The 72,089-nt window shown below is 42.1% G+C and overlaps 2 protein-coding genes and 1 long non-coding RNA gene across 10 annotated transcripts in view; 2 read left to right on the plus strand and 1 right to left on the minus strand.

The window, feature by feature from the left end:
• Positions 1-6,725: 6,725 nt before the first annotated feature.
• LOC122159322 (programmed cell death 6 interacting protein) lies at positions 6,726-40,066 on the minus strand. 2 transcript variants are annotated; one of them, XM_042816809.1, is made up of 18 exons: positions 39,776-40,066; positions 33,059-33,113; positions 31,292-31,361; positions 27,030-27,157; positions 26,348-26,501; positions 24,381-24,481; positions 21,869-22,000; positions 19,570-19,792; positions 18,748-18,871; positions 17,831-18,008; positions 17,279-17,390; positions 16,396-16,565; positions 15,352-15,600; positions 13,861-13,995; positions 12,904-12,998; positions 10,670-10,802; positions 10,162-10,376; positions 6,726-9,363 (listed from the first exon to the last, which is right to left on the minus strand). In XM_042816809.1, exons 1-18 carry the CDS (start codon positions 39,979-39,981, stop codon positions 9,204-9,206), a joined length of 2,640 nt encoding a protein of 879 aa, XP_042672743.1. In that variant the 5' UTR covers positions 39,982-40,066; the 3' UTR covers positions 6,726-9,203. The 2 variants fall into 2 exon arrangements, with proteins under 2 accessions (XP_042672743.1, XP_042672744.1); XM_042816810.1 differs by having other exon boundaries at positions 21,869-21,985; positions 39,776-40,065.
• A 171-nt stretch (positions 40,067-40,237) lies between these two features.
• LOC122159595 lies at positions 40,238-53,229 on the plus strand. Its single transcript, XR_006168565.1, has 3 exons — positions 40,238-40,785; positions 41,786-46,731; positions 49,789-53,229. It is a non-coding gene; the product is annotated as an uncharacterized LOC122159595 (long non-coding RNA).
• A 7,460-nt stretch (positions 53,230-60,689) lies between these two features.
• The window catches only part of CLASP2 (cytoplasmic linker associated protein 2), a 130,256-nt gene continuing 118,856 nt past the window's right edge, over positions 60,690-72,089 (plus strand). For 5 of the 7 annotated variants that reach the window (XM_042816977.1, XM_042816979.1, XM_042816973.1 and 2 more), the window contains exons 1-2: positions 60,692-60,933; positions 69,721-69,799. In XM_042816977.1, coding sequence (XP_042672911.1) covers positions 60,739-60,933; positions 69,721-69,799 — 274 coding nt within the window. In that variant the 5' untranslated portion in view covers positions 60,692-60,738. Of the gene's footprint in view, positions 60,934-69,720; positions 69,800-72,089 lie in introns of all 7 variants that reach the window. The other 2 variants (XM_042816974.1, XM_042816972.1) reach the window with 2 other exon arrangements.

Genomic DNA, 72,089 nt, shown 5'->3' on the forward strand with positions numbered 1-72,089 from the left:
CTTCAGATGCTGGAAAAGTGCAAGAATCCCATGTGAAGGCATGGCACACCAACAGAATAACTGATGTCTATCTTCCTTCTTTGTCCATCTTTTGGAGTCTCTTGCCTGGCTCCATGTGCAACTGAGGGAAAAAAGGTGGAGCAGCCGACCAAATTTGGCCCATTTCTTCAGCAAAATCTATTGTGCCACCTCTCATGGCCTTATATGCAAGATAAAGGACAGGTCGGATCATCAATCTAAATTAGAGAGAAATGCTGATTGTCTGCCCTCATATTTCTCATTCTAGAAAGTTACCAAATCCTTTAGCACACCTTCCTATCCCTAGATTTTACACCCCTCTGTCGCAGGTGTTAATCCAATCACAAGACTTAAATTACACAAGGCTGCACCCTAGCAGGCAGCGAGGGCTTGCAAGCACACAGCCCTGCCTTTGTCTTCTTTCCCTGTGCTTTCTAATCCCTAATCCACCCTCTGCGAGAGCTGGCAGCCACGGCTGTGCTCGCTGCAGTGCAGGCTGGCAGCAGAGAAACACGCCAGATGCTTTCCCACAGAGCCTGGGTTTGCTCTCGCTCTTACTCCTCAGTTGTCAGTCCTCGTTGAAGGTCACCCCAACAGAAAATTTCTGTTTGTGCTTGGCCTTCACACATGTGGTGTTGAGGCACAGTGTGCAAAGCAGTGCTCCTATAGCAGGTACTGCTAGGAGCACATATGGAGCAGAGGAAGCTGGTGGAGTGAGACACCTGCTCAGTGAAGCATTAGCATTTATTTGAAAGCTGCAGAGAGCGGTTTATCACGTAAGATCTTTGTCACACAGCCCCATCAGCCTTACCTCCAATAGGCTTTAAAAAATTCATCCGCGCCTAAGGTTAGCTGTAGAAAGCCTCTGTAACTGTAATTAATGTGCTGCAAGTGGAAAGCAGCTTTATTTGCACCTGTGGCCGTTTTCAAAGTGATCTGTATGGCTGTTTAGCAGTATTTCAGGATTCTCTCTTTGCAGTGGGGTCTTTGTGCCTTCTGCCGCATGCAGTTAGTGTGGACAGCAGGTCCTTAAGTAACATTCAGCAACATAATGTCTACTGCCAGCCCACTTTTGCACACTGCTGTGTGGTGTGATACGAATTCTCCCCTCCTATGATCCCAAAATACAGCAAGTACAACTCCAGGGAATAGCATGCAAAAGCACAAGAAGTTTCTACTTCTGTTACCCTGAGCATCCAGCTCCTCTCCTCCTGCTCCTCCCGTGGCGCTCAGACCACACAGAGTGCAGGCACCACGAAGTGAGCAGTTAGGGCCCCAGAGAGCCCTAATGCCCCTTTGTCCCTTGAGTTTCCTCCACCATAACAGCAGTCTGCTACAGGCTGTGCAGCATTTTGGGCCCCTCCAACCCTGCAGAAATGAGTGCTTGTCCCACTGTGTGACCACCTGCAGGAACGTTGCTTGGATGCCCACCAACATGAGTGGTTATCTGAGCAGTGGCCCCTGTCTGCAGGGTAGGGGCACACACCTCTTGTTAAATCCCCTGTCATCCTATGTAGGAGTGTTATTGCTGTCAGTATGTCAAGCAACCTACTGCCCCTTAATTAAAAATAATGGGCAGAAGGTGTCCCTGCGTGGAAAAACAAAGGGTAGAGATGTCTTCATTTTCCCCACTGACCACCCCAGGTGAAATACCTCATATAGCCAAATAGAGGGGAGAAAAAAAAACCTTTAAATCCAAAATAACATCTTCTGGAGATTTGCAGGTGATGTTTAGCTTTCTCTGGTCTCTTCACAACAATCTTTTTATAGCATAGCAAAACTTTCCTTCCATAGTCTGTATCATTTCATCTCGACCCTTAACAACGCTGTTCAAAATTTTCCACGCAAAACTGATGATGCCATTGAGACGCAAGGACTTAACAGCAGTGCAGTACGTGGGGATAACGCCTTGTCTTTCTATACAATGCCACCCAGCGGTAGCAAACTGCCAGCCACTCTTCCTTCCTTAGCTGTGTTTGGACTGGAAGTGCACTGCAAAGTTTTGTTTAATGCGACAAGAAAAAACAGAATTCAGCACAGCCCTACAGTAACATCAGAAAACATCAGAACATCACACAGTGTATTTGCTGGATTAACATCTGTTTCCATGCTAGATCTCATACTCCTTTTCTGCTTATGGAAGTTAAAAATTGCAGCAAAATACAGAGTAATGACAATTCCAGCATGTGGAATGTTCCATCACTAATAAAGTGTAACTAGTGACAACAAGAGGCTGAATGGAGAAGAGATGCAGCTTGGAGTTTGAAATAGGGCATGGCTTATTGGGCATGCTGGCGTCGGGTCGACAGTCGGACTAGTTGACCTTAGTGGTCTTTCCCAACCTTAATGATTCCATTAATTTAAATTATAAAAGGTCACTCCTATCTTACCAGCAGTTCTTGTGCTCGTGTTTCATCCTGCTGTGTCTCCTTTCCTATGGGCACATCAACACCAATCATGATTCCTCTGCCCAGGTCAGTCACTCCAGGGGTAATCCTACCCATTTCTAAAACCTGACTGTAGCCTATAGCCAGCCTGTGCCAACACTGTCAGATCTACCTGATCTGTTGCATCTTTCTTTTTCCCTTCCCAAGACCCTCTCTGCCCATCATCAGCCCTTTGCTCTCACCCAGCCCTCCAATTGTATCTTCTGTCCCACTGGAAATCACCCTCCAAATGAGCTCCCTTCCTTGCTATCACTTCTCCCACTGCCCACAGACAAGGAAAAAAAAAGCTTCCTTCTCCATTAAAACCTTTTTTGGAACTTGTCCCCCTCTACCATAGTTAAATCTCCATCTCTTTTTTCCTTCCTTTTACTAAAACTGTTCTGTATCTTCTTCTGTTTCCATTAATTCTGGAGCCCTTTCCATCTCAATTCTGTTTTCCTTATACCACCCAAAAGGGTAAGGTTTATCACTTCTTTCAATCAATATCTCAATTCTTCCATTCTGCCTCCTCTTTCTCACCTTGGTTGATGAGCATGCTTGTTTCTCAGCCTCCAGCTGCCCCTCAGCTTCCATCCCACCTGCTCCTGATTCTTGCCTGATCACACTGACATCTTTCCTCCATCAGTGTCTTTCTCTCTCATCTGCTGCTCCTGTTGGAGCTGCCCCACAGCGACACTGCAGCTGCTGCCACTGACACACCTTCCTCCTGCCGGTAACATGCTGCTTTGTTCTGCTCCAGCTCTTCACTGGGTCTACATCCATTCTGCTCCAACGCTGCTTCCTTGCAGCATCAGTTTGGCCACGATCAAACAACTCTGCACTGCATGAGCTAAGGAATGCACGATGTCTTTTGCGCTTGGTCTGTTACAATAGATGTAGTTTCCCACGTGCCTTGCAGGCTCTGCAGGTCGGGCCGCAGGTCATCCATCACGGAGATGCCGGGATATCTACATTCACTTAAAATGGGCAGCGCTTAATTAAAAGCCACTCACCTGTCCTTCCAGCAAGGTGAGTCCAGGATCTCTTACTGCACACAGGCACGCCGAGTGAGCGGCGGGAACTGCTGCCATGAGTGGTGGCACACCGCCCTCTGCTGCTTCCCGACGCGCTCTGCTGTCAGAGCAGGGGCTCAGGGTCTCCTATGCGGGTGTGTGCCTCAGGAAAGATTCAAGCAGACACAGAATAGGAGGCTCAGCAAGGTGCGGCACTGAGGGGACTTAGAAATCCTAAGCACGCATCACAGAATGCTTTGGACGTTCTGCAGACACTGCACAGATGAAGCTAACGTTATCAGTTGACCGAGGATCTGACTTTGGCACAGCAGTTTTCTCTAAGCATCATCATGCACTGCAAAGCAGGCCAATGGATAACAACCGAGCTCAAAAACCACACATACTGCACTGGCCAAAATATGGGACAGTTTCAGTGGCAGTCTCAGTTAGAAGCTCTGCCTCCCAGCACAAACATGGTTACTTGAAGAAAACTTAGAAGAAAATGGTATCTTTCCCTGTGTTATTATGGGTTAACAAAGGCAATGTGAATTCAATTCAATTGAACTTGAAGGCAAAATTCAATTGAACTTGAAGGCCAAAAGCATTCAGCTAGAGGCCGCTCTCCATTTCTTCCATCATCCATGAACCTAGCCTGCTCTCTTCTTCCTCCACTTCATCCAAATGCATACAAATCCAACTGATGAGTTTCAAATCAGCCTAATTTTACTTTTAGAATTTAAATTAAGTGCTAGAGTGGTAACTTGTGGCCAAGAAAGACAATGAGATCATGAGGTGTGTTAAAAAGAACATGAGGTCAAGGAAGGTGACCATCCTCCTCTACTCTGCCCCCGAGGCCTCGTCTGGAGTGCCATGTCCACGTCTGGGCTCCTCAGTTCAATAAAGCCAGGAAACTTCTGGAGAGAGTCCAGAGGAGGGCTATGAAGATGGTGAGGGTCCCAGAGCATCTCCTTCATGAAGAAAGGCTGAGAGAGCTGAGGCTCTTCATCCTAGAGAAGGCTGAGAGAGAATCCCACTGCTGTTTTCAAATACCCAGGGGAAGGGCAGACTCTTCTGTGGTACGTAGCAATAGAACAAAGGGCAAAGAGCAGAAACCACAACACAGGAAATTCCACAGAAACAAAAGAAAGACTTTTTTTATTGTCAGGAGTAACAGAGAGGTTGAGGAGTCTCCTCTGGAGATTCCCTGTGGGCGCCTTTCTATGCGACCTACTGCGTGCAACCTGCTGTAGCAGGAAGGGCGCTGGGCTCTGTGATCTCCAGAGGTCCCGGCAGGCCTGCCCAGCCCTGCAGCTGCCACGCAGCCAGGCCCCTACAGCAAGCACCAGCAGCTTGCTACAGGGAGGGCTGTGCTCCAGCATTCCAGAACACCTGGAGTAAAGCATGCATGCACTCAGTACAGCCATATGGGACAGCTGAACTGAGCGGGAAGAACTGGCAGTGATTGGTTTGTGGTAATTTGTTATGACTTGGCACTGATTTCATGATGAAGTTTTCTCTTTCATGCTTGACAGTAGAATATTTTTCCTTACCACATAGTTAATAGAACCAGTGGCCTGCTACTCCACCAAGATTTAGAAGCATCGTCCCGCTTCCTTTTGAAAAGTTAAAGCTGAAATGCAGTTCTACTACCACTGATTATGACACCCAGTACAGGGAAATTAGATGCAAGGCCGAAGCCATCAGTACAATTTACAGCAATCAAATGCTCAACACTGAAGGACAGTGTAGCTTCAAACTTCAGTGCAGAACAAAAAATCTAACTGAATATATACTATTTTGAGTTGCCAGAGCATAAAAAGCATACAGCAAAGTAGTTTGATGAAAACAATTCAAATAAACTCCATGAATTATGGGGTCTATCAGTACTGAACTATAATGACAAACACGATGCCAACATTTTAAAAATATTAAACAATAACCATTTTAAAATGCAACTTCAAATAGTTGTTTAAGAAATCTAAAGCTACCAGGTTCCTAACAGTAGCCAAAAGTTACACCACAAAGTACCCTCAAATCCTCCCATGTTTCTTCCTAAAAATGCACAAATCAGCAGTTCTGGGAATTCATTTTTCAGGAGCTGGAACTTTCCAAACGTTTTTTAAACTTATGAGAACAAACTCCTGAAAAGTCAATCAACTTCATTCAATAGTTAAGGAATCAAAATTCACGTTGTTGTGTCTTTTCCAGTGTTACCTCTTGATAAATGCCAGAGAACACGCTGGCAAGCCACTTCAGAACCACATGCTTTAATGTCAAATAAGTGCACCAATCAGCTAATAAAGAAAAAGAAGTGCTTTCTTGCAAGAGAAAGAAGAGTTTTCTTGCAATTTCCAGCCACCTAGCAATTGATAATGTCATTTCTGAATGTCTAGGCCCAAATACTGCCTCAGGGTTCTTTGCAATAGTAATGGACTACTTTCAGCATAATTCAGACTAAATCCCGCAGATCACTCCTAAAGCACTCTGAACAGTTCTTAATCTCATTCAGGATTGCAGCAAAAGAACAAGTATTAGCTGGTAATGCAGAAGCTTGTGGTCAAGAAAGATATTTTTCATTACTTAATTTTCATGTGACTTAAAACCATTTTATTTTTTTTTTCCAGGAAGGTACCCCTGCAATTGCTTGGTATTCCACTTTTTTTTTGTTGTTAGAACTTCCTAAGACTTGCTTTTCAGTTGCTAAGAAAACTTTTACAGAAGACAAAACAAAACTAAACGCTCGACTTCACAACCTCTGAAAGAACACACTGTAAACTTTTGTGCCTGTAGAGCAGCTGCAAAAAACCGTAGTGTTACAAGCTTATTTAAAAAACAAAAACAACAGTTGTTGGAGTATTTGTGGAGGGCATTGCTCTGCGGGGGCAAGCTAAGACCTGTAAGGCTTGCCCAGCAAAAGCACACTGCTGTGAGCCATATGCAAACCAGAGTAACAAGTTCATGGAAACTGACACCGAGTCAGAGCTTCTGAAAGGCTGAGGAGGCCTCACCATTTCTTCCTCATACAATCAAAGGGAAATACTCTCCATCAGCCTTGAAATCAGTACAACCGGCAAGATTTAAGGCCGTTGTTAAGAGCTGCTGTGACACTGTGAAGCACCTGCATGGACAAGTACCGTGTCACACAGCCGCTGACACGCGAGGCATATTCACCACAGCATACACTCACTTGAGGCTCGTAACTAATTCCCATCCTTTCCCAGGAAGCAACTTGTCTGAAACCACGGTACTCAAGAGAGAAGCCATGAAATCAGGTTTTCTAATTGTTTTTTTTTTTAATAAACTATAGAAGAACAAAGTAACATTTCAACTGAAGTCATGATAGCTGCATGCTCAAAAAGCAGATACAGACATGTCTCTGGGTTTTTCTGTTCTCTTGAAAGAAAAGGAAACAGTCATGTGAAAGCTGAGAGTAATGCACAGGTTTCTATACACATTCAACTGACAGCAGACTAAAGTAAACTAACACAGTTGGAAAAATGTTTTAACAGTGATTTCAGATCTACGAAATTTAAACGTAAATTTCAGCGTTAGGAATCCTTCTGCTGCACAGGTTACATTTTATACAGCATCAAAATTCTGTAAATTGAGGCACTAGAAACAAACTTATCACAGTTACTCAAAAGCATCCGACGTACAAATGGAATAATCTACAGGCGACTGTGGACTAGAAATACAGAACTCAAATGGTGGCATTAGACTTGCGCTTGCTCACATCAACACAGTGCAATCAGTGGAAAATGACTGTGTTGGTTTTCTTTTTCCAGTTGAGTAAAACCAGGTTCTGATAGTTGGTTCAAATCAGTCCCCTTCCTAGCTTTTGCTCATTATCCTTGCTTGCCGCCTCTGCGTTACGACAAAAGAAGAAGTTTGAGAAGTTCCCAAGCCACCCCATGCAGCCTCTTATAAAGGGAAATGCAAAGCACTCATTTTCATGCACTGTTGTATCCACGGTGCTGTATTCCCCTAATCCATCATTTTCCCCCAAGTCACAGAGCTTCTACAGGACTAATAAATTTATTTTTAATTAGATACTCATGTTCTGAAAGAGGAATACTTTACACCTTTTGATTGGCATTTTCTGTAGGGGACAGGGAGCTTAAAAGACAATTAGAGCTGACGATTAGTCTTCACAAAGCAATTGGAGCAATCTCATAGCAAGAACTCGAGACAAAGAAAGGAGCTCATATGGATCTGCATGCTGCTCTCTTTCAAGAGGAAGAGGATTCAGGATCTAGTGAGGTTTCCACCCAGATGCTACAAAAACTGGCACCCTTAAACCTCTACATTAAAATATACCTTGCTATTTGAATCAGGCACTTAAATAGAAAAATAAAAGTAGAAACACTTAACATAGTTTTGTGATAGCTATTCTGTACGGCCAGAACATCTTGAATGAAGCACTCAAGAAACCAAATGCCCCACAGAACCAAGTAACACACGTGAAGGGCTAAAAGGAAGAGAGTCCCGTACTACACAAACAAGTCCAAAAGGGATTGAAAAATGCTTAGCAAGTATTTGGTAGAAGCCATTAACCACAACCTTAGATTCTTCACTATCTAATGTAAAATGCAACGTAAGCTTGTTAGTCCCTTGAGAAGATGGATCCAAAAGTAAATATTATACGTGCTGTCATTTGCCAGATGTTTTTTTTATCCACCAAAAAAAAAAAAAAAAAAAAAAAAAAAAAAAAAAAACCAAAACCAGTTTCTCCACTCGTTATGAACTCCACGAGGGAATGCATTACACTTTGAGGGGATCGAAGGAAAAAAATCACATAAAAACAATCTGGACAATTCCAACAATCAGTAGCTGCCCTATGTTAAGTCATTACACATTTCTGATCAACTTTTCTCAGAAAAACATGGGTTCTACAGCAACCAACCACTGCTCCTCCAACAAGGACCATGATTCAACTCCCTTCTTTTAAAAAGGGTTCTTGAGATGAGAGCAACCATTATTTTAAAGTGGTAACCAGCACTTTTTAATCAAATGTACTTCATAGGTACAGGATTCTACCCACACGACTTTACCTGCTGTGTATCTAAATGGTTAGTTTCAGGCTGTCAACAACAACAACAAAAAAGCTCAAGAAGAGGTTGAAATTCAATTGTAAGGCTAAGCACTCAAAGTTGGTTTTGTGTTATGGTCAAGTGTAAGTCAAGGGATAAATGGAAGAATCTAAGAGACAATACATCACAATACATTTTTCTGGTAATGAAAATGGTAAATATTTAAACCATCTTTATGTAATTTATTTTTAACCAATGATTTACAAGATCTTGATTATTAGACAAAATAGCATATTTTAACTAAACTCAAAAAAAAAAAAAACAAAAAAAACCCAATAGAGTATAGAAGGAAAGGCTATATAGCTTCATAGAATATATCACACCCAGTGCACACCCTGCTTCATTTTTCTCATCTGATCCCACTTGTTATTTGAAAGATTTTTGCAGAGAAACATTTTGGGCTAGTCAACATGTAGTGTAGAGTTTTCAGACCACTGAACTAGGTTCTAATTCTGGCATTGCTCTACAGCCTATACCTGATCTCAGTGTTTAGTGTAATCAAAAACCCATCTAGACATTTTTGAGCAGTTAACAACAAACAAGAGTTATAGACTGCATACAGTTCAGTATGGTACGTTAACGGAAGCTAAAGTTTTAGTATGCTTATTGCAAATTTCTCCATGATTTTTAACAAGCAGAGTTTTGTCGCGGATATATTATTGCTGTGGGAAATAAGGCTGTTGAGGAAAAGCATATCCAGGTTGCTGAGGATATGGTGGTTGTCCAGGGTTTTGAAATACAGGTGATGGGGTATACGGCCCATACTGGCCATACATGTATGGATTATAGCCTATTGGCATTGGCATTTGGCAATACCTGTGTGAAGAGAAAGAAAAAAACATACTTAGTTGCTACACACTGCTTATGTCAATTTGCAAATAACATCATATAACTCATTAATAGACAAAAAGACACACAATCACTGCAAACGCTTTCTTTTCATGCTTCTTTATGTGCAGCAGGAAGCGTGGCAACTTTTAAGGACAAAACAAAACGAGGTTTAACGCATGGAACTGAAATACAGACAGAAAGTAGAAGAATGTAACTTGAACGTGAAGTGATCCAAATTGATTTTTTGTGTTTAATATCATTATATATATTTTAACATTTTAAGAGTCTGCTTCTAAAAGAGACAGCAGCAGCCTCAAAATCCTTGTGACAGCTCCAGAAAGATGAAAAAAGCGTCAGAAGATAGCACACTACTCAAATAGAATTTATTCTGCATATTGTCATCTTCAGTAAGACACTGGGATTGAAAAATGATATGCCAACACTTAGGAGATTAACACCAACTAATTACAGGAGAACTTGCAATGGTCCACAAACCACAGTCAAGGAATTGCAGTCCTATCTCCCTTTCCCCTTTAAACAGGAAAATGTTGAAGTAAAAATCCCCTCAAGCAAAGAGAGCCCTCCACAAATGCTATGTGCCAATAATTCTAGCAAGAATTACATGATTGAAACTGAAAAAAAACCATCATGCCTCAAGAACACAAAACATTGCTGTAAAATCTGTTAACTTCAATGATAACAGATTTAAATACATCACAAGTCACAAACAAGTGCTTTTAGACTGCGTTAATATTCCACAACAGAAGTACTCCCATAACATACCCTGGGTAACCTGGATAAGTTGGGTAAGGAGGTCCCTGTGCCTGTGAAGGCACAGTGCTTGATGCACTGACTCCTGGAGCTGGAGTAGGAGCAGCAGGAGCAGGAGCAGAAGGAGGTGCTGCAGCTGTTCCAGAGGGTGCTGATGCAGATGGGGAACTGCTTGCTGCAGAAATCACTGGTGGTGGTGGCCGTGCTGGTGGCTGTGGTTTAGTACCCTAACAAAAGAAGATTAATCAAATTGGAGCTTCTTTCAGGAAGCCACAGTATCAAAACCTACGGTTATGTGGTTGGCTTATTTCTTACTTTTAAACAAATATTCTATATTTACTTCACATAGACAATGCAAAGCAATGAACATTCAGTTTCAGACATATGAATCATTAACGCCAGCAGGATATAATACACGTTCCTCCAGTACATTAAGGAACAATATATGTAAGGTTACAGATCAGCATAGAGCTCAAAGATCAGACCTACTTCCAACCCACTAATTCTGTAACATATTTACCACCATGGTTCTGGGTGCTGGAGTGGGAGCTGATGGAGCAGCAGGCTTACTTCCTCCAGCTGGCGTGGTCTGATAAGAAGGCAGAGGAATGGAGGGTGCACTGGGCTCCCTAGCAATGCTTTGTTGCAAATCTCTATTAAAAACAGACAAGCATACATATAAGCTTTATTAAAAAAAAAAAAAAAAAGTATATAACAACTACTTAAAAAAAAGACAAACAAAACCTAGTATTTAGAGCTTAATCAGTGAGCTGGCTCCAACAATTTGGAGTCTATGTCATTTTAATAAAAGAAAATCTTCCAGCAAAACCTTTGATTAAGTGTTATATTTATTTTTAATAATATCTTTATGTTCCAAGTCAATATTTGGTATAGATCACGACTCCTGGACACTACTTTGATAAGATAAAAGGAAGCACTGGCATCATGTTAGCTTCCACTAAATAGTGAAATTTTACAGTCAGTTCATCATGAAAATTCTGAGGCAATAGATCAAAGCTGCATATTCAGATGAATGTAGTATATGTCTCAGTGCAAAAAAATACAGCACTTGAAATTTGGCAGATTCTCCAAAACACGTTACGATGCATTTAAAGTTGGAAAAAATTTTGCACAAAGAAGTGACAGATGAGATACGTAACAGTATGCAGCAGCAAGCACATCACACCTGGCATTCTGAACCACAGCATGCAAAGGTGAGCTTCAGAGCAGAACAGAACTGGAAACTCAATTTGTAGGGGAAAAAAGCAATGACTCATATGTATATAGCAAACTATTTGTAGCAGACAGTGGAATAACTTTTCAACATCATTATGCTAAAAGTATCAAAACTAATCTTAACATCTTAGAAAAAGATGCAACTCAGGGAAGGAATTCACAATTTTCTTCTTAAAATTATACAGCCGAAATTGCTGGCTTACAGAAAAGTGGCAAGCTTCAGAGTCAAGTGTGTATTCTGGCACCCAGTGACCAAACATCTACTGTAAAGCTTAAACCACCACCTCTGTGAGACACCAGATCAACAGATTAATTTTCACTAAGTGAAGGCATAGCCCACAGCCAGTACTTGATTTTAATGGAGGAACAGGAGGGACACAAAGCTCACCACACTAGTTTAGTACTCACACTGAGAAATGCATTTGGGATCATATACTACAGGCATCCCAGATCTGATTGTCTCTGGGTGACAAGAGTTGGTCAGTGAACAGCTTACAAATGTAAAGCTTTAACAGTGATTGTTAACATATAGGAGATGTAAAAATATTAACAACTAAACCTTCATTACGCAGCTTAGAGCTTCTGAACTTCATTTGTGTATGAAGGAGGGAAAAAAGCAGAGGTGAAAAAAGACGGAAGGGGTTTGTATACAGTTGGAAGGAATTTATTTAAAAGCACAACATCCAAGTGATAAAAAGCAGTTCTAAAAAGGATGAGGTTAGAAAAGATACAGTTTGAGGGCTGAGCATCTCGTTCATGACATGGTACTTGCATGGTACAAAAAAACTGTATTTTCACTAACTGAAACTTTACTAATTAGCCTTTTTTACAATAGTCTACGTGCTTTGCTGTAGACAGCTGAAAAAAGTAATTTCAATTATCCTTTCCTCTGAAGTCAAGTGCCTAAAAATTACATTTCAAGCATACTGTACCATCCCAGTCACGTGCATGGGACCTTGACAACATAAAACTGTTGCTTCCTTGACATGAAGGACAAAATCTACTTGTCTTTCTTCAGTAGCAAGGAAGTAGCAACATGCACAACCTAAACAATAACAAAGGAACAAACTGGATCATAGATGGAACACCTATTTCTTTCCCTCTGCTAAACTGAGGGGCATGAATGACAATCGGATGCTAAAGCATTTAGCTGACCTCCCAAAACCAGTATCACAGCAGGGGCAAGGAACAAAAATCAAAACTTCCTCAGAAGAAAAAATATGATTACCAGATACATGCAAAAAAAGGATGTAGAGTAAAATCATGCTAAGATGAAAAAGATTCATGCTAAACTGTATAAGGGAACTGGAGAACAGAATTCAAAGCAGAATTCACCATTCATTTATTCTATTACTTTTGTAGTTTTGAATCTCAAGAAAAGGGTTAACGTGTAAAGCAAAAGGAGGGATGTGTGTGGAACACCTCATGTCATCAAGAACCATGATAAATTTGTCCCAATGATTACTTTCCAATAAATGCTGAACAATTTCTACAACACGTAAAATACTTAAATCTTACTTGAGCAGTTCATCTCTTTCAGTCTTGCGAGCAAAGACAATGTCACTGCATTTGTTTTGGAACTTCAGAAGGATTTCTGTCAGCTCATTGTAAAACTAGTAACAAAAATTAAACATGCTCAACCAAGAGTTTCAGATTCCACAGCAGCATTTTTCTACACGCAGACTTTACAGGCATTATGCTACTACACTGATCACAGCCTACCATTCCAGCAGAAACTGCAACTGCATTTTACACTTTTTGCAAAAGCACATTCTAGTCAGCTGCTGCCCGTGTCTGTAATACCATCCACTTGCACATAATCAATATTCAAACACATAAAGAATTCAAAACAATTACAAAATCTATTTAAAATAGAACAAAACTTGGATCCTTGTTAGTTGATTATTTATTAAGTGGGGTTTTCTGTTGTTTCTTTTTTAAATTATTATTTTTGACTTATTATTTTACCACCTTCAGTTAGTTCCATGCATCTGATTTGTCTTTTTTTTCCTCTAGAGGGTTATCAATTCAATAAACTAGCAGAAGTACTTAATATTAAAGCAGCAGGAAGCAATCTGGAAGATTAGATCAAGAGAGTGGGCTGAATAAAACCCTCCTCCCACCTTTTCTCATGTATATGTTAGCAGTATATAAAACACGAATTTGATAAGGTGATTAATTATCAGAGAATAAATTCCTCAGATAAAACAGCTTATGTGGGTAATTCAGCATGAAGCAGCCCACTATAATTAATAGCTTTTCCTATTTTAATATAAACCAACACTCAGAAAAGCTCACTTTTCAGAGAGGAACACCTGCAAAAACAATCAACTTTCAAGCAACTCACTGTCCTCACTGCTGCAGTAAAATCCCCCAAAATGTACCTCCCATTTAGCACTACACAGTTTATGACTTTTGATTCACATCTGACTGAGTAAAGAAAAGATTCTTCCAATTCTTCGATTATTACTGTACCTTTGTGCCTTCTTTTAAATTGGCTAGGAGTTCCACAAAGTTGTCATTTGCTACAGCCAAGTTCTTCAAAACTTCTTCTCTCAAATTAGATTCGTTGTTTGATTGTTTCATCTTTGCAAAATCCTGATGTGCATTCTTAAAAGGAGAAAGGGAAAAAGTGAGCAGGGAAAATAATGCAGCCTGGCTCCATGTAAGACTCTGTATCTTCTGGTTTTAGTTTTATCCAGTGCTTTTACCCCCTTTTCCCAAAACCCACCTTGACCACCTTCCAGCCACACAATACACTCCCTGACACACACTGACTGCCAAGTGCAGTGGCTATTTCAGAATTACGTATGTATTAACTAACTGGCAGCAGGCAGCAGCTAATTATCTGTTTTGTTTGCATTGGCCTCCAGATAATTCTTTAGCTCCTACTGCAGACACTCCTCCAGAGAACATACTAATTAGGCTCTTTCTGCTGCACTATACTCCACTGATACTCATGAAATCATACTGAGTGCTTTTATATTTAAGAAGCTCTACCTGAAATTTGGTTGACATTGGCAAGCTATTAAAAGGCCAGCAAAGTGGAAAACTGACAGAAGGATCACCATCTCATTACTGTGGGAAAAATTAGACTTCAAAGATAACTTCAGCTGCCAGAAGCAGCCATCAAACTTGAATTCCAGGACACTCAAGCATCCAAGTAATAATATCCATCAAAAGTTTTAGAAGTAATTACATTAAGAAATACATGAATGTAAAATGTCTGTCAAACAGAGCCACGTGGTGATTAAGCAACAACCTGTTCCTTTTTGAAGAGTTTCTTATCTATTTTCTTCCAAGTGCCAGTTGCAGTCACAAGTTGCAAGTACCCTTGCATGCAAACAGGCTCCACGATTACTCAAACAACTGCTCTTCCTTGACTAAGTCCTTGACTAGGACTTCTTCTTCTGTCACACCCATCTCAAGTGTTAGTGACAAATTAAGGTTAAGATCATAATTCACGCTTTGAGAAATTCTCATTGTTTTTTTACATTGAGCTTCACAGATGCTGGAAGTCAAGCAGATTAAATAAACCAAAATTTGCTTCAGAGAGAAAAAATGTCTTTTAGCAGACAACAAAGACCAATCTCCTGTTATCTCACAAATGGCTATCAAGATGGGGTGATGGGGTGAGGAGAAAGAAAGTTAAATCAACCCAAAACCTCTTAAACACAGATAAATTTCTTCTAGGGCAAAACAGTCTGCATTACTGGGCTGAAGACAGTCCAAAGGAATTTACACTGGAATTCTGGCAGAGTTCACTAGAAATCTGTTTTTCTTTCCAGCTGTTTCTCAATGATCAGATGAGTAAAGGAGTATCAGCTGGCCTACAATAAGAGTCCACAGCAAAACAGAATAGAAAGCAAAGTGAGATTTCTACAGCACTGGAAATGTTAAAGAATTGTTACTGCTTATGTTGAGAGTAAGGAAGACATAAGACATAAGGAAGACAAGCTATTGCACCTGAATGTTTTTGAGAAGTTCTTCCTGCTTTTTCAGGGATTCCTGCACTTTCTGTGTGTAACTTCCATAAATTCTGTCCAACTCTGTCACAGAGATAGCCTCCTCATTTATAGCACCATCCTGTGCAAGTGCAGTCAGGAATTTATTCGTCATGTCAAAATTTACAGATTTTAGGTCATTTTCCAGTTGTTCTCTCTCCTTTTTGACTTCATCCAGACTAGCCAGCAAAGTTTTTAATACATTAACGACCTAGGCGATAAAATTGTCAGAAATTAATATGTTTAGAAGAATTATTGCAAAAGTATATACTGCATTATTTATTTTCTATATTGCACTCTTCACTGTTAGCACCGGCAACTTTAATGTATGAGCTTTTACTTATGTGTTTAAAATGACATTTTAAGGATGCATGATTAAGGACAAAACACAAAGAAACAAGCAACTTCAAGCATTCCTTAAGCTATCTTCTCTTCTACAGATTTGCTTCCACTAAGAACACTGAGTAACTATGATTTTTTTGTTGCTGTTATTTAAAGATCAGGTACAGTATTACAATATATATAATTAGAATATACAGTATACAATATTCTAAACATGGCGAGCTAAATACACTGATTTCAAAACACTTCTAGAAGAAAAGAAATATCCTATCATTGTTAATGAGCCATGACTTCCTTCAAACGCAGATCGGCACAACTGCCTAATGCTTAGACAAAAAAACAACAGTATTTCTAACTGCTCCAAGACCTGAGTACTCCCCTACAGCACCCTATAAGGAAGTACACGTCTAGTACTGTTCCTCTTACAAGTTTGTCAACCACTTCTGCTTTACTTAACAACTCAACTTGCCTACAGTAAGCACAAAATATACTTCAGCAGATTTTACACAAAAAGTATAGACAGCATTTTTGAAGTGCTGTCCCCTGTACTAACTGCAACTAAACAAGAGCTGCTAAGGAACAGCTTACACATCAGTTCACTTGAGTATATTTGGTTAGATGAATAATCCTTCTATACAAAATAGAGACTATTTGCATGCTTTACCTCGCTCCCTTGTAATGTTTTTGCTGGGTTGGCAGAAGGAATGGCTGCATTGAGTTCTGCCTCTGGCTTACACAGAAGTGCAATGGTATCCCGGTGAGACTGATAGCCTTCTCTAACCTGTCCATCTGCTTGCACAGCTTTATTCAAGATATTACGGAAGTTGGCTCCCTCTGGTGGTGGAAAAAAAATGGTAATATTTCAAAACTTGTCCTGCACCAGGCTATACACACAAACAGACAACACTTTTATGACTTTTAAAGCTTTCAAGACAAAGTTTTAAACTTCATTTAGAAACAGTACACAAACAAGGCAGCTATATAAACTGTCCAGAAAGGCATATGAAAGCATTTTAAACTCAGTTTGAACCACTCCCATTTTAAAGCCTGTAAAACTTTGCTTAATTAAGGCACTGATGGCTGCCCCTTGCTGCCTTCCCAACAGCACACGTCTAGAACAGAAAGCCTGCTATGGTGATGACTGTAAGTATTATGACAAACTGCTAAAAATTAACTACACAAATCAACGAAAAAACACCTTAAGAGATAATTTTTGAAAGCTGATATACAAAGAAGCACTAAAAGACCCACTTAAGTGGTAACTGAAAACAAGTTCTTAGAAGCACAGCCATTTTTTGCTACATATTATTTCTGAACATCAGCACATATGTGCTGATGAAACATCCAAAAACTCTCTGCCATGACATCAACTCTCAACTCCAAATAGTAGTACAGTTTGCCATAAGGATATTTCAGCACACTCTCCTAAATAGAGATTTATCTTCAAAATTAATACAACACAATATGAAAAAAACTTTTAATTTATGTAAGAACAGACACTTCAGAACATCCCTTGGATTCAAGTCACAAACTTGAATGAACTTTACCTGCCCTTAAAGGTTTATAGAGATCATTGGATGGTGTTCGCTGCCAACGTTCTTTGAATTTTGTTCGGAGTTCACTGTCTGTAGTTTCTTCCTCATCTAATAACCGTAGTGACTGAAGGAGTTAGAAGTGTATATGCATTATAATGCCTCGTAAACATGAAATAGCTACAAAGCACACAGCTAGTTTAAGAAATAAAAAGAATGCACACCTATATTTCATAAATATAATTTGCAAATAGAAAAGAATATATATATGGCATAAATGATCCAGGTTTTCACAGAATGTTTCCCCACTTCCCCCACCTTGATGTTAAAAACAAAATATTTATGTGTTCACTTACATGACAGTGCAGTTTTTGCATACATGGGCTAAAAATTTAAAGTGCTATCGCGAGCACAATTTTTAGTGCTACTACAAGCACTGTGATTTTAAGGAGCTATTCAAGTTAGAAGCATTTTGGATAACTGTGCACCTTGACGTGGGCCTTTACAGAAAACAAATTAGGTTGCTGTGTTCAAGGATGTTTTAGTGTTAGCAGTAGCTGAGCTTACTTCATCTAAGATTTCTTTGTTCCTTTGTAGCAGTTCAGGTAGATCTTTGATCAGCTGATCGATAGTCTGAACTCCTCCCTGTTCAATCACAGCCTTAGATTTGTTCAAAATGGACTGAGGAACAGTATCACCAGACACATCTTCTATGGCAGCCGGAAGATTGAGGGAAGCCAACACTCTGAAAGAGTCAACATGTTCTATAGCTGTCTACAGTGTTGAGGTAATTTTATCCTATAAATAGCACTGCTATCCAAATAAACATTCACACAGTCAATAAAAGAATGGAAACACTCTTACTTAACATACCATTGGACAAAAAGGTCCAAGTGAGTACTTTGAACTTATTCGTAGAGTATACCTCACAAAAAAACAGCTCTCAAAGCTCTTAAAAACTAAACAAATCCCAGACTCCCAGCTTCTAACAAATATGGCACATATTTTCAGTAGCAACTACCTGGTAGATAAGTAAGCAACTGCCTTGAGTTACATTTTTATTTTCCAGCTTTGTAAGCTTTTTATTATTATTATTTAAAAGAAAAAATCTTTGGAGGTGGGGAGATGATGCAGCGTACTGTTGGTTCAAGTTAGTTTCAGTTGGTTCAGTTAAGCTGACCACTGAAATGTGAAAATCCCTCTAGATTAATGATAGTGGATTTCTTTCAGAGCAAGTGCCAGCCTCTTAAAAACTGAAAAGACAGAAAAAAAACCAATGAAATGCCATTCATTCTTCTGATACTTTTAGCCTTCGTACCCGCAGACAAGTAGTTCTCAACACCCCCCTAGGAAGTTTGCTGGCCTACCACACAGCAATAACAAGACTTCACTGTAATCCGGAGACATACAGGATCCAAGGCAATTAGTATTTAGAAGGTGTTCCATAATTCCTCTTGATGAAGTTAAGAAGCAGCCATACTTACCCATTTGCCAAATTTGTGGCTTCTCTCATCTGGGCTATTAGCCTGTTTACTAGATCTGCCTTCCTCTGGTTATAAACACTCACAGATTGCTGAACTTGCAAGGGAACCATCTTCTCAAACAGGTCTACAATGAAAGCAGTATAAATTACTGAAGTTGTACTGTGGAGGTAAGAGGATGCAAACACCTTCACAGTTCTTTAGTATGGGCTGTACTTTAAAATATTTCTCCATCACTCCCTAAGGTGTGTTAAAATAAATTTCTAAAGGTCTTTATTTTAATGCATTGGATTTCCATCTAAGACTGAAACTGAGTTAAAGTAATCTAAAGGCATTTCATTGACAACAATTGTAGGACTAAAAATCATACCTTCCTTAAGCCTTTTTTTTTTTTTAAAGGGAACAAAAGGAAAGAGAGAAGACCATTTTTCAGAACCCCCTGCTCAGCCAAACTGGTATTTACCAGCTTTAAGGAAGGCCAGCAAGTAGGTTAGCAAAGACTGTATAATTTGATATTTTCCCCTGTATCATTGCTTTTTCAAAGTTATAAAGATTGGTTTAATATGGGGAAAAAAACAGCTGCTGTGAAAAATCTTTAAGATTACATTGCAGATAATGATTTATATTCTGATTTTTTTCTTCCAGCACATTTTATTCTCAAGATGAAAAACATCAAATTGGAAAAAGTAATGCTTTCAAAGACACTGAGTGAACTTCATACAATTCAAGAGTAAACACCTACTTTTTCATGGCACAAACAGGCTTTAGTGGCTGGGCACATTTTACAAGGTAGCAATTGCCCTGTGCTTGGCAAACTTTGCTTACCAGTGAATTTCTGACTGAGGGGCACAACAACTGGAGTAGACTTGACAAGGCTGGCTTTCCCAATGGGCTCCAAATCTTTCAGGTCAGGAACACGGTCATGATAAATGAAGTCGTTATCTTTTTTGGCAGCTGTAAGCGCACGGTTGATTTTGTCCACCAAATCTTTAACATTGATATATTCATCATAACGAGACGCCACTGTTTTCACCAAGTCTGCTGCATGCTAGGAAATCAAAAGAGTTAAAGTTAGAGAAAAGGTGCTGTTCTAATATATTTATTTTAAAAAAAGATTCGCTTCCCAGTTAATCATGTGTCTTAATTACCAAAGCATATGATTGATTTTACTCTTTTCTTTAATAAGTGGAATAATTTTTTCCTGGGTATCAAAATTGAGATTAAAAAGTAATTGAAGTTGCTTATTTAAAAAAAAAAAAAATCAGTGAGGAAGCCTCACAGCCTTTAGGCACAATAGCCTATGAATCCCCCAAATCCTATAGGAAGATCACAGGTTAAAGGCAGTGACACTTCAAAAACCTGTTTACAAAAGAAGTCACCAAGTCATTTCCATGTCAATTTTAATTCAAAGGTTGCTTTCACAGGTATCACAGAAATTTCTCAAATCTAGCTCAGGGGCATAGAAGAAGCATAGCCAAAGTCCTGGTCTCCACACCTACTGCTAATACCTGTCTGTTAGGTATTAGCAGACACTACAGAAGTGTTGCTGAGTCCTACTGCAAATTAAAACACAAATACTGCTGCCTCTTCACTTCTGTTTGCCAAAGCTACATAAAGCTTTAAGATCTCCGGCCTTCCTACACCCAATTTACTGCAAGAGAAATGCAGGACAAGACACTGTCCTTAGATGGTATTTGTTCCATCCTGATCACATTTGTGTTGCAAATACATAAAACCAACATGTTTAAGAGGCAATTTTAATCAAGGCTTACATAAAATGACAGAAAGTCAAGAACTGAAACTTCAGAGGACTGTATAATGGAGGGATATAAAGAGCTGTATTACAAATAAAACTGAAGTTTGCTAAGAATTTTGCAAGAAATCACCCACCAGCAGTTCTGTTGCATCCCCCTCCTCCCTATTACTATAGACTAACAAGCATGTGCCAGAGACAGGAAATGACAGAAGAAACAGGCATGCATCATATATACTTTAACTTGAAAGTTCATAACAAATGTCCTTTTTCTCCCAGCCTAATTGCAGCACTTCATAGCATCTGCAATTTTCAAAAAACATGAACAGAAAGGACAGCAAGTCTCTAGTTTAACAAAATAAGACAGGACTTTGTGCACCATTCACAACGCAGTACTGAAACAAGTAATAATGGCATACTTCCCTTCAGACTGCACAGAAACATCTCAACTATCAAGCATGAAGGGATACTTTCTGTAACAGAACACTATGTGAAATCAAGGGCAGAAGCTTATTAACGATACAAATTAACAGTAAATCTGATCTAGACAGATCTGTTAGTGGCAAACATTTAAAAAAAAAAAAACCTCTAAGATTCTCTAGCAGTGGAATCTTAGAGAAAAGAGCTCTGCTAGGTGGATTTGGAAGTCAAGAGAAAGATAGGGAGGTATACCTTCATCCATCACCAAAAAATGTGTAACAGTAACTTCTAAAATGTCAACACAGTAACTCTATCTTGTAACTTTCCTGTTATTAATAGAGCACACAGATCCCCAGACAAAATGGTACTTCCTACTTTCCCTTCTCAAGAACCAGAGGACTTGAAGAAAACTGTTAATTTAAGGTATTTTTCTATACTACACTGCAACAGTGAGAAGGCCTTACCCATCACTGTATTATAAACAAACCCCTCTGTAAATCAGGTGTAGATACAAAAAAAAAAAAAAGACTAAAAATACAACTGTTTGTGTTTTTCAAAAATCAGATTTATATCAGGATTGCAGGAAAAGAGTTAAGTACAGACAAAGCTGAATTTCTTTTTATGACCTGATTCCTTAGGAACCTTTATGAACAAAACTGTTAACTATCCTGAGGAAAGAAGCACGTGTAAATGTAAAGATACAGATTTAACACTCAAGCAGGATCAACGGTACCAAAGTGCCCCAAAATGAAAATGCATCATCATAACAGCTACAGATATACTTCTCACCTATGCAGCTACTAATTATTTGATTCATGTGATAAATATGCTCTGCAATTTTTGAATGTTTCAGTCCTGGCTATTTCAGTTGTAAGACACTCACCTAACATTTCAGGACTAAAAGTTTTCCCATATTTTTCAGAAAAGACAAAAAGTATTCAAATTACCTACCTGCAACCTCCCAATTTCTTCACCAAATTTCTTCTGCTGTTTTGCCAGGATAGATTGATGATATTCTGCATTGGCCTGCATAATGCAGTGCTTTGCAGCCAGAACAGGAAACACCTCCTGGAAATAAAAATACTGACCAGGGGAAAGTCCAACCACATAAACCACCACAGACAACATGGGATGCAGGAAGAAAAAGGAAGAAGAAAAGGAAATTAGAATCACCCAATTAATGGTTTAGATAGGTTAAAATATTAGAGGTAAATGTCAGAGATCACACGACTTTGCATGGATTGAATCAATTTTTTCCTCTTCAATCCGTTGCTGTAAGTTTCTTGGTGTCTATCATATCAGATGAACTACAGTTTAAATTCAAACCATGAAGTCGCAACATTTACTCCAGAGATTAGGAATGCATGCATATTTTAGGAAGGATAGTTGCAAGAACACACCCAAATGCCCCCAAGACAAGACAGTATTCTTAAAAGGAGGAGGAAAGAGTGGGAGGGGAAAACCTTTGTTGTTGTTGTTGGTTTTTTCATATGTAGCAGCAAGAAAATAACATCTACCAAGAAAATAACTCTAAAACCGTGAAAACAAAGAACAAAAAGAACCAAAAATATTGAGATGTAAAGCCATTAAAAAGTCATTTTAGACTTTCATATAAGCGCACTTATCTTCACAGGAACACCAACCAAGACATGAAGAAAACATTATACTGCAGGCAACAGCATTAGGCAGTCTTTGATCAAGGATTTGGCCTTGCTTATTTCTTAAACCAAGGAGCACTGGAAAAGCAGAGTGATGTTTTAAAGAACTCGTACAAAAACCTGCTTCTTCACATTTGTGCAACCTTGATGGACCCCAGAGATGAGAAGTCCAACTCGAAAGATCAGCAGATTAGGAAGCCTTGCAACCGGAGCATGACACATCAAGTTGACCTTATTTCACGCCCCCAAGCACGTAATGGTTCTCAGAGCTGACATTAACTCACAGACCCAGAAAACCTTACCATGTTATTTTGAATAACCAGTTGACAGATTACTGTAAAACTGGAACAGGGAACAAATCTACAGTTTAGAAGGATTCACAATCACAAAAGATAAAGCAAGGCCTTCTGTTATATCACATTACCTCAGAATTCAATTACAACCACAGCACCTAGGCAAGACATTGGTCCAATCTGTAAAACACCAGTGCACACGTAACAAGAAATACGTGCACACAAAGGAATCCAGAGTTGCAGCCAAGTAAAACATCCATTGAACTTCGGCTTTCTTTTCCAAAACATACATTGAAAAGTCACCCACTGTCTAGAGCAAAGGCATTTGTGTAATTTAGTCCTTAAGAATAAAAAAGCATGCTAGGTTTACTTTAGCAGAGTAGCCCTTACATGGTTCCTACAATTCAAGATTCCACTCTGCAGAGAAGTTAGAAAAACAGGGAAAAAAAACAGAGAAAACTGACATGATTTATTCCAGAGGAAATAACTGCCATGACATTAAGGACACCTATGTGGCTTACAGGGCATATTAAGTCATTGGACCAAACATCAACCATTTTATCAATGGTAAAAATATTTCTTTTTCTTCCTCTGTGGTGGCAGGTTTTAGTAGATTTGGTATATTTGACTTTTCACTTTTATGATGATGACCACCCACTGCAAGCTGGGATCATTGTTTTAGAAACTATGAATGAAAAGTAATTGAAAATCAGCAGTTTGGGATGTTCCGTGGATATTCACACCACAATCACTACGAAGGACAAACTGCAACTTTACTACATACAAACTTAAGAGTCTAACAATATCAGAATTAAGTACCTCTTATCCAAGATTTAAGTTCTCACACTGCACAGAAGAATTCCCACTGTTTTATGATTTAATTATAATTGATAGAACCTTGAACTTTCCCTACTTCTTCAAGTACTTGTTATTGAAAGAATGTGGTAGAAATAATCTTCCCACTTCTTCCAAAAATCAAGAGCGCTCAAATTAATAGTCAAGTCTAGACTGAGGTAATTCATAAATATCAAAACTGCTTTGGAGGTGGAAGAGGAGAAGGCAGGAGGAGGAGGCACTTTTTCAGCCATGCTTTTCATTAACAGGTAGCTGATAAATGCCGCCATAATAAACTGTTATCAAGACAGCAAATTTCACACAAAAACACTGAGACTAGAAACCAATTAAACCCCATTAGAAATGTTAGTTTGAAAACCCGATTTAGTAAGATATTAAGTAAGAAGGTATCCTTGAAGGCATCAGATGTTCCAAGTTCACTTTAAATGAAATATGCTGCAAGTAAACACACTTTAATTACATTTTTTAATAATTATTTAAAATAAGTAATATATTTTTCTTCCTAGATTCTTCAGTTTTTCTAATTACAGCTTCACACATAACATAAATGTAACAACAATGGTCAGCTTTTCTTGAGGATACCACATGATGCACATTTGACTAAGTACACTGCACACAACAGCAACAGATCCCATGTTATTTCCAAGAGTTACTAACCTTGGGCAGAGTATCTTTGTACTGACACTGTTTGTAAGCATCACCATAGTAATCTGCAGCTTGATTAGCTAGTTTAGCTATGATGGCATCTTTCATTTTATCTGAAGGAACAAAGAAAAACATTATGATTATCATCAGTGTACACAAGTCAGCAGGTTAATTATTTCATCCCCAAACAGCAGTAATCACTAAGGGAATACATTTCACATCAGAGACACTTCTGCTCAGCAGCATTCCCTGCCTCGTGTCCTCGCCCGGTTTCTGAAGCCAGAACCATTAAAAAGAACACATCTCTTCTTATCTCTTTTTATAATCATCTCTGGCCTGCACTAGCAATTCAGCCCTCTTAGATGAAGCAAGAATCAATGCAAACATTGAGCACCTAAACAGCTGCTCTTACAAACAAGTATTCTCTGATTCAGGTGATTTTTTGCGTATGGCCAGACTGATAACCATTAGTGGGAAGTACAGGAGAGGGGGAGTAGAAAGCCATAAGTACTCAAATCACTGAAAGCAAATCCAAAATGTGCTGTTCATTCTAAAACACACACCTACAACACTCAGATATGAGCTATGATGTTACACTTTATGCTCTATGACTTCAGTGCATTTAAGATATCCTAGGCAGATGTTTTTCAACGTGGAATAGATTAGAGATGGCAAATGAAGGAAAAGGAGCTTTTGTGATCTGACAAATTTTTGTTAACATGTTTTTATTAAATATTTAGTTAACTGAAGAGAAACAAGTAACATCTAAATAGATGGGACTGGAAGAATGTTCTATAATTTAATCTTCCTCCACAGAGCCTAAGCATTAATGAAAAAGAACTATTGATACATTAGCCACACTTCTATTAACAATGGAAATGTCAGAGACTATTTGTCTGCACAGATAGTTCAGAACAGGTATTTCCCTGTGACAAGCTTTAGCTTTCATTCACACATCCTAAAAATACTGCAGCTACTAATGCAAACATACAGAAGGAATAACAAATATATGCAGACTTAGAGACACTTACAACATTAAGAAAGGCTCAGAAATTGAAGAACTAGTTTGCAGTTCCGCACTGAAGTTCGATTTAGCTGACCTTTTTTTTTTTTGTCAAACAACTCCCCTTTCAATTTATGAATAAGTGCAGTTTCACCAGATACCATTTGAGTAAGGCTGCTGAACAACCCAGCTCATGAGAGAGTCAAATCAGAAAAATTGCAAGTAATGCAAATAGACAAAGCAGCAAGAAGCTGAATTTGAGTTCTGAGACCAAGCTGTGAAGCACTTCTGCCTGAAAAACAGGTTTTCCATGTTGTCAACTACAACACTTCACACAGTGCATTTCTTTTCCTGCAGGGAAAAGAATCTCTCTACATCTGACAAAAACCTACAGCCTCCACAGTCAGATTATTATTAACCTGTGCTTCCAAGGCTGGAGGACTTGTGGTCATAGGAATAGCCAAATTCACTCGTTAACTAGGTGCATGTGGACTTTCAATCAGCCTTGCTTTATCATATTCTGAATAAGAGGAAGTTTTGCTACCAGCATGACAATAAACATAAACACAGCTTATTAGTAAGCAAAAGGACATCAGCTTCTGGTTCTCTAAAAGGCAAAAGGCTACAATATTTTTTCCCCTATGAAGAAACATACCAGTTAAATCTTTTGTTTCCCAGACAGACAAATATGTAATCCAGCAAAATCCTTCATAAAGAAAGACTAATTGTTTTGAATACAAAAAGAAAGGAAAGGCAAGTGGAACAAATGCACTGTAAAATGAACCTTAAATTCTAAAATGACATCTGTAGTTTATGTTTGATGACCTGTACTTACAGAGGAGTGCTGGAAATCAGTAAGGGCAAAATTGAAAATCTGAAAGGCCAGCCATCATCTCTTAATAATTTAAAATGATTTCATGTTTTTCTGGAAGTTACAGCAAGCACATGAACACACAACCTGAACGTTAACGTGTACCTCTTGTTGCTTTCAAAAAAAAGACTTCTTGTGCTTGAGCCAGCATAATGAGACTGAGGGTTCCAACTGTGTCTGGAGAGATGTCCACTGTAGGTTCTCTGTTCAGAGCTGACAGGACGGTGTCTTTAATGTGTTGGAAAGCACCACTTGCAAACTGAACAAAATTGAAAATTAACATCTTTCTTATTCCAAAACAGGCTTTTGCTCTAATATAATTCATGCAGTAATTTCAAAGTACTATAAATTCTTTGGTGTACAGTCTCCCATTTATTGTTTAACCGTCAAAACCAACTCCAACTTGCAACTTCTTGTTCTTGCAAGGACAAATATAAAAGCCAAAGTATACTGGTGATAGCTAACCACATAAGAACAGGAAAAATGTAATGCATTTTAAGAAGAATTTAAACGAGTATTACTGCATAACTTGTTAGGAGTAAACTTCATATCAGCTAAAATTACTAGGTCTCCAGTTGAAGACTGTTAGTTACCAGCAGTCGCCAGAAGGGGCAGAGGCGAGCTGTTATGGAATGAAATCTTCCAAAGCTAGCAAGTAAGCACGAGCCAATGCCATCTGATCAGCCAATCCACCATTGTAGTTAAAGGAAGAAAACACATGCAGCTGCAGAACTCAATAAAAATCAATAACTCTGAATTCCAAAACATAAGCAGGGAGCCTCTGTACCTGATAGTGTTTAGCTGCAGCTTTTAGCCCTTCGTCATTATCTAGATTCTGTTCTGCTGCAATCTGGCTTGCCAGTGCTCCACAGTTGAACAAAACACAGGTCTTCTCATACCCCAAACTTGCCAGAGCTGCAATCAAGAAAAATTGTTATCCACACTTTTAAGAAAATAGTAACTTCCAGTACTTGAGCATCCTACAGACAAAGGGATAGGTTCAAACTAAAAAAATAAAACAATCACAATGAACTTTTAAAGTAAAAATTATCTTTGACCCAAAGGCTGAACAGAGCCTATTCAATACTTCCACTAAATGTTTCAAAGTGAGGAAGAGCCATAGCATAAATACACAAAATAGCTAGAAAGTCATTACAATTACAATGCAATGGGTTTTTTTTTTTTGGCTCCTGAAAGTATAAGAACATACTTTATATTTTCCTTTAGTAACGCGTGTGACCTTTTAAGTATCAGTCACCCTGCAGCAACAACCTAAGAACTACATGTTTTTACTGTATCTTGAATGCAGATCGCCCTTCTTTCACTGAGAGCAAATGGATTCACATGCTCTGTCTTATTATACATTGAAATGGAGGGAGAGAGTTTTTCCCCTCAAAAATATCATTTCACACTGAAAATACTAACAAATATAATGGATGTATTCTGGTTACAGATGTACTGAGACAGCTACAGATTTACTTAAAACATGTGCTCACTAGAGAGCAGCATGGCCTGTTCAGACTCAATTCCTGCAGTACTTCAAAGCCCCAGAGGATGGAGCCTCCAGATCTAGAAACAGTTAATACCTGAACAGCAACTATTTTGAATCTACTAATTGCCTTCCAAAGGTTATTAGAATTTCCAGCACAGGCATTCAGCCAAACGCTGCAGATATTCTGTGCTCTGTGGAGAAGACAAAACTGAATGAACTCATTCCCCATTTCACAAACCCAGGTCTAACTGCTGAGTTATAACATGCAAGTAATACTAATGGGGCACATCATTTTGTATCACTATCATCCAGCCTCTTATTCAGCTACGTATTTCTTTCTCACCAAAGCTTTTACTCCCTGACCTGCACTAAATTTTAAGACAAGCAGCCACTGTATTTCATCTATGTGATAGTCATTTATCTACATCTATTATCTACAATTTCTCCTGTAAGTTTACTTTCCAGAATTTTTCTAAATAACGTGTTATACAGGCTACAGGTTAAGTCAAAAAATTAAAACACAAGAAAGTAAAGAAGATGTCTTAATGTTTCTGAAGTGCAGAAGTGCTCTGTAGCTAGAATTACTTTACACTTTGGCCTGTTTCTCAAGTGTGATTTACTACAGTGAGAACAGCTGTTAAGCAATATAGTTTTTCTCAGACTCATCTGTTTATAGCTCTACCTACTAACTTAAGCCAACATATTTCAGACTGCAAGTCATGCTACGAACTGGGTCACTTTTCCAACAGTCACAGTATCTGCTAGTACCCCTGTGATACAGACTGGGATACAAAGGAGGGCAGGAAGAAAGCAGTCACTGCAGTGAAAGCCAGAACTCTCGAGCCACACTCCCGGATCTCACTTCCACAGAAGTGAAAGGAGTTTTGTGTTGAATTTTCATCTGGAGAAAGAATTGCCTCCTCTTTAGAGGTAAGCACATTTTACTCCCTAATGACGGAAAACTTGGCCTCATACTGACAAAGCCCACTGCTAATTCTCACCGGAAAGGCTCACACATAGGCTGTATTGCACTTGGAGAGCAGCATCTGGACAGTCTGCAATGTAGCACTAAAACCACAGACCAGTAAACTCCTTCTGTTAACTTCTTCCCACTAAGGTCTGTTTTAAACTTCAAAACAGTTTTCATTCCGCTGCTCGTTAACTGACCATTACTCACAACTCAATCATGAATGTCTTGGATATTGCACAGGGACTATTGCATAAATCTCTGGCCATCTGCCTCACACTATTTAGGCTAGTATATAATTAACCTGCAGACAAGCAAGCTTTCTGCCACAAAACTGCATATATTCAAATCCTCAGGACTAACTTTTATACATCTCTGACAGTATAAAAGACTGACAGACTTTTTAAGTAATAATTACATGTTCTGAACTTCATTATCAAAGAAAAGTTATTTATCATGAAGCAGGAGCTCCCCAGAAAACAGAGCCAAGCAAACTGTAAAGAAAGACACAGCATCTTCAGGACAGCCTTTCATTACCCACAAAAACTTCATAGAGTAGTTCACAAAACTGAGCAAGAAAAGATGTGTAGCACCTGCTTAAACACAGGGACATGGTATGTTGTTACACATAGAGTTCACATAAACACAGCTGTGGCAGCTGTATTCAGAACAAGACATGAGAGCTTCAAAAAAACTACAAAAAAAGGCATTCTAACATTTTTCAAGCTTTGTCCAGAGCTTCAAAATTGCAACGGTCATCCTGCAATGCTAGTCATGATAAACACTGAGGTACAAATAGAAACACTAGAGAATGATGACACAGCTGAAAAGCTTCTCACTTAAGTCAGGATTTAGTCTCAGTTTCTGTATTGGAAAGCGTTCCAAACGCATTTTATGACTGTGAGTTTGCACTGCAGAATTGTCCTTAGGCAACTAAAACAAAACAGACTAACTCCTTCAAGTCCAACGTTATTTCTCTCTCTTCTAAATACTATATGAAGACATTTTATAAAGAAGTAATAGAATAATTATTTCAACCCATGGGAAGTTTCTTTGGGTAAGAAACTGGCTAGAGGGCCATGCCCAACAGGTAGTGGTGAATGGAGTGAAGTCCAGCTGGCGACCCGCTTCAAGTGGTGTCCCCCAGGGGTCGGTACTGGGGCCCATCTTGTTTAATATCTTTATTGATGACCTGGATGAGGAGATTGAGTGCACCCTCAGTAAGTTTGCAGACGACACCAAGTTGGGAGGTTGTGTCGATCTGCCTGAGGGTAGGGAGGTCCTTCAGAGAGATCTAGATAAGCTGGATCGCTGGGCTGAGGTGAATGGGATGAGGTTCAACAAAGGTCAAGTATCAGATCCTGCACTTTAGGCACAACAACCCCATGCAGCGTTACAGGCTTGGGGATGAGTGGTTGGATGATTGTGAAGAGGAAAGGGACCTGAGGGTGTTGGTTGATGCTCAGCTGAACATGAGCCAACAGTGTGCCCAGGTGGCCAGGAGGGCAAACGGCATCCCTGGCCTGCATTAGAAATAGTGTGGCCAGCAGGAGCAGGGCCTAGGTGATCATCCCCCTGTACTAAGCACTGGTGAGGTTGCACCTCAAGTATTGTGCTCAGTTTTGGGCCCCTCACTCCAGGAAAGATGTTGAGGCCCTGGAGCATGTCCAGAGAAGGGCAACAAAACTGGTGAGGGGTCTGGAGCACAAGTCTTATGAGGAGCAGCTGAGGGAGCTGGGATTGTTCATTGTTCAGTCTGGAGAAGAGGAGGCTCAGGGGAGACATCAGTGCACTCTACAACCTCCTGAAGGGAGGCTGTGGTGAGGAGGGGTTTGGCCTCTTCTCCCAGGCAACGAACAGGACCCGGGGAAATGGCCTCAAGTTGTACCAGAGGAGGCTTAGGTTGCACATGAGGAAGAACTTTTTCTCTCAGAGAGTGGTCAGGCACTGGAATGGCTGCCCAGGGAGGTTGTGGAGTCGCCGTCCCTGGCAGTGTTAAAGAGACGCCTGGATGAGGAGCTACAAGATGTGGTTTAGTGCTTGTGGCAGCAATGTAATGAGAAGATGGTTGGACTGGATGATCTTACAGGTCATTTCCAACCTTGTGATTCTATGATTGTAAGGAATTTCCTTTTATTCTCTGGAACAAAATGTGGTGCCCAGTCAGGTCACTGAAGTCAACCTTCTCCTTGAGAAGACTCAGCAACACAAGCACATTTCAAGAGGACCCAATTCATGGAAAGCGTAAGGGCTGGCCATAGATTAACCAATCATCTACTACTTAATGTTAACTTGAACAATATTTACTAATGTCAGTTCAGGGTGTACAAGTTAGTATAACTATTATCAGACTGAATATCTATTGGTGCCTTTGGAAAACTAATCTTGAATCTCAACTTCAATTTTATAGAAATCATGTGCATGGTGCTGAGTGATTAGTTATGTTAAGAGATTAATCTGTTATTACTGCAGGTGAACTCGTGGAAAGCTATATTGAAAATACTATAAAGACTACTAAACTTTCAGTTATATAGTTCTATAAAATCTTGATAATATTTTCAATGCAGGCATTTTCAGTACAACTACATACCCAGTTTGACAGAGCCTCCAAAAAGCGATCCTTTATCAAAAGCATCTTTCCATGTAAATGTTACACAGACCTGACAGGTACAAAAAAAGACGTTTATTTTTAAAATTAAATAATGAGGCTTCAGAACATATTCCAAACTTACTACTTATCCCTTTTTATTCTAAATACATGAAGCATTTACTTCACCTGTGATGTTACACACATTCTGGAAGTTTCAGGAAGTAATCAACATTACTTGAAAGTGTTTATTCCGTATTTTTTCCTCCTCAGTAGTTTTTCTGAAGTACTTCTAATTCATGCAAGCAAGACAAATCCAAAAATTACCCTTCAACTCTGCTCCTATTCTGAGTAACAGACGTGTTTATTTCCAAGCTTACTCCTCTCACACCCAGCATGACAGACAGGTATGGTCACCACTAAAGGAAACCACCCAGCCAGTCAGTTTCCTCTATTCCCAATCACCAGCATATTTAGAACTGTTTTGTAATACAGTTTTTATGACATGCATATTAGGAGTAAATTCAATTGTCAGGAAATGCATTCAGAAGAGAAAGCAGGTAAAAACAGTGTTTTCTTATATTACATTTCCAGCACATATGTCAAAGACAATGCAAATTCTTCACAGAACCTGTTATAAAGCTCCACAGTTTGATTCAGTCAATTGAACCAGTTGTTGGCCACAGTTATCAGCCCAGAAAAGATAGCAAAATACTTCATTTTCAAATGCCCTGAGAGACAGAGCACAATACTGTTCAACAACATTTTCTTCTAGCAGAAACACTGGTTCAGGAACTTCTGGTTCCCAACTCCTCATTCCTGCTTCCATTGACTGCCTCTATTAACAGAATAGTTTACAGATCTGTAGTTCCTGCTCATAAAGTTTTCCAGTTCACTGCATCCCAGGGTTTGCAGATCACCACAAGGAAAATTCTGCAAGTTAAAACCAAGTATAGTTTGGTTTTGCTCTCCTAACAAGTGAAAGCAGCTACACAGAAAACTCAAATCAGTTTGAACTCCATCAAAGCCACTCCTTTGTAATCTTTAAGTCTGAAATTCAGTCCTTTTGGTAAATGCCTCTGAAAAACAACCTGGGTCTTTTCTCCCAAAATAAGTCTATAAACATATTCCAGTCTCCATCTGAGGAAAGAAATCTTTTATCTCACTCAGCACGCAGAATCTAACCTGAATTTGTTATCTGAATCATTAAATATTAAATAAATTTGGTAGGGAAAAAAAAAATACAACACCTTTCAGAAACTACGTTATTTACAAATGCAGAGAAAGAATAAGCAGTAAGCTCTTCATTGGATTTAGTCTTTTTGCTGCTACAAACGAAACCTCTGTCCTGCCCCAAAAAAAACCCAAAGATCAAATTGCATCCGTTACTAACTTAAGGTTTTCCCATAGAAACCATGTTTTTAAATAGCCTTTATAACATGGTATGAAAAAGATTTCCTGGAAAAAGGAGAGTTGAAGAGGAATCTTCCAGCCGAGCACAACTCTTTCTAACTTAAACCACAACCATCAGCCAGCGCTAAAGCTTTCCCAAATCTTTAATACATAAAGGCAACCGTGACAATCAGAAATGAAGTTTTAGCGCGGACTACACGAGTACAGGCTGAAAATAGAGATCACAAAAATAAGGATCAAAGACTTAATGCCCTGTCCAAGCTAAGTCCTGTTAGCAGATTACGCACGGGCTTCGAAGTCACATCCTAGTTGCCACCATTAGTTACTTCTGTGTAAGGGTTTGATATACCTCCTTACCTGATTCTCAGAGAATGGAAATTTTGGTTCAATTGAACACAGCTGATCATAATATCTACAAAAAAAAAAAAAAGAAAAAGGTATTAGAAACCAAACCAAGAGCCTTAGCTGTTAAATGTGCAGTAAAGAAGAGGGTAGCATAGGCTCCTCACCGCCATCCAATACACTACTGGGCTCACTCATAGCTATGGAGGACAACTGCAGGACAAATTCTGCCTAAAGGAATTGGTTTCAGAAGATGAGCATGTTCAAAGGGAGGCTTATTCAGTGACAGTGAAAGAATTAATTAGAAGCAGAAGAGTAGTGCAGATCAAGCTGTCCATGCCACATTCTTAAAGAGAATGTATTAAAAAAAAGTTATACAAAGGAGTCCCCATGTACGTAAAAACACAGGAATACCTTAGACATTAAATCATGCTGCAAAAGTAAAGTACAACACTTAATACAAACAGGTTACTTAATGGGCTCTTGCTCTGAACATTACGACCCAGTCCCCAGTCATTTCCAACTGACTCGTTTCAAATTCAGTATCCTGGAAACTGAATTTGCTTTATAGTTTATCAGCTGAAAAGCCCAATCCTTGATAAAATTCTTCAATTGTAAGCTGTTGTCATTGAAGTATATTATCACAGCCACTGTGAACTAAAACCAAGTCTCCGTGCCAGTATTTTGTCTACTCAGCAGAAGATGTTTGGGAAAGTGTCAGAAAGGTGGCAGGAACAGCACAGTTTCCCACACAATCTTTCCAAGCAACAATCAGCAGCTGAAAGTTCTCCCAAGTTGCACCACTACACCTGCACCACTAATTAAGCGGCAGGCAGCACGCAGAACAGCCACGGAACTGCAAACACATCCCATGTGAACACTGTGTCTGTGCTTCTCCTTGCACAAACTGACATATGGGCATATGCACCCAACATTATATTAGTCCATTTCTTTTAAGCAATTTATGCTCCCAATATTCAAAACATCTAGCTTCTCAATCTGACTGACAGCTAACATCACCCCTGTTTCTTTAGAATATGTTATCAAATATTAATCAGCCTGGACACGAAGCAGATGTTCCACAGGCAAGGAACGCATGTTTAAAAATTCAGGAAACATTTTTAATATACAGTAAGAATAGCACAGACTTCAGTAAATTACATCTACCAATGTACATAATGATATGGGTTTATGGCTTCAACCAAGGCACTGCAATTCAAAAGACAACATGCTAAACCATATTGAAAGCTACAGTAATCTGCTAATCTGCAGGTCTCTGACCAATAACACTGAGTTAAAAGAGATTGCTCCCAAGAAGAGAAGATTTCTGCAGCTGTTTGTGTGACAGGGCTTTACTCAAGATTAATTTCTTACTTATAACCACTCAACAAGTACGTAAAAGCCAAAGGGTTTTAAGACACTTAATATAAGCTTTAAAGCTTGTGACAATTTTCCTCTTGTCCACACAGATCCATAGATCAGCATCCTACCTTACCATGCTTCACTAATAAGATTGCTATAAGATGACCTGTTGTTACAGAGTCAGATTTGAGATATGCTCCTTCTCAGAGACATATTCTAGAACAAGGTGCCTTCCCAAAAGAACAACAATGGTGGCAAAGAGCTGATAAACTGCGTGGCTTTAATATCAAGGTAACTGATAACTTTCTTTCAACACTAAGGAAGTCAGCACATGAAAGGCAGCAGTTTTTAAAAGAATGTTTATTTTTGGTAAATGTTTGCGTGTGTGTTTTTTAATGTTCTGTTTTCCATCTTTCATTAGATGACCATAGTTTGAAAGCACATAGCCCCTGAAATGAAGTAGCAGTTAAATACACCTCAGTCACAATCTCTTTTTAGTGACCACAATGCAAGGCCTGATCACATAAAAGCGTGCAGAACAGCAGCCCTCTCATAGTTACAAGAAGTTCAGTTTTGCATGGCGATGCTCTCATCAGTTTAAGTTTGGTCTGAATCATCACATCATCACCACCTCCTCTCCCCCCCACCTCCATTTCCTAGGAGGTTTAACTGACACGGTTTAACACAAGCAGTTCAGAAACCAGTGAAATAAATGCTATCACTGAAGATAATTTCAAGTCACATACTTCCATATTTCCTCTGTTGTCCTCTGCTGGTCTCAGCAGGTTCCATTTTGTATTATATCAAAAATGAGACTTCCCTTTTACTCTCCTCACATCACCCAATTCAGTTTGTCGTGCCAAGTTACCCTCCCACAGTCCCCCATTACCTTTCTCCTCAGCCGCCAATAGGACAGTGTCAAGATGCACAGCTCGTTAAATGGCCTTGCCCATCAGGTGCATGCAGTCAGGTGCTTGCAAGCATTGGTTGCTGGCAAAGACTCTTATTTGTATGGCCAAAGGACAACCACAAAGAAATCAAGAGGTGTGAGCTCCTCCCAACACGCAGTTGCTCCACTAAACATCCATGGATACCAACAACAGAGGGCTTTTGTTTGGCTGTCTTTTTTACAAATAAACAAATAACTTTGTTGTTTGAAGCGTGTGGTGCTGTCATTTCTTCTTACTAAAGAACCTGAAATCCTATTCAAGACTCAGGTCTCTTTAAAACTCTGCAGACCTTCCTCCCCCACAACAAAAACCCAACACTTTTGCTTAGCGGTGACTAAACATAATGATAAGGGTAAGAAGACACCAACTAGAAAACAGCAAGCAAGCAGTACAGCACAAAGACGGAAACCATTAAAGGAAACACAACATCTGATACTTGAGTCAGTAACACAGCAAAGGCTAAGGGTTGACATAAAGGTGTCAACCATTTAAAACAAAGTTACAGTAATTTCTAACTAGTCCAGATACTAAGATCTGAAGTTGCTGTGCAACACAGATGGGCACTGCACATTTGGCTGTGCTAAGGTGAGGGATTAAAGAAAGTCACACAGACCTATCAATGTGTGCCAGAGTTCCAGCTATAGCAACAAAAGTACAACAGATGTGAGCAACCCAGACCTAGCTCAAAGTGCAGGGCTCTTGCACTAAAGCGGGCATTACAGGCTCCCAAATCCTTACAGAAATGAGTACCAGCAGCCAAATGAGCTGAAAATCGAGGTCTAATTACCATTCAATCGAAATGTAACTATATGATTTATGCATTAAGCTCAACTCCCCTTTCTCCTTCAGACAATCACAAAGTAAAATCTCCTTCAAAAGAAGCTAAAAGAGGCCAAGATCTGCCCACTCTCCCAGATAAGAGCTGGAGTTCTGAACCCACAGCTGGAAACCAGAGCTGCAGCCTTCAGCCTCCATAGAATCTGACCACTCAAAATGAAGCCCTGCTTGCACACACACAAATCTGCAAGGGTTGTTAGAAAAACAAAACCAATTAAGCTCATACTACCGCCCCAAAGCTCCAGGGAACAAAAATGGAGTCCTGGTTATCTTTAGAATTAAGAGAGGAAGCGGGGAACCCCTTGAAGCTATTATTAGGCTAAGAGCACTACATCAGATTCGGTACGACAGGATTTAAGGAGAAACACGTGTCCAAAAGCTCACCGACCTCACTTTCCGAGCACTCGATTCTCACAGAACACAAAGCCTGGAGGCAGGCAGCAGTCCTTCCCACTTACATTTTCCCCCCTTCTCACCGGGTGCCTCAAGTACTTCTCCAAGAAGCACTCGCATTCATCAGCCACACAAACACAGCCTACCACCTGCTATCAACGCTTTTGTTCAGGGTTTATCTAGGTAATGGAGCCACAAGCGAGTGTATTTCTTCTCCAAAAGAAAAAATGTGCAGTAACTAAGCAGCGAAACAAGGGGAAAGACTGAAAAACAGGGGACAGCTCTAGACTTGTTAGCAGAAGATTATACCCTCATTTCTTAACATCCAAGGAGCCTGCAGTGCTCTACTAAGAAACACGAATTAACGACTGTTTACCAGGGTTGATAGTGATACGACAAGGGAGAACGGTTTTAAACTGAAACGGGAGGTTTAGGTTAGATATTAGGAGGAAGTTTTTCCACTTAGAGGGTGGTGAGGCACTGGAACAGGTTGCCCAGGGAGGCTGTGGATGCCCCATCCCTGGAGGCATTCAAGGCCAGGCTGGATGTGGCTCTGGGCAGCCTGGTCTGCTGGTTGGCGACCTGCACACAGCAGGGGGTTGGAACTGGATGAGCATTGTGGGCCTTTTCAACCCAGACCACTCTATGATTCTATGGTCTAAAATGTCACAAAGAAGCGAACGCACACTGCGGTTGCTCTTCCAACTTTGCTTTACTAACAAACCCATTTTAAACACGGCAAGTGTAAAATCCAGCTTTAACATGGTTAAACCTTGTTAAAGCTGTTAACTGAAACACAAGACTTCACGCGGCTCCAACAGTAAGAACCAGATAGCAGGAGCTGGGAAGGGATGAGAGCTTTCTCATGGCAGTCAGAAGTTTGGGCTCCTTCCAGCAAAGCTCAGCTGGATGCTTCTGTTCCAACTTGTCAGCAGCTGCTGGCACCTTCCGGAACTGAGTCTATATAGCAGAATATTCTTACAGAATAAGAACTTATTTTCCAGTAACTGGAATAGATATAAACAGTCAGACATAGATAAAAAAATGTATTGTTAAAGACAGGAAACAAATTTTGACTGTTTTATTTCTCATGTAGGTTTTATGCCTGTTCTATTCTGTTTCCATGACTAAGACTGAAGTAAATACGAAGAGATTTTGGTCATAGATTCTGAACGTACAGATAATTCAGACCATCATAACTCACATAACTTCCACTATAAAAGGAACATTCTCAAGCAGCAGCATCATGAATGCAGGTGTTTTATGAGTGGAGGCCTTGACAGAAGTGCTGGAGAAGAGGACATGACTTACACATAATGCAGCAGCGTGAAACCATGCTCAACTTCTGACTGCTGCAACAGCACCCGGGCAAATTAAAGTCATCTGCTGACGGACAGTGAGAACAGATCTCTGCATATGGAACTGACTTGAAAATTGGCTAATTATGCAATTGCGATCAGTTTCTCTTCATAATTCCTGAGGTAGTTGGATAGTATGGCTTCAATTAACATAATGACCTGGCTCTGAAAGAGGGAGGTTTCCCTCAGCCGTTGGCTTTCAGCCATACTCCTCCTACCTTCTTTTGTTCCAGCTCTGAGGTTCATCTGACCTCGTGCTGAGCCCATTTTCAAGTTTCAAACCGGAGAAAGAGCCACATATGCCTCTTATATTCTAGAACTGAGGAAGAGAAAGAACAGAACTGAGGAGATATGGCAGCACTTTCTCCATTCAGCAGTTGTTAGACAAGGTGAGGTCATGTGACAGATCTGGGCTAAACAGGGATTTCAGGTAAGAAATTAATCACAAACCTGACTGACACAATCAGAAAAGGGAGCTCGATTGCAGTGTTCTGCGGAAGGGGACGTCACACCCTTCAACTTGGCTGAGTCAATCTTTCTGTTCATAGATGCTTGTTTATTTCCCCGACCTTCAAAAGGCATGCACAGTAATGCCCTCAAAAGCACACAGAGCAATAATCAAGAATAAAACAGGAAGCTGCAGAGATACCATAAAACACTTAGTTTTTATAGCCCAAACACCCAGTGTGGGCTTGATAAGCTCTTAAACAACAAAAAACAGAAACTATCTTCTGTGTCATGTATCTTTTCCATTCCTTTCACAGCTTATAAAAAAAACCCAGGGAACATAAGATATGTTTCCTCTTGACAACAGTGCAGAAGCACATCAAGCTTGTGGCTATCATTTTTCTGTGCACTAGGAAATCCCCCTACTTGATTTTCTCTTTAAAAGTCTTAATGCTAAAAACTCATTGAATCTTCGATTCTAACTATGAAGACTGAAGCCTGTGCTTAGTGTTCATCACTGAGTTAATCACAGTGCCTTCAGCGATTAGAGCTACAAATAGCTGAGCTTGAAATGTTTCCCACGCAGGAGAGCAGCAGGATTACCACAGCACAGCAATGCTGTGATGCATCGGCACTACAGAGATGTAAAAGGGTGAGCATTTTTGTAGGTGACAGATCTGCGGGTCCCAAAGCAGCGCTTATACCGTTTACTAGGCAGATTGAAACTTATCCAACCTACAGCAGATCCAGCACAAGGCACCCCTTTGCTTCCTCTTAGCAAAACCTCCTTTTAGCAAACTGAAAGCGTCAAGCACAGAAATAAGGCAGTGACTCTGCAAATACACTTAGAAGCTGCTGAACAGCTACTGAACAGGGTCGGGAGTGTGAGGGGAGCTGAAGAGAAGCCATCAGAGGCAGCGATATATAACATAATCACAGAATGGCTGGGGTTGGAAGGGACCTGAAGGATCATGAATCTCCAACCCCCCCCTGCTATATGCAGGGCCACCAACCTCCACATTTAATACTAGACCAGACTGCCCAAGGCCCCATCCAATCTGGCCTTGAACACCTCCAGGGACGGGGCATCCACAACCTCTCTGGGCAGCTGTTCCAGTACCAACGCTGGAACGGAAGGTACGTCCCGTAAAGCCAACGGCGTTTACTCAGCTCCTACTACCCACACTCGGAAGGGGAAGCTGGGAGAACCGAGGGCCGCACATTACTCCCAGTCCAGGCTCCCGAGCAACCAGGCGCCCGCCCGAGGCGCAGCCCGCGTGCCTCCAGAGCCGGCCCGACGGCCCCGGCCGCTTCCCGACGGCCCCGCCCGCACCGCGCCCCCGAGTACCGACACGGGAGGAGAGGCGCGGCCGCCCCGGCCCTACCTAAGGAGGGTTTCGAGCGCGCTCTCGTGCTTATCGAGCGGGCGGCCCAAGGCGCTCTTGCGCAGCTTGCTGAGCTCCTCGGCGGCGCGGCAGTGCTCGGCCTGGGCGTCGCCGCTCGGGTAGCTCTGCTGAATGAACTTGCAGAGCGGCTTGGCCAGATCCACCTCCGAGGCCTTCTTCAGCTGCACCGAGATGAAGTTCGTCATGGCCAGCGCGGGACGGCGGGCGGCGCTCAGCTCAGTTCACACCGCTTCGCGCTCACTTCACGCCTCAGCCGAGCCCCGCACCCGGCCTGCCGGCCCGCTCCTGCACCGCCGCGCACTTCCGGGATCGTCGCGCGCTCCCGACGCAGCGACGTCACGTACGCACGCACGCCACCCCCACCCGCTTTCCCCGCCTCACGCACAGCCCACGCCGATCGCTGTGACCGCTCGGAGCCGCTGCGGCTGCGTGTGGGGCGCTGAGTGCTGGGGGGGGGAGTGGGGATGAGCCCAGCAGCTTGGGAGAGCAGGGAGATGCGAAGGGTACCGAGAACACCCTAAGAACTGATGTGTGGGATCACGGAATCGCGAAGGCAGGAAAAGAGCTCTCGGATCATCTCGTCCGATCGCCGGCTCTGCACCCCCGTCTCACAGCGCGTCCCTCAGCGCCGCGCCAACGCGGTTCTCAGCCGCTTCCAGAGACGGCGATTGCACCGCCTGCCCGGGCGGCTGTGCCACTGCGTCACCGCTGGGAGAAGAGATTTTTCCCAGTATCCAACCTAAAAATAAGTTGGAACGTTAGTTCTTCGTGGCAAGCGCTGGGATTGAACGGCCGCGGAGATGGTGGAGGGCCTGGAGCACCTCTCCTGTGAGGAGCAGCTGAAAGAACAGTGCGTTCTCAGCCCGGGTTACTCAGGCTCAGGGATCACTGAAGAGAGGCCATGCAGAGGACGGAGACAGGCTCTGCCCAGCACCAGGACCAGCGGCCGTGGGCACAAGGCAGAGCACAGAGCTCCCTCTGAGTGCCAGGTAGCTCTCTGTGCTGTGTGGGTGATGGGGCGCTGGCACAACCTGCCCAGAGGCTGGAGAGTCTCCTTGGAAACACACAGAATCACAGAATGGCCAGGGTTGGAAGGGACCTCGAGAATCATGAATCTCCAACCCCCTGCCACATGCAGGGCCACTGACCTCCCCATTTCACACTAGACCAGGCTGCCCAGGGGCCCATCTAATCTGGCCTTGAACACCTCCAGGGACGGGGCATCCACAACCTCTCTGGGCAGCCTGTTCCAGCACCTCACCACTCTCGTAGTAAAGAACTTCCCCCGACATACAGTCTCTCAACTTAAAACCATTTTTCAGTTTTGGAGACCTCCAAAAGCCTAGACACCATGCTCTGGGTGTCCCTGCTGGAGCAGGGGCTGTGCCACATTGACCTGGAGGCCCTGCCTGCCTCAGATCTGCCGTGATTCTGTGAAATCTCTGCTGGCACCAGAAGGCAGTTTCACGGTTTCTGTGGGCACAGATATGTCAGGCACGCAGCTTGCTTTCTGCAGACTCAGACAGCATGGCTCAGCCAAGCAGGCAAGGCAGCCTATGAGGCTTGAGCTGCTGTGCGGTCCTCCTGCAGCTGTGGGGCAGTGGGGAAGGAGGAGCAATACGTTCTGCTGCTGCTGTGTGCTGGGGCAGTGCGGTGAGGCGGCTGCTTACAGCCCTGCCACCTTCCTTCTACTGCAAACTTACGCTCACAAAAATTCCTCTCTGTATATATTGTATGTGGTATACATATGTATGTATGTCTGTGTATTGGTGCTGCCCACACACAGCAGATACCTGTCCTGGTTTCAGCTGCAACACAGCTAACTTTCTTCCTCCTTCAGTTTCTTGTAGCAAAATATAGCAAAATGTAGTTGACAGAATTTTAAATTTAAAATGGAGGGAATTTTATCATACAATGAGTATAGTGAGTAAGCTGTCCCACCTTACTCCTATCTTGGTATGTGACTTCCTTACTGCTTTCTCTCCCCAGATTTTATTGCCCACGCCCACTTGTGAGCACGCCATCTCTCGGACAGAGGCTGCCAGGTAGCCTTATACTGACGGCATTTTCCAGTCCCGGGGAAAACCTCCACCCTCACAAGCTCAGATCCTGATCAGTCTCAAGGTAGAGCCTGCCAAGGGGTTGCCTCCCTTTGTTTCCAGCATCAAGACTTTGTGAGGTATAGTGAGCCCACACGGCGTTACACGATGCGTGGCTGCCTATATAAGGGTGGGGAGGCCATGAATACCTCCCTGCGCAACAGTCATAAACACGGAAAGGGTGTGAACAGGGAAGGGCAGAGACTGCAGCCATGAGATCATGCTTTTACTTTGGAACCCCGGTGACCTTTAGATGATGTTGCTTTACACATGCAACCACCGATATTTTGCATTCCTAAACCGCCCACCAACACAGCTCAGAAATTTCACTTTGTTTCAGAGTAAATTGCCGGAACTTCAAACATACAGGTGGTTTGCTTTTTTTCTCGTGGATTTTTTAGTCAGTATTCATCTGATAACTTTGCTTTCGTTATTACAATTGTCATAAGCAGTACTGACTTGTCTCCTTATTACCTTGTGACCAGTTAAGTATTATTTCCCAATTTAGAGATGAAGAAGCCTCATAGTCAGTAGTTAGCAGCACAGGGAGCATAATCTGCATATTCTGACTCAGAGTCCTGTGCTTTAAACAGCAGATCATACTTCCCTCTTCAACAAATTCATGATAGCATCTAAAGGAACTGCTTAAAAACAGCTTTCCCCTGAAATGTTTAAGGTAATGCAGCATAAACAAGTTGGCTGTCTGTAAGCACAACCAAGGTCACTGATACATTTAATTTTGGTGTAGACAGATGATTAGATGTCCCCAGTTTTCCTCTCTTTCCTAAACAGCTATTATGTATATATAGAACATGGCAGTTTTGCAAAAGAGTTTCTAAAAGGCAGATTTGATTTCAGTATGCTATTGGTGTTTCTGCATGCTTCATATGTTTTGTCTAGTATTTTTGGACGTAAAAGTTTTCACTGAAAACTGATATTCTATTATAAATTTGCTTTCTGTTAAAAAAATCTGTATACATATCTTTCACTAAGGCAAGATTTTATTCTTAGACTTTCATTGTGACCCTTTATCCATAGTGTAGGTGTTGCCTTGTAGCAAAAGCCCTAACTGGCAGGCAAGGTGCTCTATGAGAGTGAAAAATCAGCACAAAGAAGTGATAAGGCACCTCATTGTTCAGTTCATTAAATCTGATGGTCATCCAGCATAACACTTCATTTAATCATTCATATTCAATGCCATTTTGACACTCCTGACACAAACTTCTGGGGACAGGAAGTAATTCCAAATCTTTTATCACCACTACCTTTTGACATGAGTTTCAGGAGTCATGGCCTCAGTTTCCAAAACTGGGGAATGCAAAAAACAAATTGTAAGTCAGAAACAGCTCTGACTGAACTAAATAACACGTCTAGTCCTACTACCTGTTTAAAAGAAAATAGAAAATTCTCCTAGCTATTCTGATATTAAAGTCATGAAACATTTGCAAGACATGGTGACGTACTGGTAAGAGATCGCTGTTTTATTTTGTTAATATTGCTTGGGAAACTGGTTCTTCCTCACTCCCCATCTGGAAGACCAGAGGGACACCAAGGAGGCCAGAACAGAGCTATTTAGGATCACACGGGAAAGGGAAGCAAGGTCCAGGTGAGGAGTAATCCCCTTTAAATACAATTTTCTTTGTGTCTGGGCTCAAGTTTAAACACCCATGGCTCTGTGAAGGACCAGAGCAAGTGCTGGTCAGTGACATCTGCTCTGGCTGCTCCAAGCAGCCAGGCCATTAAAAAGGTGGTAAAATTCTCTTCTGTGCAAAAGTGTTTTCAAGAGTTTTAACACATTGTTTTTAATGTTCATGCAATTCATATCTCTGTGGTTTTAGAAGATTTACAAAGCAGAACAGCTTGTAGAAGACAGCAGCAACACTCAGTAATAAATAATTGAGAAGCGATTAAAACATCTCTTCCAAAAGCTGAAGGTCAGGATTAGGGCAAGGTGCATCAATACAAGCATTTAAAATTCTCCTTACAACATATTGAATAAAACTGCTTTCAATTTCCTTAGACTCCCATAGACTTCTATATTGCATACTAAGGTGCAGTCACATTCTGGCCCTGGAAATGTACTTTCTGCTTAAAATGATGCAGTGCTTCTATAGGAAATTTTGCTGATGGAATGCTATTGCTTGCGGGGCAGCTATGCATAAGAAGAGATTAACATAATGAGGAATATTGTCACTGTTTGATCCCAGGCACACACAGCCCTTTACTGAATCCAATGCTGCATATATAATCTTCTGAACAACCCATGTGTGAATATTTTACTCTGATTTTGGCATGAAAACTTTGCAGCCAACACATTTCGGTGCAAACTTTATGATGTGTGTTTTGAAAAATGTTCAGAGCTTTTCTCTGAAAGTTTGTTGAAAGAAAGAAAAAGACTTGTTCTGCCTTTGTTCAGTGTTGAACTGCTGCTTAATACATCGTTAGTTCTGCTTTGCATATATGAATTATGTATTTTAAAATAATTCTTACCCCTAGGAATGGAAAACAAAATACCTGTCATACTGCACAGAAAGTAGATGAAAAATCAAACATCTGCTTTTTGAACAAAATTTCGTCTTACACAGCACTTATTCTTGCTATGAACCTTCCCTTGAACTGTCATAGGGTTTCAGAAGCTCCCAGCAGGAGATGGATAGCACTCTAATGTTATCACATCTTTAATTAGATTAGAAGTTAGAAGAATAAAGTATTAATAACCTTGAAACATAAGTTTTTCTAATATATTCTTCCCCTAACTATATGGTAGTTTTACTGTTTGCAATTTAAAGTAAGAAACAACCAAAACTTAAGTATGCATTTCTTTATTCATGACAGGAAAGAGTTTCTAATTTTGCAAATTGCTCTCACAAGCTTGGCTAATTAAGCTGATCCTTCAAATCTGAAAGCCAAAGTGTTTTCACATCAAAGAGTGCAAACATGTCAGTGATGGGAAGTAACAAAACAGAAGAAAGATAGTTGGGTAACATTGAATCTCTTAATCGTTGTTATACAGGGTATACATAAAGCAGCAACTTTGTTTTATTCACTGTAAGACATTGCTTGCTTTATTTAAAGCATTGAATTTCACATTTTATAAAGAACTTGCTCTGAATATGCCATCAATTCCATTAAAAAATGTTTGCATCAAAGGACAGAGTAGCCGTCAAAGAAGTAGAAATTCGTATTTTCCTTTGTTGGTATTTTATGCTCTGTAATTAAATTGTATATTGTTTTTGCCTGTATATTTAATGCAAGAAAATGTTCTTTTCCTGTTTATTACATTACAACTACAAAGTTTGACTAGAAAGCTCCATGTGTAGTTGGAAGACTGGGAGTTTTACTGGACATGAAGGTATGAAAGAAATTAAATTTCCTTAATTGAGGAAGATTCTTTACAAGTCATCTTTGACTTAGCATTTATTTTAGTAGTATTTTCTATTTGGGGTATTTGTTATCCTGAAACATGATATATTCAAATAGAAATCATTTCACAGAGCTTGAAATAGGTCTGAAATGGATGTGGTCGTTAGACAGCATAATGTGTGTTAGTATAGAGAGGTCACATCTTGCTACATGGAAAAAGCAGGATGGTGAATGAGATCCCAACAGAAATACCTTCACTTGGCCAAGTTCACCCAAAAACCCTGCTGAAATTCAGCTCTGTGGTTCTTTATGGCAACAGGAAGGTTCACACTGCCATGCAATCCTTTCCACAGACAAGGAAGTATGACATTTTTGGCAGTAGAGAAGAGCCTGTAGAAAGTCATAGCCCAAATACCTGCAGCTCTATCACTGCACAAAGCAGCCTTGTGTAATGAGCCTACATGATATGTCCAAAAGTGGACGTACTGGAGCATGCTCCTATGGATCCATCCTCTGGATCCCCACCCGGGCACATTGCCCTTGGCACAGCATGGTTGAAGTCTGTTAAGCAGAGAGAAGCTCAGAGAGGGAAGTGTCTGCCATGATGGGCCAGACAGAGCAGGCCCACGCTGCTGGAGCAGTATTCAAATGTGCCAGCAGGGACTGACGCCTAATTTCACGTCTCAGGGGATGGCAAAGATGCAAGGAGGAGTGAAAGAATCTGCTTTTAGAGCTGTAAAAATCCAGATTCCTCCTTTTAATGTGGGGTTTGAAGGAACTGCTCCCAGGAAGGCACCGTGGAAAGAACAACTGCAGGCCTTATTTGATGAAAACAACTCCAAAACAGCTTGAGACCTTGCAAACTGGAAGGGCCAAATCAAATACAGAAGCCCCTGAGAGCATGGTTGTTCCATGGTCCATGCAGAAAGGGGGTTGTGCCTTTTCCCAGTTCAAGACATCTTAGCACCCACACTGACAGCGTTACAAGGAGCCACCACTAATAACAACACAGGAAATGCACTTCTGAAAGCAGCAAAGATTCTTGTATCTCACTTTTAAACTTGCCCGTAATGTCAGGCTTTTATCTTACACATTCCAAATGTTATGAATCAGAACAAAGTTTCTCTGTTATGTAGTGTTACAAAAGCCAGTTTTTTTGCAAAGTTTTGTCCGACCACAAAAATCCAGGGCTAAAGAAATGGCAACAGGATTTACCAACAGTGCTGCCAGAGGATTCCTTCTAAAAATGCTTGCTTTGCAATTTTCAAAGGAGAAATGATGCACGAACTGAGACTTGCGCAGACTTCAAAATGCAAGATGCAAAATATGTGGTTTCATCTATTTCATCATTCTCCTACTGGCCGTGTGTGGACATTTGTGGTACAAGCAGGCAATGGGATGCAGCATCAGCAGTGCACTCCAATTGCACAGGAGGAGGAAAAGGAGGATGGTTTGATCAAGGGCATTGTTACAGTACGTGTCTATTTCTGTTCTTTTTCCTCACAAAAGGAGGTAATTGTGACTGATGTTGTTTTTTAATCACAGTAGGACAGCCATAGGACATCACAGAGGCTGACTCAGACATTAAAGGGGATTGTGTGAGAGACACTGGGAGAGCTGGCTTGCATTAGGAGACTGCACTTCAGGCAACAACACCTTTGCAGAAGTTATATAAATTAGGGCAGGTTCCAGTTCACTGCTCAGAATATATGATTCATCCTGGCATAAAGTATCTGGATGTGGCTTGACTAATGCTAGCACCTAAAATGTCACTGTAAGGAATGTGGCATGCACATCATGCTCTGTGAAGCTCAGGAGATTACCCCTGGTGATAACCTCTCCAACTCCAAGGTTGGTCTGCTTGGCATTCCCTCTGCAGGCCCTGGAAGTTCCTACTGACATGTAGGCAGACTGAAAATGGTGTAACTGTGGAATCAGACATTCAGCTGATTTGCATATGCAACATTTCTTTTAGTTGCACTGACTGGAATAAACTGCAGCCTGGCATTCCTTCCAAACTGGTCAGCCTCACAACTTGACATTGTTTCTTCTACTTCCAGACAGAGAGATGCTGACATGCACAAATAAGGTATTTCAGGAAACACAGGATAGTATACTTGTACTTCAAATATTTTGTTTAAATAACGTTTAATTAGTTTCCGTTCTTCACACAGGCATGACAGGTTTATCAGCCGTCACTACCTAGGAGCTATGGAGCTAGGAACTTGACAGTGACTAGGGATGTCTGACATAAAATTGTCCTTGGAGTCAAATGAATCTCTCAAAGTAAAACGTACAGACCAACTGCTTACTTACTGGCAGAATCCTTTGCCTTTCTGCAACTCCAGTAACTTTGGATATGCATGTTTCTGCCTACTCTCACTCTTGTGTTTTCTGTATTCTGTCTCTACTTCTCTGCCTATTTCTAGAATCTACTTCCTCCGCCTTCTGCAGTGTTCAAAGGTGTCATGCTCAGATTGGTTAGCTGAATGTGAGTCATCAGAGCAGGCCATTTCATTCTCCCATGGTGTGTTTTGCTCCATCTCATGACCATCATTTTTCCATTTCAGCCTTGCCAGTATTACCTGCTTGGCACGGTAGTTTATCAGTAATTAATGAGGAACCTATTTTCTGGGATGAAGCAGCTAAAGAAGTTTTTTCTTTGCTATGTAGATGATTCAGTATGATTTTCATTCTGCTTTATTGCCCAGAGAGGTATGTTGTGATTCAGCACTAACCATATCTGTTCTTATAAAACTCCCATGAAGTCTAAGTATATACACATCGTTCCCAAAAACCAGCCTGGTGAGAGCTGGGCTTGTGATGTACTGTTTGTTAAGGAGGAAGATAAAAACCGAAGTGAAACCTTCTAGCTGGCCAGGATGTATTTTCAAAAACACTCCACATGTACCCAGTAATTTGCACTCTTGTAGCAGCATGCTGATGCTGTACCTCATCACAGGATAACAACAAGTTTGCTCCAACTTGTTTTCTCTCCTGTTTTCTCATGGACTCACACAGAATAATAAATCATGTCAGAAAACAGCACATTAGCCAGATTACATGCAGAGAAAGAGGAAATGGGAATGTTGTTGTTTTAGGAAAAGGCTGTAAGAATGGAGAACTGTGGGCAGTTATTGCAAGCTGAAGTGATGACTCAGAATACTTGTTGTGAAAAAGCATCACATTTGGGGTGTCCCAACCAAGTCTGGTCCTTTTTTATTTTTCCCAGCTTTTGATTTGTACAATGAAGGACACCAGGAGTGTGGTTGTATTTGCTGTAATACTTGTTAAAGTACTGTAGCTATTTGCAAGTGTCTATGCAAAGAGTTAGCAACCCTTCTGTAATAAAGATAGGCAATAACTGAAGGAATTATGTTTGAACAGACCTGTCTTAAATACAGGACAGAAGTTATTTGCTGGAGGAACTCTCATGCCAGGCCCGAGATAAGAACCAGGGATTTCTCTTTTGGTAGATTCCACTGACACATTCTAGCCCTTGGCTATCCCTGTCTTTCCCCTTTTACTTCTAGTCACCATGCAGGGTCTTCCCAACCAATGAAGCAATGCCTCAGTTATTTGCTAAGGATGTTTCAGCATGCCAGCCAGCAGGAAAGCAGTCTGAGGTGTGGCTGAGATGTTCTTCAGTACCTCTCATGTTTAGTTCTGAAAGGTCCTATGGGAAACAACAGTTATGATACAAGTTAGGGCAACTCTTAGGGTAGCTGGAATATTTCCAGGGACCAAACAGGCAACTTCAAAATGGAGGTAGCCACGTGTTTCTTACACCTGAGAGGATCTCCCCTGGCTGACATTGTCTTGATTTTCTGATGTTTCTATTCCTGTTCTGCAGAGAACACTCAGTCAGGGGACATGATGCTGCTGCTTGAAGTGCTGTGCATGCAAATAACAAAATTCTGTCTAAAACAATGTACATGATGAAGGCAGACAGATGAAGACAGGCAGAAAGGTCCAAAGTTATTTATCTGAGGCACAGTTCTGAGGCAGATTCTGATGTAATCCCACCAGAACCAGTTCCCAAACTGGAATCCTCTACCAGCACCGCTTGGAGCCAACTCGCTCTGCATTTCAGCACAGTGGTGGATGGTGACAGCACACAGGTAGCTTTAATGCCATAACATACAGCCCACAGTGCTGTTACTGTCCAGGAATAAAATGCACTTTCCCCCTTCTATCTTAAAAATTCATTTACAGAAGGGAATGCAAAGCTTTTAAAAACAATTAGCGTGTAAATGTCATTTCCACCCTTGCCATCCATACTGCCTAATTAAATAGGGATACTAACAAAAGTAACAGGAATCTCATTTCTTCTAGCCACAAGATAAAGCTAAAAGTAATACTATTCATGCCATGCTTTTGATTTATTTCCTGAGAGTGGTGGTGTATGTTATAAATCTACTACCAACTGCAAATGCCAGGCTGACAAAATTCATCTCTCGGAGCCAACAGCTTACACTTGTACTAAGCTCTTGTGTATTAATTTGGTATCGGATTTTCTCCTTGTTGCAGGATCAGCTCTCTGCTTTATGACCACTGACATGTGAAATAAAATGCAGTGACCAGAAGATGTCTGAAGCAAAGTCAGATTTTATTGTGTAATGGACTTCCATCAGTGTGGGATTAAAACAAGACTCATAAAACCAACTGCTATTTAGTGGTTATGGAAAGAAAGTAAATCTGCAATTAAATTATAACGGGGTATTTATTGAGTAAAGGCAGTTCAACTTAATTAATTAAAGCTGGAAAATATTTAAACTATCAGGAACAGATTTCTATTGAAACCATATGATGAGCTTTGGCTTGATTACTCTCAGACAACTCACTGCTGCATAACTCTTCAGGCAAAACACCTGCTGAGAGCCGTATGCTGGTAAAGAGAGATTGCAGACACATTTTGAAGTCGATGAAGACAGTCCGGATTCAAGCAAAGATTACATAACCACCATGTAGTTCTGTGCAATGCTGTCTGTGCTGTGTTTCAGTGGGGAGTGCTTCTTCATGGAAAAATATAGTTTGGATTCAATATTTGTTTATGTGGGCTACCAGAAGCAATTATGGCTCAGAAAAACCTTTTCATGATAATGGTATTCTTGGATCTTCCTGCACTGAGCATATCTTGACAAGGAAGTTAGGGAGTCTTTCTGCAACTCTATTTTGTGGTACAGCTGCAGCATACTGTCATATCATGCACTGCCAAAAGCCCCAACTCTCCACTGCCCACTGTTCCTGCATAGCCAAGGCACTGGGAGAGCAACCCCATGAAGCCAGCAGTGCATCCTCCTGGCAGTGCCCAGCAGCACACATGGTCGGAGGGCCTGGGCTGCTCTGTTCTCAAGAGCATCGCTGCTAGGACAACGTACAGCCAACAGGACTGTGCTGCAGCCTGCACCATCTGTGCATGCCTTCATCTGTGATGTACTTCTTCAGAAATTCTGCCACATAGGTGGGATGTTTAGCTTTTGTTGGCTGTGCTCACCACACCATCTGCAAGACACAAGGGAGCACCTCAGTACCACATGCCAGCGCTGGAAGATCCAAGATCTTGATGATCCACTGGATCCAGAATCTGTCTTCTGCCTACAGTGACAAGTAAAAGGCCATGTTGGTGGCAGGCAAGCACAACCACCACATCTACACCTACACTTTAGCTTTGGCTTTTACCCACAGTTGTCTGTTAGCTGTTGCATTTTAAAGAATCTGCAGGATACTCTAAAACTGTACAGAGGAAAGCACAATTTAGGTTTTGAGTGGCTTCTGAAGAACAACAGGGAACAGTATTATGGCAACATTATTCTCTGGAGTTGACTGCAACAGCCTCTGTTAGGCTACAGCTTATGATAGTAAGGACAGCAAAAGTGTTTTGTCTTGAATAATATTGGCTTTGGGATCTGGCCAGGAATATGGTCACAAAACCATACAAACACTGCAGTGCCTGAGATGGTGCCTTGGAGATAGCTTTTGGTTTGCACACTCACATCTTTAAGTGCATATGAAGTTGAACAAATGCACACTCAAAAGTGCTTTCAGTGCCCCATTTCTGGTTTCTTTTTCTGACATGCCGTTAGTGTATCCCTATGTATGGACATCTCTATAATAGTCTAGAAGCTCCCTGCATTGTGAACATGGATAGAATAACCTCAAACATGGTGTGGGCATAGTCAGAGTGTCTGTTTCATTCTCTGGGCTCAAGTTAACATTTCTCAAAGCAGCATCAAGATATCAATGACACTGCATTGAAAAGGGAAAATGTTTCCCTTCTCGTCTGTCCCAGGGAAACGCAGAGAGCACAGTTCTTGTGAACCTGCCAGGAGCTCAGGGAAAAGAAAGGAGTGCTACAAAATGCCAGGAATGTCATAGCTTCCCCAAAAGTCTTTTCCATTAGCAAGATCTGACTTACTGAAGCGTTTGCTTTTATAAAATAGATAATCTGGAAACTGTTTCCTTTCATCTGATTTGAGACAAGTCAGACTGGGGGAATAATAAGTTCTTATCCTCTGTTTGAAGAATGTCTTGATTTTTCTTTCCCAAAAATACATATAACTGGATGCTAGTTCTGAGAATGTCATCATGCCCTAGGATTGCTTGAGTAAATAAGAGGAATTATAGCTATTGCCAAGATGTTCTTCATTCCTATTTTTGGGCATACTTCTGAAATTCATACGTAAGCAGCACTCACTGCAATCAAGGGAAGTTGTACTTAGGTAAGAACTGATGCTAAACCTCATCACAGCAGGATTTTCTGGATTTCTGACACTCAGCCCAAGTTTACAGCTCAAGTCTCGAAGCTACTCCTCACCTTTACATTGGTCCACAGCAAAACCGCAGAAAGGAACAAAAATGAACTGTGGGTGGAAAATCAAATTCTGCGTTGGAATGTTAGATGTTGTCATTCAGGTCCATCTCAAATTTAAATCAGTAGTTCAGATAGACTGGTTCTACAGCTCCTACCCCTCCTTGGCCACGTAGCTCTGTAACAGAAGTGGGGTAGAAGTTCTCCTACGTGCAGTAGCAGGAACCTCAGAGATGCTGCAGAGCACAAGGCTGTGTGTGGCACTGTGCTGCCCAGCTGCCCCATGCCGTAAATATTACAGCACTACGACCTAAAAATGGAGAACAGTTTCATCACACAAAACAAGCTGTTGGCCACTCGATTGACATTATTTTAGCTTAGGCTTTGCAATCTTTCTTCTCAAAGGATTAGGTTGTAGACTGGTATGTAAACCAGTTTATAATCAGCCAATGTGTTGAAAAGAAGCATGTATCTGAGTTAGACGAACTTCAGTTCTGTTCATAGGTGGTGGCTGGCTAATCACTGCCATTTATATCCATCTTTGATTCTCTGAGAGTGCCTGGCGTGACATCAGTGAGAAGGAATAGACTGGGAGGTTCAGGCATTCGCTGCAAAGGTGGACGTGTGGTGTGCTGATACAGACAGTGCTGCCTATCTGATGGCATGCCGACAGCTGATACGCCCTTGCACACATACTTGTGCTGTGGGCACGTGTTCTGGAAAATCCAGAGCATACAGGATACATCTGCAGGCAGAAATGCCCAAATGCAGAAATTTTTATTTCAATGAGAGTTCAATTCTAAATAGGGAGGCTATTGTGTTCAAATACTGGCAGTGAATGTAACAATGTTTCTGCTGTGAGTCATGCAATATTATTTTAAAAATATATGTATAATTTTTCATTGACACAGACACTACGGTTACTCAGTTAAAGCAGATTCAAAAGAGTCCACTTCTGTTATCGTGGATCTGTGCGACTGTACTTGGGTACAAAAAATCTGCATGGATTCAACGAATGCCAAGTAACAGTTAGAAGCTGTTTTAACAGTTCTTTGAAAGTGATTGTTTTTAAGATAACTTGCACATATATGTGTACATATGGCAATTTCTCATTTACATTCTGACATTCAAGGCCAGGCTGGATGGGGCTTTGAGCAACCTGGTCTAGAGGGAGGCATCCCTGCAGATAGCAGGGGCTGGAACTAGGTGATCTTAAAGGTCCCTTCCCATCCAAACCATGGTATGACTCTATAACCACTTTTACTTGTTTCTGTTATTTAAATTAACTGGTATTCACATGTACTTTCATTGAAAAACCACATAAGCATGTCAACTTCTTCCTGCAACTTAAAAAAATAAAATAAAAGTACCAAGCCCAACTCCTTATCAGGTCAGTCCACAGGATCTGAATCCAACCCCAGTTTTCAAAAAGTGCCTGCATTTGACTTGCGTGGACTTGTTTATTTTGTGATAAATGTGTTGTTTCTTGACTGGATACTGATCTGTGACAAGATGCTTTATTTTCTTGATGAAGTAAGCTTTCTGTTGCTCACTGAGACACTATGGATCTGATTAGAATTAATTTAAATAGTCCATTCAGACCCCACATACACACAGAAACAACCCTACTATGTCCCCCTGTAATCCACCTTACTTTTTCAGTGATTTTACCTCATTTATAGCACTGCTGCTTTCATAGCTGCAATTACAGCTGCTACCTCATTTCACTCTAAAATAGTATGATTCACTTTAGCTCTGGACAAACCACCAGCATGCCTTGAACTCCAGCCACAAGAAAGCAGCGCATCATCTCCATCCTCAGAAGCATCCTCTGCACTCCCTGGGTGCAGAGGTAGCACAAAGCATGACTCAGCCTCTCTCCCAAGAGCCACAGGATCCAATCTCCATGACTTCACTGCATTGCATATGAAATTTGCAGGCTCTGTGGCTGCTGCTTCAGTCCCTGGCACAGCAGATCTGCATCTATTCCCAGGTGAGCGATGGAGGTGGGGATGTGGGGGAAGGGAGGATGTCCTGATGTTCTTTTTCCGAGCCTATCGTGCTCCTCCTGAGTTCTGAAATGTAAAGTGATTGAGTAAGAGCACATCCTTCTATGGCATGGATCCATAATGGTGCGTTTGGTCGGAGCTGCTGATGGCTGGGCTAAGTGCATCTGCTTTAAACTGCACATTCAGCACTAGCCCAAGTACAAAGGGATTCCAAACCATTATAGACAAGGACAGACAGTCCTCTTCTTAGGTTAAAAAAAAAAAGAAAAAAATTACTCATAGCTGGCATTTTTTTTTTTTTCTAGAACACAAATGAGTACTTCATTCTTATTATTTATAGGTATCAGCCTCAAATACCAATTTATATTTGCATCCGTGCAAACCTAGTAAGTTTCTATGTGAGAAGGGTGGACAGCCAAGGAGAAAATATTTCTAGCAACTGCTGTCTTGGCTTCTTTCCTTTTCTGCACAGCATTATCAGTAACAGATAGGGCAGGTAAAGTTTCAGCTACGTGCCTCTGACCAGAAATACTCGCTCAGGGCTCCAGAAAATGCACCACACGAGGGAGCTCTCCAGCAGCCAGACAGGCTTTTTTTCCACCGACAGGAGGAAATGAAAATTAGGCAACTGCCAAAAACTTCAGCCAGCTTAAACTCGTTCCAAAATGTAAATGCATACAACTACCTGTGAGAAAAAGAACTCAAACCACCACAGATTAAACTATACATATGCAACTGCAGGTGAGTATTAAACTGTATGGATGCAAGGAAAACTTTACCTTATTGAGGAAGAATCCTGCAGATTCTACTTACGTGAGAAAACCTTTCTTGGTCAATCCTGTTAAAGCAGGAATTGCTCAAGTAATGATTGATGGCTGAATCTGGTTCTACTGATAGCAAGGACTTGTACTACAGGAAGGAAAAAAAGCCAAACCAAAGACAACACACATTTTCCCTTTCCCTTCACCTAACTCCAAGCAGCAAGAAGTGGTTGCTCTGTGTAGATGCTGGCACGGTCTGCAGGCATGCTGGCATTTACCAGGATGAGCAAAAAGCACTTTTTCTCACACAGTTTGGCACATTTGCTGTCTTGTAAGTTTCACACAGATAAAAGTGCCATGACTTGTTTTGCAAGAGTAGAGATTTTGGCGGTCCAAGGCCAAAATATACCCAGCTACACGTGTCCCTTGATACTGCTGTGCAGTACACTGTGTGCTGCCTGGTTTTCACTTTTCAGGTCAGATGAGTCAAGTAGTTTGGATCTTTTTCCAGTTCCTTCATGCTGCTGTAGAAACAGCTGTAGAAACTGCTATAAAAACCTGACTGGGAATTGCATCTACATTGAAAACACTCTTGTAAGTATTTTCAATAATTTTCGGTCAATTTCTTACATGTAACAAGGTAGAAACTTTTCTGCTGATGGACTCATAATGAGCTGTTGTGTCATGGATTTGTTGCTGTGCAGCAACATTACACAACTGTATCTACACAATGCAGGCGTGTTGCAGAGATTTACAGATGGAAAAGCTAAATCAATCAAGGGCTAGCAAAGTAACCAGCTGCACAAGAGAGGCAATCACCCTCTGACAAATGACAGACAGGTATCTCTACCAATAGAGACAAATAAATACCTCTGCCATATACAAAAATGACACACAGGACAGAGCTAAGCAGCAGTGCTTTGTAAAATTGTAGAGGATGTCACAGACCAACATGATAAAAAAGAAGTGGCTGCTTTGGGGTTAACTCTGACACTGTATCCTGGCTCTATGTTATTACTGTTTTTCATCACCTTTGAATTTATTCTTCTTTCTTCGTATCACACACATCAAGAAAATTAGCAAATGATTCATAAAAGATGTATCGGGATTAATTATGTAATTGAAGCACCTACATGTTTGTAGATGTACATATTTGACCATAAGAAATGAATGAATGCCTTGCAGCAATCCAGCAATCAGACGTGAGTCTGCACACCCTCGCCCATTTCTGCAATCAAATCCATTTAGTATATATCAGAAAAATTATTACATACTCTGTAGGATTAATAATTTGACCTTTTAACCATCTAATAAACAGGCATATGAAAATGACCTCTAGTAAATGTGCAACTTCATCTGTGGCAGAAGCCCAAATGTAGCAAAAGTTAGAAGGCACTGAGTACAGTTTAGGCAGTTACAGACAATTATATCTGTAATGCCTTGTGACAACATGGACTTTAACTTTTTTTTTTAATTTTAACCAACTTGCTACAGATATTGCAACATCACCAGAAGGATCTCCCTTACTGTCCTCATCCATTTACATTCAGAATACATGTATTACTCTGTATATATATATATATATGTATTACATTATTCTGATATTCTTCTCTGAGGGGGGAATTCAAACCATTCTTAGATGTTATGAACAGTGATAAATACCAGATACACATCGTCCTTTTACAATTAAGGTAAGAAAAGATATTCAATAACTACCTGTACAACATGGACAGCAATGAAAACAGTGACACATTTCTTCTTCAGATGGCACAGTACGACACTGTTTTACCTCCTGACAGCATTAACAAAACCCTGGGTGCTCTGATCTGCAGCCTATGAACAAGTGAAGCACACGGGCTGTATCAGCACACACTGCTGTGCAGCTTACAGGCACCATCCACAGCCCCATCCCAGTGCTGCGTGGAGCTGCCCAGCTGGTGCAGGAGCACTGTGACTACTGCTGAGGAATGTGGCAGGAATGGGAGGACAACTTTCTCATGGATTTCTCCAGTGCAAGCTGAGGCAGCGTCATTTGTAATTTACTGGAACTTTCTGCACAATTCATGTTTAAATTCACTCTATTTTTATCATTAAGGCCCATGCTTCTGACCCGCAATAAAGAGACCTTTAAATCACGGAGTTCGTAAGGGATTTTTGTGGTTCCTTCACCAACGGGATTACATCTCCTGTACGGGAAGCATTTGTCAGAAGTCGGTGCGGGAAGGCAGCCTGCCCGCTGCAGTGACTGACAGTCCCTGTGGGACAGCCTGCTGGAGGGACCGCTGCGAAAGGAAAGGGCAGAATGGCTCCCGAACACTTCCTCGTCAGCCAAAGGGACGAAGAGAGCAGCTTTCTCCCTCTGCGGCCTGTTTCCCAGCACGATTCCTGCCCTTTTCAGAACAGGACACTCCATGCAATAATTGGGCTGCTCTGTTGTATGGAGTGGGGGCGTGGAAACAGGTTTGATGTGAAGTTGAGGTTGGAAATGCTCCTCATTGGATTAGTGTCATTTACTTCAGCTCCTGCTTAATGGCTTGCACTGCTGGCCAGCCATACCCAGAGGACTGAAGGAAATTTTGGTTCTGCATTCAATTATGGGCTAAATTGCTCTGCAAAGTACTATTCATTGTTACCAATACACCAGAGTGGATTTGCCCTCACATGCTTGCCTATCATAAAGAAGATTGCATTCCAAAGGAAGCAATCTCCTTAACCGAGCATAAGAGGCTTTAGGAGATCTTTGGCTTGAATGAAAACGCCTTCTTCTTGGAGCCAAGCCTACATCCTTGGGAATAAAGTCCACCAGGGCTCTGTGAGAACTTCTAACGACAGAACCGTGTCCTTTGTCTGATCTGGAGGCTGCTCTGGATGCAACGCTGGAATGCTGCTCCTGCCTTACCCAAAAAAGAGGAAAGCGTATCCAGAAGCTCTCCTTGCCAAATGAAATCGCTGTTTGTTGGCAGAGAGAAAAACCGGACCACGGTTTTCTTTATCTCCACCAAAAGTTCGGTGCTAGGACTTCAAAGGCAAATGCCACGAGCAACACTTCAGCAGCAAAAAGGCCATCAGGAATGTCCATCCACTATAAAGGCAGTGGTGCTGGCAGGCAATGATAGAACGAAATACAGTAGTTCAGACCCCTGATTTTATAGCCAGGCTGTAAAAAATATTTCCTCCTATGTTTTCTAAGTGCTTCTTACAAGAAATTGTGTGTGGGGGGGGAGGGGAAGGGGATGTCTGCATATCCCAGTGTGGCTTTTTGCACTTCACATAGCTTTGTGATGTTGTCTCTGAGTCGACAAAGTATTTCCAACATTTCAAGTGCGTACTTACCCTTCCCCTCGGTTTCAGTGCCATTCGCAGCTCATTAGATTACCTTATCAGTGTATTTGCATTGATTCAAGGGAAATTCGGAGAAGTTAGTGCTAGGGATTCCCCGCATTTATTGAGTTACTTAGGATTTTCCATTTTAAGAGGCTGAGGTTAACTTGCACTGTAACTAAATGTGAATTTTTAATTTCCTAGGGGATTTTTTTTTGGAAGTTTGCTGAACTGAAACTGTTTACAGCCCTTGTTATTCCAAGAGTCCAGTGTGACCTATTCAGTTACTTTCTCTTTAGCCAATCCTATTAGCTCCACAGTTACTTTTCAAACTCACAGGAAAAAATTTAGTTTTTAAACTGACACTACCATAGAATCGGATTCTAATGTGCTAAAAAAAAAGTGTATATATGACACTACAGAATTTTATTTTTCTGCTGCTTTTATTTCCATTTCCAGCAGTTTCTTGGGTCGTTTACAGTAAGATGAATTCATAATAACACACACTTTCTTTTTCCACAGTCTTTCTTAGTAAATGGCATCTCACACACAGGACAAGTATTTAGCTTTGCCCGAAGTCACATGCCCTATTTATGTGTAGGGAAATCCAGCTGTGAAAACCAGATGAGAAGCTTATTATCTTTTGGGGAAAAAAATCATAATAAACTCTAAAGTATATAATATATATACTTTAATATATAATACATACATTTCTATTTCAAAGGTATCTATAGTCTTTTAAATCATCTTTATTACTTTAATGCCTACAGACAAGCAAGGATGGGGTCCCAAATTTGTCAGCTCACACCAAAATCAACAAAGAGCTGCTTGTGCTCATGCCTTCCCCCCCGCCTATTGTGCAAGGTCACGCAGACATCAGCGCGTGGGAAAGACTGCACAGAACTCCTTGGAAAGAGGATTTGTGAGAAGCAAGCGAGATCACTGTAGCACCAAGTTAGCTTGGTTTAAAGTGCTGCGAGGTGTGGTTCCCTGCTGGGAGGTGCAGGGAACTGTAACTGAGTTTAAACCTGCCTGAGTCTTGCAGCCGAATGAAGGGAGCACCCGGAGCTCCTGCAGTCTCACCCATCCGCAGTGCTAGCACTGCTTCGTCCTGGAACCAAGAGGAGCCTTCATGACACGACGGCTAACAGCGTAAAAGAAGAAAAAAAAACAAACGATGTCCCTGAAGCGTTTGCACAAGGTCAAAACAGCACCAGCTGGGGTGGAGGAGAGGGAAGGACCGGGTACGTGACACGCGGGAAGGAAGGCATCGCCTGTCCCAAGGGCAGCTCGCACTGTAGCGTAACGTGACGCCTCCAGAATCAAAGGGACGGCAGACCGACACCACCCCTCGTGCTATTGAAAGGAGCCGCCGAGTCCTCTGCTTCTGCCCTGGGGAGCCGAGCCCGCTCACCGCTACCAAGGCACTGAGGCGGCTAACGGAGCTGCCACAGGGGACGGCCGCGTCCGAGAGCAGCAGTTGCGTGAGAAGCTGAACCGCCGTCCGCTGTCCTGCGGCACCGGCAGCCACAGCGCGGCTCTCGGGCAGCGCCGGCATCTCCTTTCCCCTTCCTGCATCGGCGGCGTTCAGACCGATGCATCTGACCCCCGAGTCGCAACCCCTGCTCACGGCGCCCGGCGTTTTAAATAAAGCCGACCCGCAGGTGGTCTGTTACGCCGCACATTCAGCTGCGCCGTAGCTACCGAGCCGGCTCCCCGGGCTTTTCCACCTCACGCCACGGCAGAGGGCGTGGCGAAGGGCTGCGGGGCGCTCGTCAGGGCGTCGCCGGGAGAAGAACGACGCGGCTTTCCCTCTCCGCACTGGGTCTCCCTGCCCGTCGCAGCGGCTCTCCCCACCCGCGCGGTCCGCCCCGCCGCCTCCCGGCAGCCGCCACCCCCTCAGGCACCGCTCCGTGGGGCGGCGGCGCCGCGCACGCGCGTCCTTCCGCAGGGCACGGCCCGCAGGGGGGCGGGAACGCCGCAGAGCGAGGCAGGAGAGGAGGGATGTGCCGAGAGGGCGGGGTCCGAGCAGGCCACGCCCGGTCTGGCTGGCGCCGGCCGGGGCGGGGGACGCAACTTCTACGGGACGGCAGGGCGGGAGCCGTTCCGTTCCGCAAGGGTCGTGCGGCCCGGCCCGGCTGCGGGGAGGGAGAAGCACGGCGAGAGGCTCCGGGACGAAGTTTGGGAGCCGCCCCGCGGCCCGGGGGCAGAGGCGGGAGGGGCCGGAGGCCGCGGCGTAAGGAGCATGGGAGGTCCGGCCCGGCCTCGCCGCTGCGGCGTCCGCGGGGGCGCCTCCGTGTGCTGCGCGCAGTAACAGCGGCCCGCCTTTCCTCGGCCTCCTCACCCTGCGGCGAGGAGCTCTCCGGGACGGCGTGCGGAGGCGGCCAGGAGCCCCCCCGAGCAGCCCGGATCCCTACGCGAAGCTTCGTCTCGGGGCCGGAGGCGGCTCCGCATGGCGGCTCCGGGCGCGCAGCCGGGGCGCGGGGCTCTCCGAAGAGCGCCGTGAGCCCGCCCGCCTCCCTGCCTCCCCCCGGCCCTGTCCGGCCCGCCGGCGCCCTCCGAGCGAACTTCTTCTGCCATGGAACCCCCGGGGATGGACTATTTCTGCGCCCAGGTGCAACAGAAGGACGTGGGCCGCAGGCTGCAAGTCGGCCAGGAGCTGCTGGAGTACCTGAGCGACCCCGCCCGCTCCCCCGACGTGGAGCAGGACCAGCAGCGCCTCGACAAAGTGATCGACGAGCTGGCGGCTTGGGTCAACTCCAGCAACTTTAAGGTGAGGCCGGCCGGGGGCTGCTCGGCGTTCCCATCGTCCTTAGGCGGCTCTGCCGTACGTGGGAAGTTGCGTCGGAGCTCCGTAGCGGCCCGGCGAGGGCTCACGTTGGGCTGTTTGTTCGCCGTCGGCTGAGGGGCGGCGATCGGCGGTCACGTCGGGGAGCGTTTCCGCCGGCGGGGAGCCGGCCCGGAGCGATCGGCAGTTCCACGGTGGGGATTTCCGTGTGCTGCCTGCGAGCGCCCGGGCCGTCGGCGGGCGGCGGTGTGGGCACGTCGCGCTGCCTTTTCTCCCTTGAGAGCCCTTACTACGGAGGGCGTCGGCTGCGGGGGAGAGCGAGAGCGGGGCGGGCTCTTGGGCTGTGCTGGGAAGAGGGACCGGTTGGTTCCTTGTCTCGGCAGGACGACTTAAGCTGTTTCCCTTGTTAAGGGGTGAAACTGAGAGTGGAAAAGCCGACGTCGAGGTGTTGTGGTGGTTTCTTTCCGTCTGTCTCTCGCTGGTGGCCCCGTGTACGCGCGGTTGTGTTTTGGAGGGTTGTGTCGCGAGCTGATAATTGCAGCAGAGCGATTTGTTGGGTGCTTTGTGAGCAGCTCCTATGCTCCCTTGTGCGGTGGTGGCTGCCGGCATCTCTGCCTCACTCACAGTGGAAGTTAGCGGGATGCTGGGAAGCTGCGCTCTGCGTCTGACCTGCGTGTTTTGTCTTGAGCAAGCACGTGTTGGAACGGATCTGCAGAGACCGAGCCCAGCTGAACTGCTCTGTGCCATGTCGAAATGTTAGACCTCTGTTTTTTTTTTTTCACAGAATGGCCAGGGTTGGAAGGGATCTCAAGAATCATGCATCTCTAATCCCCCTGCCACATGCAGGGACACCAACCTCCACGTTTAATACCAGACCAGGCTGCACAGGGCCCCATTCAACCTGGCCTTGAACATCTCCAGGGATGGGGCATCCACAGCCTCTCTGGGCAGCTGTTCCAGCACCTCACCACTCTCTCTGTAACGAACTTCCCCCTGACAATGTTGTTAATAACCTCAGGATCTGAATGATAATGTGGCACGTGCTGCAGGCTCCTGCGCATCTTCAAGACAAATATTTGATTAATCTTTTTTTTAATTACTGTATTTTTGTTCATTTGTTGGATACCTTTTCCTCTGCGAAGGAGCGGATATAACAGCACTAGAAAATTCTGTTTTCCGTCTTCTGTGTTGCTGAAGGTTTTGCAGTTTGATGTGGCTGGATAGTTGAGCAGCGATACTGGCTGGCAGCTGACATATTCATCAGAACTGTTGAGCCTGATGAGCTGGAGCAGCAAGTCGGGAACATTCAAGGAAGTTAGGAGAGGGAGCACTATTTCCTCCTAGGTGATGGGTGTGGGTAATGAGGGAATAACTAACATAACTCGCCCTGGATATGCTGTGTCATTTTCCACTGACAGAAAACTCAGTTTTTGCTTATGATGTGATATACTAACCACACTGAAAACAGCAATGAGAGATTTACTAACCACACTGAAAACAGCAATGAGAGATGCAGGGGCTCTGGGTTCAGAGCTGTGCTTTTAGCTGAGAAATGCCATCCTGGGAAGGGGTAAGAACTGGAGGGAATAAAAATAGAAGGGTGGATTTGTCAGACTTGGTATCAAATGGGGAAAAACAAATAGGTGTGGTGTACACAGGTACAGACTTGTTATCAGCAGGGTTGAATCAGCTTGTGCAAGATTTTGACCGCTTAAATAGTGCTTTTGCTTTCTTGACGTTGGCAGCTATTCACAGGGCTTTAATAAGCAAAACAAAACTGGTAGTTCTGAACTCTGGAAGCAGATTAGGGAAAACTTGTGAGTTCATCTAGCTCATGGAAGAGGAATGCACGATTACCAGTTTGAGTAGCTGACAAATCAGTAAGGTGGAATTAAGAATGTGTGGATGGGTGCTGAAATGGGATGGAGTTGTACTGGAGGTTTGCTGGGGAACACTAGAAGTACTCTGAAGAGGGAGATGAGTCCTCGTTAAAGGCTGTCTGTAACGGTTGCTTTGCGGGCTGAGTTAGCATGTCCGTCAGAGTTCTTATGCAATCAGTGATTAAGTGTCTTCCAGAGACACCAACGAGAGCACAAAGGATGTGCATGTTTGAACGCCTTCAGTTTGCTCCTAATTAGAACTAGAGTGTTGCCCACTGAGCTGAGCGTTCTGGCACTGTGGTTTGTTTTGTTTTGTGGTAGTTGGGACTGCTTGCTTTCTTCCTACAACCTAGAGGTCTTTGTGTCTGTGTTTTTAAATGGCTGCTTTCCCAGGGCTGTGAAGAGCAATGGAGAAAAAAACTTAGGGAAGTGAATTATGTAATTTTCCTTTTTAAGGAGGAGATAAGTTGGATGCAAAGCATTAAGAGTTGACTGATGGTGGTTTTTTGCTGGTATTTGTTTTCCCAAAGCTTAGAAATACCTGGCAATCACAAGACTGGAACAATGCTAATATTTGTGTTCAGGCTTGTGGGCCAACTTCAAGCACTAAACTCATTCCACTTTCCTGAGGGTATCCTATCCTTCTATTACTGATACGTACTTAGAAGCTACGTTGTGTTAACCTGCATGTTCTTCCCTGTGAATGATGCCTAGTCCAAACAGATTTGGAAGACCTGCCATACTCAACAGTCAGTTTAAAAGAATTACAGGATTATCTAAGTTGAAACAGTCTGGTAGCTCAAACTGTTTTGTGTCTGAGTCAGATAAGTAATCTGGAAATCTGCTTTGATACATCTGCTGAAGAGCTGTAAGATGACATTGGAGAAATACTGCTTCAGCTGCAGAGTTGAGCAAGTCTGCTTTTGGTAGCTAGCAGTTTGTGTGTGTTCTGTGGTCCATTTCAGAGCCCATGAAATCAAATAGTAGTCCTCTCAAAATGTAATTACTGAGTAATGAAGCCAACTTGCTGATCTACAGCTAAATCATGTGTGACTAGAAGTAGTAAAAATTACTACCGAAATTCTGATGGGAAGTCAAGGTATTGCTTATGTGAGAAGAGAAGCAATGTTTGGATTTCTAACCTTTGCAGTAAATGAATGTCGTTCCTGTGTCAGAACAGCAGATTACTATTGCATGACAAACAGAGTTGGATTTCATACAGTCTCTTGCAGGTAAAATGGTTTGTCTGTTATTCCCAAGCAAATTCTTGGAGTTAGAGGTTACTCTGTGCTTCTTGGAAGGCAGGCTGTTTCTTAAGCTTTTCTCGTCAGCTCAGAAAATGCAGGAGATGCTAAAATAACAGCAGTGTGGCTGCTGTGTTTATCTGTTATCATTTTAGGAAGTATGTGTTGTGTCTTTGATTCAACCGAAGGCTACCAGCAGGAGGAGTTCACAGCATGCAGCAAGGAAGGGAAATCTGCACTGCAGTTCTAGAGTCAAGAAACAAGTTTAGGGTAGTAGCAGCAGTTGTAACTTCTGTGCATACACGTAAGTAGTAGTGGGGAGCTGAATGAGGAAATGACTTAATAAAAGGAAACAATTGACAATTGAGAGGTGGTTGACAGGGGCCACGCATGAACATGCATTGATGTGGCACAGCTTGACATATGACACACGTGGACACATGACATGTTTTAACAAACATGCTTTCACATGCATAAATACAACATCTGTTGACCAGCGTCAGCATGGGGTGGCATTTGACAATTGTTGATATGAGATGTTGACTGATGTGTTAACAAAAATCGTAGAATCATAGAATCACCAAGGTTGGAAAAGACCTAAAAGATCACCCAGTCCAACCGTTCACCTATTCCCAATAGCTCCTACTAAACCATGTCCCTCAACACAACATCCAGTCTTTCCTTGAACACCCCCAGGGTCGGTGACTCCACCACCTCCCTGGGCAGTCCATTCCAGTGCCTGACCACCCTTTCTGAAAAGTAATACTTCCTCATGTCCAGCCTGAATCTCCCCTGCCGTAGCTTGAAGCCATTCCCCCTGGTCCTATCACTAATGACACGAGAGAAGAGGCCGACCCCCAGCTCACTACAACCTCCCTTCAGGAAGTTATAGAGAGCAATGAGGTCTCCCCTGAGCCTCCTCTTCTCCAGGCTGAACATTCCCAGCTCCTTCAGCCTCTCCTCATATGGCCTGTGCTCCAGACCCCTCACCAGCTTTGTTGCCCTCCTTTGAACACGTTCCAGGGCCTCAATATCTTTCTTGCAGTGAGGGGCCCAAAACTGGACACAGTGCTCGAGGTGCGGCCTCACCAGTGCTGAATACAGGGGAAAAAAGAAACATGTGACATGTGGCATCATGCATGGCATGACATCACAGCGCAGAAAAAGACATCTGCCAACATGCCAGTCATTGACAAGCATTTACATAACTCACGTTTGGACAAGTGTAACAGTGTGACACATGTTGACACACATAAACACAAGAGTTGTCATGTCACACAGTGCCCTTTGACATGTGGTGACAAGCTTCAAGAGGTGTCACATGTCACTGTGTGACAACACTACATGCTTAGATGATGATGTATGTCATGCTACACTCTTTGGTGTGTTAGTGTGCCATTCCCAGGGAAGAACATGTTGGTATGCTTTCTTTGGCATGCAAATTGTTTTAGTGGATGTGTGGATGTGACCACATAATGCTGATGTATGTTGACATGGAAAGTCACATATCAACGTGTCATGTGTCAATTTGCAATGCACTTAGGTAGCCTGACCCTCTGGTATATGTGGCATGCCTCATCATGTATCAGTGCATGACATGCTTCTGCACATCGACATGCAACATGCTTCAGCACCCATTGTCACACATTAACGTGTGACATGTTTTAAAAAAAAATGTTTTGGCATGTAGCAGACTGAGGTGTATCAACATGTGATGTATGCTGACAGATCAACAGGCAATATGCCTCGACATCTATTATCTCACAGTGGTGTTCTTAAATGCTTCGGCAAGCAACATGCTTTGATACCTGTCATCACTCTGGACTCTTCAGCGTGCTTTGACACATGTTGACACGCTGTATGTTTTGGCACACTTCGATATGTGTTAACGTGTGATGATTTGGCACACTTACACATTGATGTGGACCTACGTTTATACACTTCCACATGTTGATGTGTGACATGCTACAACTCTTGAACACTCGGGCACATGAAACACTGATTTACGTGTGGTAACACTGAACATGTGCTGGCACTCACTGGCACAGAATAAGCAGCAGCATGCAGGGTGTTGATACGTGACAGTGAGTATCAGCAGTGACAGAATACAGGGATGTGATATGTGACAACATACAAGATGAACTGTGTTGACTTGCATTGATGTGTGTCACATGTGCACTTTTGACATACATTGACACACATACGTGGTGTGACAACACAAAATATGTCATCATGCAAGTCTTGCTTATGCATTAGCACATCACATATGAACATATTTGAATGTCAGTCAGGGCTGTGCTGCACATGTTAATATGCTGCATGAATCAACACACTGCACATGTGAACACATGCATGCAACATGCTTAATACCATGTTAATTTTATTAAAACTATGAGAGATATGTCCCCAGTTGAAGATAGTGGAAAAGAGCCGTGCTGATGATGACATTAGTATGTGGCCCAGTGCTGTTGGAGCACTTGGAGCCTTTATGTTGTGGATCAGTTCTGCTGCAGCTCCATAGCATGTACCCCAGCATTTCCTGCAGGTCAAGGGAGGAGGTCCTTCCCTTCTGCTCAGCATCTGTGTGGCTGCACCTGGAGCACTGGCTCCAGTTCTGGGCTCCCCTGCGCAATTGAGATGTGGACATACAGGAGAGTTGTGAAGGGCCTGGAGCACCTCTCCTGTGAGGAGGCTCAAGGAGATGTCAGCTGTCTTTGTTAACACCTGAAGGGAGATTACTCAGAGAACAGAGCTGGGCTCTTTGCAATGGTGCCTAGAGCCAGGACAAGAGGCAGAGGGCAAAAACCAGAGCATGGGAGGCTCCCTCTGAACACGTGCAGCAGCACTTTGGTGCTTTGCAGATGGCAGAGCGCTGGCATGGACTGCCCAGAGAGGCTGTGGTCTCTCCTCCTTAGAGATCTCCAGAAGCACCTGGGCACCGTGCTCTAGGTGTACCTGCTGGAGCAGGGGCTGGGATGGATGGACCCAGAGGTCTCTGCCCTCCTTAGACCTGCTGTGATTCTGTGATGCCAACAGATAACAGCTCCCTAAAAAGGCGCGCTTGAACACTCAGCGTGGTGTTTAAATTGGTAGTATTTACTGTGGTGGCCTATATGCACTAGTTAGTGAAGTAGAACTCTGCATTTGCTAATTCATTGATAGACAAGTTAGAAAGAACCAGCACCATCCATGTAAATGTGACTTATGTTGTAAGAGCTGATTAAACTATCCTTCTCACAAGGAGGGATACAAACATATGGACCACACAGGCTCGGATCAAACTACTCTTACAGGAAGGAAAATGCTGGTGGTCAGATTCTGTGATGGTAATGCTCAGGGTAGGACTTTGCTCTGATAACTGTCAGGCGTCTCACTGAGATTTATGGAGCCTCAGATCTTCCAAATGCTGTTTGTGCCCAGGTGAGACTTTAAAGAAACAAAACCCCAAACCGTAGCGGCACAGCACTGGAAGGATTCATCACCAACTATTTGCTGTCTTACTCAGGAATGTTCTTCAGGATTGTAACAAGCAGATAGGTAATAAAAGGCAGTCTTACGTGTGTCACCTGTTGTAAGTCTCTGAGCTGTTCATCTGCAGAATAGAGGACTTAAGAGAGATTTAAGAAATGTATCAAACATGGAGAAGGGAGATTCTATAAGTGCCTTTACGGAGGGAAGGGCTGCAGTTTTGTGTATTAATAGAGAACAGAATACTTACAAAGGAAAGCTATCTTACAGTTTGCCATTGGAGAACGGGTCTAAAGTGGAATTTGTAGTCTGGAAACAGATGCATAAGAAAACAGAATGTTTATCCAAAATAATTCAAAGAAAATCTCAACCTGAAGTCTTTTATAGCATGAAAAGCTATAAAAATAACATTAAAGAAAGGAGTCTTTATGAAGCTTTGATGTTACCCTAAAAACTGATTTGTATTTAAAATTAACAATTACAATATTCCACTTCCTCGTCTTCCTAAATCTTAGCTGCAGTTACTTAGTGGAAAGATATTAATTTAATATGGGATAGCATCCACTTACGTTTGCTATTGTCTGTTAGCGTGTAGTAAAATGAGTTTCCAAGTAAGTTGGAATTTTGTGCCTCCCACTTAGGAGGAGATCTAGTGTAGAAATAATAAATCCATTAAAATCTGTTCCATTATGTGGTTGTTTCAGGTCCTGGATGTTATGGGTGGCTTAGCAGCCTGTTTTCCTATGGAAGCACGAGTCCCGTGATGCTGTGTGTGTGGGCTGCCTGTGCTGCCATTCATCTCCACTCAGATTGGTTTTGGCTTGTTGCCTGGGGTGGACAGTTGTTACAGCGAAGGATTTTAAGAAAACATTCTTTCTGAAGAAAATGAGGTTTCAAATTCTATGGAAATAAATAGCTGATAGGAGGGATTAATTCTGCTTGTGTATTCGTGGGGAAATTACAAATGCCAGTGTTTCAGAAGGGCTTTTCTTGGGCATGGGCCTCTTCATGGGCAGCACCCCAAGGTAGCTGCAAGATGTGAAAATGTATGTTGTGTGTTCACAGCGAGCTGCTGGAGGGAATTAGGAACGAAAATTGTAACTGGGTGCAGGATAATAAAAGGTGAGAAGACGTGTCCCAGCTGGTCACAGTGGGTTGGTTGAACCAGCTGCTTCTGACCATGTTCTGGTTCTGATGTAAATGGCTGTTGAGCTCAAGCTGGTTTCTGCTCACAGCTGGGAATTCCTCAGAATTCCAGTAGCATTTTGAACTATGTGCTGCTTTCTGAATTTTGAACAATATCGAGTGAAGAGAAAAGAAAACTTGTGTAGCTGAGGAGGTAGGCAGAGGAGTGGTGTGCTCTGCACTATGATGAGAGACTGTCAGTTTCTCTGAATTCTGCTGGGGGTTCAGAAAAAGGTTGTCATTGCTTTGTATGAGCTACGGAACCAGACTGAAGCAAGTCTCAGCATCTGGGAAATACTTCTTTTTCTTGCTTGTATTAGTGCTTACACACGAGAGCTTGATTTATTTTGAGTTTCAATCTGTTTGCCTTTTCTGTGTCTGGGAACTGCACTTCCAGACTCTTTCAGTTATTTTTTTCTTTCATTTTATTTTTTTGCTGAGGCTTTCTGTTGGATGTTTCTTTCAGCAGCTGGTAGAGGAGGTGAGACCCTAAGCAGTATGCCTGTCCTGCTGCTGGTCTGTTTCTAAGGAGCTTTGGTTTCCACTTCACGTGGAGCTAAATCTCTGGCAGCCTTCTTTTAAAGGAATAAACAGCAGAACCACAGTACTAATATTATAACCCAGAGAGATGAACAGCTACTTCCAACTCCCAAGTCCTTTTAATGAATTACTTGAAATTTTATCATTTATAGTTGCAAATAGTGAAACACTGAAGTTTTAACATTTATTTTCTTCCTATTTTAAGGCAAGTACTGAAAAATCTGAACTGCTGTGCTAAATGTAGGTATAATTGATCCGTTCCAAACATTTGCTGATAAATTTGCGTTAATGAAAGCTTTTAAGAAATTGGCAGCACTCTAATAAGGAGTTTCATTTTTCTTTAAGATATGGTGGTTGAGCATGTTTTCTTACAAAGTTAGTAATTTCTGTAGCATATACTCTAAAGAATTCTGTGCTCTTCAGTTTTGTATATCTGATGCTTTTCTTTTCAACAGGTGGCGTTACTGGGATTAGATGTTTTAGGTGCCTTTGTCCACAGACTATCGGGACGCTTTAAATCCTACATAGGAACTGGTAAGTGAAAAGTAACCTTATTTTAAGACCAAAAGGAAGAAGGAATGCTGCACTCCTAACCCTAGCAGTGGTAGCTGGACATGTGGAGTTAAGTCCTAACTCAAATGCGTGAATTTCACTTATCTGCTCATTTAATTTTGCTGCTGTCCTTGAGAAGAGATTGCAGTTCCAGGGCATTCACGTTGTTGTTTTATCACAGGCTGTTTTCAACAGAAGTGCCTGGCTTCATGTCCTTGCCCAGAATGTGTGTGAATTATCTTGTATCTTGTCCTCCTGCACAACCAGTTATGTTAAATTGCCTGTCAAAACTTCAAGCTTGCTCTTCTTTGGGTTTCCACCGTTGCCTTTAATTGTTAAGAAATCAGCAAAATTTGACAGGTTATGAATACAAAGATAAATTTGTGATAAGTTAATAACTAAATCAACAGAACACATGTCTTAGGATGCTGTGGAATAGTATTTCTGCTGCAGCAAAGTGCTATGGAACTTACATATTTTGTTGCAGAGGGTTTTGTTTGGGTGGTTGGTTTTGTACTTCAGTAAGGGAAATTGACTCATATTGTGCTCATGGAATATTGATTTATGAGTGCAGTTTGTAGCTAGCTACAGACAGTGCTGGGCTTCAAAGTCTTACTATGTTTTGGCTTATATTTTAGTTACTTGTGGAACTAGAAGTTTCAGTGATCTTACTGATGGTTGTAATGCTTTCTCTTCATTTCTTCTGTTTTTGCCTCAAGTGAGCTGTTTAGGTTCACACTTAGACTCTGCCATTGAAAAAGCTTTTTGTTCACTCCTGGTAGCTGTGTACACTGAGACTGTGAGCAAATAAAGATGTTTAATTATTTATTTATTCAATCTTGGTAGCATTTGTACGGAAAGGAGGGAAATACTGGCACTAGGTAACGTGTAGCATCAGTGGGCATCTGAAGCCAAGTATTCCAAAAGTATTTTCTAGAAAAGCTGAGAAGCAGTGCCCTCAACTGGAGTGAGTCTTCTGAGCATCTCCAAAATGAAGACCTATAAGATCCATTATGCTCAGTATGCAAGTCAAACCTCTGCATGATCAGCTTTTCTATAAGCTTAACAGACAGGAAAAAAAAAGGTTACAGAATGCACCATGTCCTGTAAAAAGGTTTGGGTCATTTTCAGCTCATGTCAGTGAAGCAGAAATACCAAAACTCGATGATAAATGCTGACTGAGGGTAATAGAGAGTTGAGAGTAATTATAGGACACTGTTGAAAAGGAAATCTGCTTCCTTCAAAATGTAAAGAACCACCAGTTTCGCAAATCATAATGTGTTGGCTCTGCAGATGTGACTCCAGTAACTCAGATCAAAGATAGTGGCCCATTTCCAGGTACCTGAGAACAAAGTAAGAACAGGATAATTCTGTAGAGATTACTCCTTCAACATGACGTGCAAACTGCCTACAGTCCTGGAGTTCAGAGCCAGCTGAGGCATAGATGTTGCCTTTAAAGTCTTCTTTAAAGTCGCTGTTTTTGTACAGTTCATGGTTTTTGAATCTATGTGTGCTTTGACTTCTGAAGTGTACTGTAGTAATGCTTAATTGTGCATGGTGTGACAAAACTCATTGTTTGGACTGGCTATGTAATATCTTCATGCTTGCTCACCACATACATTAAGAACGTAAGCCATAATTTCTGTTCTTCTTATAACTGACTGCCTGTCTTTGTCTCATGTGTCTTCCGTGCCCCTTCTCTTCTATCCCTGTCTCTTCACTCCTCTGTAGTTTGTTTCTTGTACACTGTTCCACAGTTTTTATTGTTCTTGTTGCTGCTTTCAGTGCCTTTTAGTTGTAAAGCTTTTGAACTGAGGAATTCAAAACAGCCCAGAGGGAATCTATTTTTATTATGGCATAATTATGTTTGTTTCCATTACATCACAGATTACTTTCATAATTATTGATAATCCTTTTTTTTTTTTTTTACATTACTGCTTCCTGAAAATTGACCCAATGTATTCATGAAACTGTCTCACAACATGTTTCTTTTTCAGTGATGGTGCGTTTACAGCCCAGCCTGATGTTTCTCAGTTACTGCCTCGTGCATTATTCTCTATTTATTTTTATGATACCTTCATTCTTGTAAGCCCCCTTCTTGAGAATATTGTAAAAACTCACCTGCATTCTGTCAGCTGAGTTTCCTTCTGCAGAACTGTACTTCAGAGGGCTCTCAGAAGTTTGTAAGCTATCACGAAGGTGTTGCCTCCCATTCTCTGCTGGAGCTGATAGTGCATGTACTAATTTTAAGTATGGAAGGTTCTTTACAGAT

Source organism: Centrocercus urophasianus, unplaced genomic scaffold, assembly GCF_019232065.1.
Source record: "Centrocercus urophasianus isolate 14NV4802_14NV808 unplaced genomic scaffold, USGS_Curo_1.0 seq_16, whole genome shotgun sequence".
In the NCBI taxonomy this organism is placed as follows: Eukaryota; Metazoa; Chordata; class Aves; order Galliformes; family Phasianidae; genus Centrocercus; species Centrocercus urophasianus.

Coding starts and splice junctions, on each gene's coding strand:
- LOC122159322 (XM_042816809.1), bottom strand. CDS start 39,981: ATGACGAACTTCATCTCGGTGCAGCTGAAGAAGGCCTCGGAGGTGGAT. Junction 19,793..21,868: donor AAGAAATTGGGAGGTTGCAG/GTAGGTAATTTG, acceptor TTGATTTCCTAG/CATGCAGCAGACTTGGTGAA. Junction 12,999..13,860: donor ATTTAAAAGAAGGCACAAAG/GTACAGTAATAA, acceptor TTTTGTTACTAG/TTTTACAATGAGCTGACAGA.